We start from the raw sequence: 70,930 nt of genomic DNA on the forward strand, positions 1-70,930 counted from the left end.
CCCTTGTGTGTGTGTGCCAGAAAGACGAAGTGGTCTCGAATTTGTTTCTTTTCACATCAAGTATGTTAAATACCAATGAAAGAGGCGTTTCAATGAGAAAAGCCGTGAATTTGTGCACAACTTAACTGTAGAGACATATCATCAACATCCTGCACATTTGCATCAAGCGCTCTAGCGGTAAATGTGTTCTCAACCATAGAAGCACACTTGATGACCGCAGATTGCACACCGTTAGGAAATCCCAAGAGGAAGGTACGATGATCACAGTAGCAAGTTTTCATTCAGTAAGAAACCAAGGTTTAATCGACCAATAGAAGAAAGGTGTGACTTCTGAAGGTGTTGCTAGCTGAATTGTGGCAGGACGCACTACCAACGTCAGCAACAACGTGGAACATGCACACAACACAACAAAAATACTTTGCCCCAACTTACAATAAGATTGTCAATCTTACCGGTTTTACTGAACACAAATGATTAGACGTATAGTGTGAAAAGATGCTCATTGTTTGCAGTGGAATTAAAGAGAACAATGCTTGTAGTAATTAAACAAAACAGAATGATTGTATCAGTGTAAAAAAAGGACCAGGGTCCATAGTTCACCAGAGGTGTCTCTCCATAAAGATAAATAACATGTTGGTTGAACAAATTACAGGTAGGCAATTGACAGAATAAAGACCATACATTAAAAGATGGGGATTTCTATTTTCGTGCCCCTGCTTCGTTAGTTGTACTCAGTTTTCCCCAGCTCCTTAGTTTTTCCTCAGTTTTACCCAAACGTTTGTCTGAACCGCAGAAGGAGCTCGGACGGAAGGAATCCGTTAAGTTGACCGTTCCGTGCTGACGAGTGGGGCCGTGTCGTTTGTGGGGTCGCGTCGTGTGGGACCGCGTCGTGTGGGGCTGGTAGGAAGGGACCGCGTGGGACAGGACGAGGCCGTGTTTGTGGGGCCGTAGCGTGTAGGGCCGTAGCGTGTGGAGCCGTGTGGGTCCGGGACGGGAGCACGAGTGGTTTCTGTCTCTTTCGCCCGGATTAGCAGCTTTCAATGTACCTTTTTCCTCTCTATCGCTCGATCTCATTCATATTTGATAGCCCAAATTGGTAGCAAATCTAGAGAAGCTTCTCCTTCGTTTCTTAACGCCATTCATTTCTTTATGCCTTCGTTTTTACCCAATCGGGTAGGAAATCTAGGGCACAAATCCGGAGAGAAAATATAGGATAAGCTGCATACAGACAACCAACATAGCATAGATATATTCGGGACGGATCCAAATGTAGTACCGATAGATCCAACATAAGCTACATTTTACATGAATTTAAGCTGCTCTACGGATAGAGCAGATCACATACGAGAGTGCGAGTAGGCACGTTCAACGCCTCCGAGTGGCGCGTGTGACTCGCTTGGAGGTTGCGCAGTGAATCCCAAGTGCTTTGTGTTTGGCCATGTACGCATGCACGTTCACGGTACTTCCAACTCTAGCGCCATATCCGCCAATGGATTCAGCATGGTTCAGCGAGGTGTTGAAGTTGGTGTCGAAGAGCCTCCCGTTGCGTAAGGGGCACTTGTAAATGCCTTGAGCAAAGGGGCGACCGTATTGGCCGGATCTGCAGCCTCCCGAGGACGTGACGAGTCTTGGTGTGGAAGGACTCGTCGTCGCTCGTCGACGTCGCCGCTCTCCACCTGTCACGTAGCACCAAAGATCGTGCAAAAAACACGGAGTCAATTGCAACGATGATTGAACGAGAGTGAACAAAAAATCATGCATGATAATATGGGCTCGAAAAAAAGAGGTAGCCTCGGTTACATTGGACACACTTATATCCAGGATTTGAGTCGGTAAACCAAAGATCATGCACAACAAATTTGTACACACCAATTGTTTATCGACCAAACCCCGAATCAATTTAGGGATGCCCAAATATTCATCATCATCGGCACAAATCTGAAACAAAAGCAAATCACAAACACTAATAACGCAAGATCTAACACAAAAGGATCGAACTAGGAACAGTACGAACAAGTAATAACGCAAGATCTAACACAAAAGGATTGAACTAGGAACAGACGAACAAGTAATAACGCAAGATCTAACAAAAAAGGATTGAACTAGGAAGAGACGAACAAGTAATAACGCAAGATCTAACACAAAAGGATTGAACTAGGAACAGACGAACCGTAATAACGCTAGATCTAACACAAAATGATTGAAATGAGATAAGAACAAGGGAACAAAGGGTTACCTCCGGCTCGTAGTCGACGATGGTGGTGTCGTAGGGGTTCTCCTGCGCGTCGTACCGCACCGGTTCGTACGGGTCCCAATCGAAGGGGGATCGGACGGGGCGGCGGCCGATGCGCCGGCCGCTACGTTGGAAGCAGCGACAGGGCCTCGGACGGGGGCGGCGGCCGATGCGCCGGCCGGCTACGTTGGAAGCGGCCGACGGGGCCTCGGACGGGGCGGCGGCCGATGCGCCGGCCGCTACGTTGGAAGCAGCCGACAGGGGCTCCGGACGGGGCGGCGGCCGATGCGCCGACAATGGGCATCTCATTCTTCTCCATCGCCGGCGGTTTTCTTCGGGGTTTTTCTTCGGTTGTGGAGAAGATGATGGGACAGGAGAGGCGGTTGCAAGTGAGCGCGTGAGAACGTGCGTCGAGGGAGAGAAAGAGGGGCTCTATAAAGACGAAGGTGGCGTGTACCGCAACACGCGTCCGCTATGCACGGCCGCAGCGTGCACCGCTACACGAGTCTAATCCCGGGACGTTTGGTGTACTCAGCTATAACCTCGTGCCTTATACGTAAATTTTATCCGTATTCAGCTTTCCCTCGAGGACTTAGACCGGCAAGTGCAATATACTCAGCTTTACCCTCAAGTAGCCGGTCAACGCAGAGTCAACAAATGAGATTAACATAGCTAATTGAGTCATTTCATGCGCAAAAAAATCCAAAAAAATAAAAACATAGTGGCAACTACTCATGGAGTCTTCCTACGCAACCCTGCCACCTAGAAAACCTTAACAAACATATATAAATCAAGTTTTACCACAAATTGCCACTTCTCGAATCACTAGTGTAGCTATGAAGATGCATGGTTTTCCACCCAAACCCCTTTGCAAAACATCTTTCCCAAAACATAGTTTGTCTAAATGATGCCATAATTGTCACACTCATGTATATTTGAATTGCAAATAATTTGATGTAGCCCAATATGAATTATATTGTACAAAACACACATTTTTCATTTTGTAATTCTTTTGTTTGAATCCCTTAGTCTATTTACTATTTATGTGCCCTTGGATTCTTAGTACTACTCAGCTTTGCCCTCAAGTACTCGTCACAAATGCTCCGAGAAGCCCAAACTTATCCCGATTGGTTGAGCCGTTGTCACACGGATCGACTCCACGAACCGTTGATCCACCGATCTAACGGCGTATACCCCTCTCCGTCTCTTCGTGGCACCCTCTCTCTCTCTCTCTCTCTCTCTCTCTCTCTCTCTCTCTCTCTCTCTTCGTGGCCACCCATCTCTCTCTCTCTCTCTGTCGGTGGAGAATAAATATGAGGAATATAGTTTGGGATATAGTATTGGTATTTTGAAACGGCCTAAAAGTGGTATAATTTTGTTATAAACATGAGGCATACATTTTTGCTGATTTCGGCGATTGCATTATTTGTCACCCCTCTAACAATTATCAACTATCTTTAGCTTTCCTTTTCTTTTAGGGAATATAGTTTGGGATATAGTATTGGTATTTTGAAACGGCCTAAAAGTGGTATAATTTTGTTATAAACATGAGGCATACATTTTTGCTGATTTCGGCGATTGCATTATTTGTCACCCCTCTAACAATTATCAACTATCTTTAGCTGTCCTTTTCTTTTAGGGAATATAGTTTGGAATATGGTATTGGTATTTTGGAAAGGCCTAAAAGTTGTATAATTTTGGTATAAACATGAGGCATACATATTTGCGGATTTCGGGGATTGCATTATTTGTCACCCCTCTAACAATTATCAACTATCTTTAGCTTTCCTTTTCTTTTAGGGAATATAGTTTGGGATATAGTATTGGTATTTTGAAACGGCCTAAAAGTGGTATAATTTTGTTATAAACATGAGGCATACATTTTTGCTGATTTCGGCGATTGCATTATTTGTCACCCCTCTAACAATTATCAACTATCTTTAGCTGTCCTTTTCTTTTAGGGAATATAGTTTGGGATATGGTATTGGTATTTTGGAAAGGCCTAAAAGTGGTATAATTTTGGTATAAACATGAGGCATACATATTTGCGGATTTCGGGGATTGCATTATTTGTCACCCCTCTAACAATTATCAACTATCTTTAGCTTTCCTTTTCTTTTAGGGAATATAGTTTGGGATATAGTATTGGTATTTTGAAACGGCCTAAAAGTGGTATAATTTTGGTATAAACATGAGGCATACATATTTGCGGATTTCGGGGATTGCATTATTTGTCACCCCTCTAACAATTATCAACTATCTTTAGCTTTCCTTTTCTTTTAGGGAATATAGTTGGTAATTTCGGTGAATGCACACACTAACTTTGAAAACAACTACAAGTACATGTAATCGAATAATGGATTTGTAACAAGGTATCCCTTGTAACAACTTCTAGCGCCCGGTGAGCAATGATAAGAATCCGATAGTAATTATACAACAAAAAAAAAACCAGCCATCATATTAGCTTGCTTCTTCAACTCGATCACCTGCCTTAATCGCTTGTTCATTTTCTTCGCTTCTCCCTTCACTTCCACCGCTTATGCATTGGGAGCATTAGGCATAATCGGAAGGTCCCTAATCGGAACGGCTCCTCTCTCCGCCGCATTCTCTACAAGCAAGTCCCCCCTCCCAAATTGCGCCCCCAATAGCGCCAATTGATTCCTCGCAACCGAAGCCTCTCGAACGTACACATCGATCCACTCGAAATGCCCGCATTTCTTCAAGATCCGAAAACAACAACGTGAACCCTAAATCCCAAATTCGAGGGAATAACAAGAAAATCGAGAGAAAACGAGAGAAATTGGAGCGAGATCTAACCTTATCCCCTCTCTATATGGCAAGCTCTCGCATGCAACGAACTCACGTCCACGGCTGCCGTTCTCGTCCGTCTTGCGCATCGACCGCTTCGCAGGCTCCCGGCGTGGGCAATCGGGGCATCTTGTCAAAGGCACAGGTCCATACCGCGGCCATGAAGAACGGGAGGTCGAAGAGAAACTAGACATCACCCGCGTGCCGGAGAAGGGCCGCGCGCCGGCGAGAAGAAGAACAATGGGGCGCGGAGAAAGAAAGGGGAAGCAATGGCACGAGCACGGGCGCGGGGCTAGCTCGGGCTCCCATTTTGCAACGGTCACCCGGGTAAGTCGTGGGTCCGGCGCGCTAACGTGGACAAGTTATGGGTCCCACGATGATCCGGATAAGTGGAGACGTGTCCACCGCGGGCACCAACAGCGGCCCCACTTGCCGCACCAACCAACGTCAACTAAACGGGATTCCTACCGTCCGAGCTCTTTCTGCGGGTTATAGACAAGGGGTTGGGGAAAACTGAGGAAAAACTAAGGATCTGGGGAAAACTGAGTACAACTAAGGAGCCGAGGGCACGAAAATAGAAATCCCTAAAAGATGATTAGTATGAGATTCGTTTGGGTATTACAACATAATACATAGACCGTAATCCAACTGCGTGTATGACTAATAATCCACCTTTCGGTTATCATCCGAACCTCTTCCAGTATTAAGTTGCAAGCAACAGATTATCGCATTAAGCAACGTGTGTAAAGTAAACAATAGAATTACCGTTGGATAAAACATTGTTGTTTTCTCCCTAGTAGCAACAACACATCTACAATCTGAGAAGTTATTGTCACTCTTCCAGAAAACTAGAGGCATGAACCTGCTATCGACCATAAATACTCCTTGAAGTCACAAGCATTTACCTGGCCAGAGTATCTACTAGCAACGGAGAACATGCAAGATCACAGATAACATATGACAAATATATAATCGATCTCAACATAGTATTCAATATTCATCGGATTCCAGCAAACACAACATGTAGCATTACATAAAGATGATCTTGATCATGATAGGCAGCTCACAAGATCTAAACATGAGTTACAAATTGGAGAAGACAACCATCTAGCTACTGCTATGGACCCATAGTCCAGGGATGAACTACTCACACATCACTTCGGATGCGGGAATGACGATGTAGAGGCCTCCGGTGATGATCTCCCCCTCCGGCAGGGTGCCGAGAAGAGCTTCAGAATCCTCCCGAGCTAGGGTCTACGATGGCGTCCGCGACAGAACTTTTCGTGGATGTAGGCTCGGGTGTTTAGGTTTTTCCCGAGATCGTGAATAAATAGGCGAAAGGGCGAGGTGAGTGGCCGCCTAGGGGCCCACACCACCCCTTGGCGCGGGCCACACCCAGGCCGTGCCACGGGGTGGTCTGGCCGCCCTGTGGCGCCTCCTCGTCCCCCCTCTAGACTCTGTCTTTGTTACTGTAAAATATTGACTTCGGCTTTTGTTTCGTCCAATTTTGAGAATATTTCCTGTACAACTTTTCTGAAATACAAAACAACAGAAAACATGGAACTGACATTGTGGCATCTTGTCAATAGGTTAGTGCCGAAAAATATATAAAAGTGCAACGAAGTGTAGCCAAAACATATATAAATTGGTGTAAAACAAGCATGGAGCATAAAAAATTATAGATACGTTTGCTACGTATCAACCCCCACGCTCATGGTCACATGGCCACCCTATCGACCTCGCGTGGGAGACGTCCTGAAAGAACTATCACACCATAGAACTTTCATGCAAACTCTAGTAGATAGAATTTGTATGACTATATCGTCCATATTTAGATCATGCACTCTAGCTGGAACAAATCCTTATCGTCCATGTGGCTCCTATATTTTTTGCCATGTGCCCACCCCTTCCCCTGGTGTGTGGGTGGAGTTGCAGGAGAAGCCGATGTGATGTTGAATTTGTTACTTTCCACATCAAGTATGCTCAATACTAATGAAAGATGTGTCTGGATGTGAAAAGCCATGAATGTGTGCGCTCCTTAAATGTAGAGAGAGAGCATCCACATCATGCACGGCCAAGTCACACATGCTCTGGCGTGAACTGTTATCCGTCATTGACGCGCCCCCACACTTGGGATCAGATGTTCACCCTATCCACATTGTGTGGGCGGAGTCTTGGAAGGACCCTCACACTCTGGGACTCGCATGCAAACTTTGGTAAGACAACTCATTTGTATGATTGTACCGTCTACGCTCACATCATGCAGTGTAAGTGGAACCGTTCTTTGCCATCCATATACCCCCCACATTTGTTGTCCTGTGCCCACCCCTTCCGCCTCGCGTGTGGTCGGAGTTCCCATAGAAGGCCATGTCAGCTTGAATTTATTATTTTCCACGTCTAATGAGGCCTCGTTCGGCAGGCAGGGTTTGAGGTGTTTTATCGCTAGTGTTTTGGGTGAAAGCCTTGATTAGCTCGTGTATTATCTTCGCTGTGCGTAAGGAAAAACTAGGCCTGCAGTGGCATGCACGCGCTCGGGTGGCCAGGTAGCTAAATCCTTCGACGGCCTCGCCAGAAAAAGCGTAACCGACGCCCCGATCTGCGACGGTTTGCTCACCAGAAAAAACGCGAGGGGTGCCAAGCGTTTTGATTCACACGCGTATTGCCAGGTTTTGCAGGAATACTCAGGGGCTGGACCCTTCGAAACCGGTTGAAACCTCGCCTGCCGAACAGTTCAGCTGGAGTTTACAGCGATCTAGTGCTGGTCCCGGAAAATTATACACCTTAATCCCCTCTAAAACCTGTGTGCCGAACAAGGCCTGAAAGAGATTTTTGGATGCGGAAAGACATGGAAGAGATTTTCCCTGCACAAAGGGACGAGACACGGTTCGGTTCTCTGAAAAGCATTTATGTGCAGAAAAGGAACCTCGGACAATATTGTGAAACATAAAAACCATACACACATTCCACACCAATTCGATCTCAATACAGAAACCGTGGTTGACAAAGAGATGCTGATGATAGCAAATGTCACGGTCAGGGCAGGTCCGATCCGCCCAACCACTAACCTTAATCGAACAGCAACACCAATTTCACCGGTTTGCAACTGCGTTCTCACCGTCCGGTGCCGCCGTCCAAACAGGGACACGCCAAGAGCGACACAAGGGAAACAGCGACCCAAGTCAGCAGGCGGCATCCGGGCCGTCCGCTCGGTCCAGCTGGACGCGATCTGGGCCGTCCGTCCGGCCAAGCGGGCCCCGAACCAGGCCTCGCGCAGGCGGAGTCCCCGAAGCCGATACGTGACGAATTTATTATTTTAGGCCGCACAGCCCCCATCTCTCTGTCCCTCGCCACGCCCCTCTCGGGATATCCGCCCGCTCCACTCTCCTCGCGCCGCCCGCCTCCGCCTCCGCCGGCACCACGCCGCCGCCGCAAGATCCAAGGCCAGGGCCGCGGTCGCTCTCCAAGCAGCCCGCGCGCGCGTCGGCACGTCCGCCCGCCTCCCCCGCCCCCGAGGTGCGCGCGCGCGCTATTTATTTACGCCCCCATCCCCGCCATTGCACTGTCGCGCCCCAGATCCGCCGCCCGATCCGCCTCCGCTCCCGGAGGTGAGACCAGCCGCCGCCGCCGCTGCTGTTATCTGCTGCTGCTCTGTTTTGCGCGCGCTGGTTCGTTCCCCCGCGGCTTTGGTTCGTGGCGGGTGGCGACTGACGAGGGTTTAAGGGTACTGTGCTGTGCGGGACTAGGGCTTACCGCGCTCGGTGTTCGAGACTCGGCCGAGCTTGGGGTTGGGTTGTTGGGAGCTCGCGGTGCCATGCTTAGGTAGTGCCGGTAGACAGGCCAATGCTGAAATGTGGCTTGCGTACTGTATGCGGTAGTGCTTATTGGCTCGTCGAAGGTGCCCTGTGCTGTGCGTGCCTAGCATTGGCTCTCTCAGGTTGGATTTGCCGTGCTTCACTTGGAACTAAGTGCAACCTCTCTGCGACATTACTCTGATATTGCGCAAATGCCACTACTCGTGTCGCTGCTTCCTGCTGTGATATCACGCTGCGAATGATAGGTGGTGCATGTTCTTAGTTTCCTATTGGGGCCGTGCCAATGCTACCTACTGCGGTAGTATTGCACTGAGATTGCTAGACCTACCTACCTTTTCTTTTTTGGTTATGTAAAGTGTGCGTTTCCTGTTCCATTGGAGAATCGCATTCCTTACCTATTTTAGCCGGGAGCATCATGGATGTTTGAACTTACCTAGTTAGGTCACCAATTGATCAACAAAGAGCTTGTTGTATGCGACTAATGATTCCCATGCTTATGCATCTTCCAGGTTTCCAAACCTGGGGTTAAAAGCTTCTTTAATGGCACTCTGCCTCTGAAGAACACTGCAACTCCGCTCTCTCTCCAAAGCGAGGACGATGGGATCCACGCATTTGCCCATCGTTGGGCTCAATGCCTCCACAACGCCATCGCTGTCCACTCTTCGCCAGATCAATTCAGCCGGTGCCGCATTCCAGTCCCCCTCCCCTTCAAGGTCGTCCAAGAAGAAAAGCCGCCGTGTGAAGTCAATAAGGGATGATGGCGACGGAAGCGTGTCAGACCCTGCAGGGCATAACAAGTCTATTCGCCAAGGTAACCCTAGGACCATCTCCTTTCTATTTTGGCGTCAACCTCAGACTTGCATATAGATGATGAAAGTTTTCTTGACTCAGAGCATGCTGATTTTAGTGTAAGACAGCTCAATATTACTATTGCAAAAATGATAGTTAGCATACAAATCACTGTAGCAATCTTCACATATTGTTTCAATGGTTTCGCTAAATCTTAGTCGCATGGGATTTCCTTTTGTCACACTGAGCCGTCTGAGAATTCACGTAGGGTTCTAGGAAATCAAGATTAGATCACATGGCTAGCACCATTGATTTAGACATAATAAAATCTCTGTCAACTTAGGTGTAAGATTGACTCTATTTTATTTGATCTATCTACTAGTATTTTTTTTTGTTTATAACACTATCCATATTTTTTCTTGATTAATTGTTTTCAGTAGACGGAATGTTTAATATTCAATATGATGTTTTCTTAATGAAAGGGAAACAACAATACATGTATATCGCAGTTTAAGTGCGAATGGCTGAATGTTTTTCATATTTATTAATAGCTCTAGAGAAAGAAGGATGTCGCAAAATATTTTCTTAGAACTTTGGTCGGAAGAATAACAATAACATTACAAAAGTTGGCAAGCCATTGCTTGTTCTTAGCTGTTGTGTAGGCTTGCTCAGTTTCCAATGCATATCTGGATGTAGGTCTCGCTGGCATCATCGACCTCCCAAAGGAAGGCACATCAGTTCCGGAAGTGGACATTTCACAGTATGTACTTCAGCACAGTTAAATATAGCTTAGTTCTCTTGAAAGAACAGGGAAAAATGTATAGCTCATCTACAGTTCAATATATTTAACTTGTTTTATTATCTTTACGCTTAAATGTTGAAGTTGTAAATTCTTTATTCTCATAGATTGACACTTCGATACGTCGTAGTTATACACTGTACACCTGCTAGTGCTGGAAATTGAACCATTGTCATGTGGTGAACTGCAATCTGTAAGGTTTTATTTTTTATCTAATAATAGTTATAAATCATGTACAACCTCTCTCCATTTATAACATCATTAATGCGTGATGTATAAGATATACTCCCTCCGTCTAAAAATAAATGTCTCACTTATCTAGATGCATTTTAGTTCACCTATTTTTAGACAGAGGGAGTAGTAATGTTACAGGGTGTGATTTCGCTATGTAAGTTATGGAATTACATCCAACTTTGTAAAGGGAAATATCCCCCAAAAGAGGTTACCTCTTAAGGGTTACAGCCCAGGCACATTGCTCTTACACTGCATGGAGATTGTTGGGCACTTACAAAACATTTCACTGGAAAGAGTTTTTCATATACGCATTGTTTAAATTCAATTGCCAACTGAAACCCATACCCTAATGACGAATGAAAGCCCACTTGTGTTTCCGATTCATACTAGGCAATACTATGTCACATGTATTACGGTGACCACAGTAATGACTTCCTCCGTTTCTTTTCTAGTGTGTCTGAAGACCACATGGGCTCCTACCAAATGAATGGGATACTGAATGAATCACATAACGGGAGACACGCTTCGCTGTCTAAGGTTGTTGAATTTTGTATGGCATTGGGTGGAAAGACACCAATTCACAGTGTATTAGTCGCCAACAATGGAATGGCAGCAGCTAAGTTCATGCGGAGTGTCCGGATATGGGCTAATGATACATTTGGGTCAGAGAAGGCGATTCAGTTGATAGCTATGGCAACTCCGGAAGACATGAGAATAAATGCAGAGCATATTAGAATTGCTGATCAGTTTGTTGAAGTACCTGGTGGAACAAACAATAACAACTATGCAAATGTCCAACTCATAGTGGAGGTCAGTACTGTTTACCGCTTGATGTGCAATTTATGCACAAGCTACTCTTTGTTCTTTTAGCATGACATTTGACGTGGCAACTTTGCTTTTGCAGATAGCAGAGAGAACAGGTGTTTCGGCCGTTTGGCCTGGTTGGGGCCATGCATCTGAGAATCCTGAACTTCCAGATGCACTCACTGCAAAAGGAATTGTTTTTCTCGGGCCACCAGCATCATCAATGAACGCATTAGGTGACAAGGTTGGTTCAGCTCTCATCGCTCAAGCAGCAGGGGTTCCGACTCTTGCTTGGAGTGGATCACATGTAAGCGTTACATTCTCTCGGATAATTCATTGCCTTATATTTTTGGTGGATGCATTTTATAATGACATTTTATTATAGGTGGAAATTCCATTAGAACTTTGCTTGGACTCGATACCTGAGGAGATGTATAGGAAAGCTTGTGTTACTACCGCGGATGAAGCAGTTGCAAGTTGTCAGATGATTGGTTATCCTGCCATGATCAAGGCATCCTGGGGTGGTGGTGGTAAAGGGATTAGAAAGGTACATTATTCACTTGGTTGCACTGTACTCAAGAGATTCTGTTATTATGTGTGCAGTGTTAAACCTAATCTTTTTTAACATATTAACTCGATATCTCTTGCAGGTTAATAATGATGATGAGGTTAAAGCACTGTTTAAGCAAGTACAGGGTGAAGTTCCTGGCTCCCCAATATTTATCATGAGACTTGCATCTCAGGTTAGACTTGTCTTGAATTTCTATTTTCCAAGGATGCTGTTTCTGGGTGGTATATTGTACACCTGGAAGCTTCATTTGCTCTTCCTTGCAAGGCTAGAATTGTATTCTGTAATCTGTACTCATATGGTAATTTTCATTGCAATCTCTTCCCCCTTTCCTTTTGTAGAGTCGACATCTTGAAGTCCAGCTGCTTTGTGATCAATATGGCAATGTAGCAGCACTTCACAGTCGTGATTGCAGTGTGCAACGACGACACCAAAAGGTATGGTCCTAGAGATGGAAACCATCACTTTTATTACGGGTCTGCTTACCTGTAGTTTTGATCACATGGTTCAACTCCGTCCTTTTTTTTGTTTTGTTATAACAGATAATTGAGGAAGGACCAGTTACTGTTGCTCCCCGTGAGACAGTGAAGGAGCTAGAGCAAGCAGCAAGGAGGCTTGCTAAGGCTGTGGGATATGTTGGTGCTGCTACTGTTGAATATCTCTACAGCATGGAGACTGGTGAATACTATTTTCTGGAGCTTAATCCACGGTTGCAGGTTTGTTCTTTTGAACACTCTACAGGACTTACTATTTTTTTTTGGCAGTCATTTACATTGTTAAATGGTCTACATTCAGGTTGAGCACCCAGTCACTGAGTGGATAGCTGAAGTAAATTTGCCTGCAGCTCAAGTTGCAGTTGGAATGGGTATACCCCTTTGGCAGGTTCCAGGTAATAATAAAATCATCGTAATATCTTTAGTTTCTGGCCCATGTTATTTCGTTGTCTAATTATCTCCTTACACAGAGATCAGACGTTTCTACGGAATGGACAATGGAGGTGGCTATGACATTTGGAGGAAAACAGCAGCTCTTGCTACTCCATTCAACTTTGATGAAGTAGATTCTCAATGGCCGAAGGGTCATTGTGTTGCAGTTAGGATAACTAGTGAGAATCCTGATGATGGATTCAAGCCTACTGGTGGAAAAGTTAAGGTGGGATTTCCTAATGTGATATCTATGTTTCAAGCACACTAGGGTTAGTAAACTCATCTGGTCTTGATTTTTCGTATATTTCAGGAGATAAGTTTTAAAAGTAAGCCGAATGTCTGGGGATATTTCTCAGTTAAGGTAAGCTAAGCTGTTCATAGCTCTGTTGCAGTGCCATGTTATTTTGAGTTCTGCAGAAAATTTGTCTGCAAGATTTTTTATTTGAATTAGTATTCTCATTTTGGTTTTGATTGACTAAGTACTGATCCAATCAAAAAATCTTTTCCTCCCCTCTTCATCTGTTTTCAGTCTGGTGGAGGCATTCATGAATTTGCAGATTCTCAGTTTGGTATGTAAACTTTTACCCAGTGCATATTCCTCCTTGTTATTTGTATTGATCCTTACATTGGAAATTGCTCCTTCGATTACAGGACATGTTTTTGCCTATGGAGTGACTAGATCAGCAGCAATAACCAGCATGTCTCTTGCATTAAAAGAGATTCAAATCCGCGGAGAAATTCATTCAAACGTTGATTACACGGTTGATCTCTTGAACGTAAGTAATAATAGCAACTTGTTGAACCCTACTTTTGATTTTACATCTGTCTTTCCTTCAAAATAATCCCTTCTTGTGGTTTCTGCATCTTTTCAGGCCCCAGACTTCAGAGAAAACACAATCCATACCGGCTGGCTGGATACCAGAATAGCTATGCGTGTTCAAGCTGAGAGGCCTCCCTGGTACATTTCAGTGGTTGGAGGAGCTCTATATGTAAGCCAATGAAACTAGTTAATGTTACAGCAACTTTTGGCAAGCCAATTGTGAAAAACACAACTAGTGTTGAAATGATTGTTTTGTGTTGTAGAAAACAATAACCACCAACGCGGAGACTGTTTCTGAATATGTCAGCTATCTCATCAAGGGTCAGATTCCACCAAAGGTAGTGTCTTAATTGGCGTAAACTCTGTATATTACTTGAAGGTGAACGTTGTTGACCATTATTTTTGTGCAGCATATATCCCTTGTGCATTCAACTATTTCTTTGAATATAGAGGAAATCAAATATACAGTAAGTGCGACATTCCTTAAGAAAGATTCAGTTATAATGCAATGATAGCTACCATTGATGCTCATCTACACCATGTCACAGATTGAGATTGTGAGGAGTGGACAGGGTAGCTACAGATTGAGAATGAATGGATCGCTTATTGAAGCAAATGTACAAACATTATGTGATGGTGGCCTTCTAATGCAGGTATTTAACTATTTATACTTGCTCATAAATATAATCTAAGGTTGAAAAGTACTGCTGAAAGAGTTCTGATTCTTTGGTTGTAATTTCTCCAGCTGGATGGAAACAGCCATGTTATTTATGCTGAAGAAGAAGCAGGTGGTACACGGCTTCTTATTGATGGAAAGACATGCTTGTTACAGGTAAGGATATTCTCTTTGTTTGTTCCTTTATCTATAATCTTGGTGTTTGATGATTGGATTTCGTATTCCTATTTGTGACTTGTTACTGACTTACTGTAGTCACCTTCTGATCATTAGCACTTTAGTTTGAAAAGAAAAGATAAATCGGTCTTATGAACTAATGAATGGTACAACATGATGTTTTTCAAGATCACACCAGGACCAGGTGATATTAAATTTTACCGACAGCAGGTCTTGTGATGTATAAGGACAAGTTACATAGGTGCAATATAGCTAAGAGGGCTCCAGCTCTTTTATATTGCTTCTTCTATTTCTCAAATCTAGGTTTTCCAGCAACAATAGTATTTTTAACAAGCACTAATTATCATAATAAGGCACAAAAAGAGTTAGAAGGTGTCCTTTAACACTATGTCATGTAACCTTTAAAAGCTTGTGATCAGATCATTTTAGTGATACAAAAGAACAATTGAATACTTTATGATTTTTTTCTTACACCAAAACTTTATGATTCTTGATCACACTGCATTGTATCCTCAACTAAATAAATGACAAATCATTCTGCAGAATGATCATGATCCGTCAAGGTTATTAGCTGAAACACCCTGCAAACTTCTTCGTTTCTTGATTGCCGATGGTGCTCATGTCGATGCTGATGTACCATATGCGGAAGTTGAGGTTATGAAGATGTGCATGCCCCTCTTGTCACCTGCTGCTGGTGTCATTAATGTTTTGTTGTCTGAGGGCCAGGCGATGCAGGTTATATTACTGCACTTTTTTGTTGCTTATGCTGTTAATAACCATTGCATGTGAAGCATCTGAATTTAATATATATATTTTTAGGCTGGTGATCTTATAGCGAGACTTGATCTCGATGACCCTTCTGCTGTGAAGAGAGCCGAACCATTCGAAGGATCTTTTCCAGAAATTAGCCTTCCTATTGCTGCTTCTGGCCAAGTTCACAAAAAATGTGCTGCAAGTTTGAATGCTGCTCGAATGGTCCTTGCAGGATATGAGCATGCGATCAACAAAGTAAACTTTAAGACCCCTACAGTAACTATATTTCGAATATATTGTCTCATATTTCCTGTTTTTCTCAAATACCATTATTTATTATTATTATTATGAAATTCTGGATTATTCTGAGTTCCTCATTGACCTATTTCTGCCTTTCGCTACAAAATGGTTTCTAATATATAGAAGTTCTTGATGCTTGTCTTTTCAAATGTTGATTCAAATGCTTTTCTCTTATGTTCATCATACTCACTTATGATAGAGATGCTCTTTCTCTTATGGTCTTCATGCTCAGAACTTATTATATAGATTGTCTTTATCCTTGTGCTATTTTCCTTTCTTTCCGTAATTAATGTTTTGGTTTGGTGATTCCTGATCAAACCGTGTATTTCCTTGTAATTTAGTCGATAAGTTTAGCATCTGATTACTTTTTCCATTGCACTTGGCTTCTTTTTTAGGTTGTACAAGATTTGCTATGGTGCCTAGATACAACTGAGCTTCCTTTCCTACAATGGGAAGAGCTTATGTCTGTTTTGGCAACTAGACTTCCAAGACGTCTTAAGAGTGAGGTATGTGATAATTGATATGATATGGAGGATCTGGCAAAAGGGGACATTGGTACATTTAGTTTATGATATAGAAGGGTCTTAATCCTTGACTAAAAGATCATCTCACTTATCGTGGTTTACATTGTACATTGATCAATCACCTTGGTAATTCGACATAACTTATTGCACAACCTTTAAAATGTCTTTATATTCTAATAATGTAATAAAAATTCAGAATATTCAACTTCGGTTCTTCATAATGGGAAATATTTGGTACTTTGTCTCATTTATTTGCACTCTACGTTGTTTTAGTTGGCTTGCCATTCTAACTGAATCTTTAAAGTTCTTGTTTGGTTTAGCTAGTTCTTGTTTATTGATCTTTTGTACCTTGTGTTCTGTCTCAACGGATTCTAATTTTTATGCAATCAGTTGGAGCGTAAATACGATGAATTTAAGTTGAATATTGACCATATGAAGATCAAGGATTTCCCCACCGAGATGCTTAGAGAGACAATCAAGGTCAGTATTTGGTTTCTGATGGCATCCCGGTCTAAGTTGTACTATTTTTTGTAACAAGTTTTCTTGTAGGAAAATCTTGCATATGTTTCTGAGAATGAAATGGCGACAATTGAAAGGCTTGTTGAGCCTCTGATGAGCCTACTGAAGTCATATGAGGGTGGGAAAGAAAGCCATGCCCACTTTATTGTCAAGTCCCTTTTCGAGGAGTATCTCTTGGTTGAGGAACTATTCAGTGATGGCATTCAGGTATTCTTTCATTTCAAAACTGAGAAAATCTACTAGATTCATTTTTTAAGGGTCATTCCTTTTAAACATATATGAACTGATGTTATATACTCCATCCGTCCATAAAAGGATGTCGGAGGTTTGTCCAAATTTGGATGTATCTGTACACTAAAAACTGTCTACATCCGAATTTAGACAAACTTCTGACATCCTTTTATGGACAGAGGTAGTACATATTATTGATTGCATCAGAACCTTTTTTCGTAATGAAGTACCAAATATTTTGTACATGGCTTAAGAAATTGATTGATTTCCCTAAAATGTGTTACTTTGTAGTCTGACGTGATTGAACGACTACGCCTACAATATAGTAAAGACCTTCAGAAGGTTGTAGACATTGTTTTGTCTCACCAGGTAAGTTACTTTTGGCCTAATGACTTGGTGCAATTGATCACTGAAGCAATCTTCGTCACTGATGGTTTGATTTTTTTCTAGGGTGTGAGAAACAAAACTAAGCTGGTACTCACGCTCATGGAGAAACTGGTTTATCCAAATCCTGCTGCCTACAGGGATCAGTTGATTCGCTTTGCTTCCCTCAACCATAAAAGATATTATAAGGTGACAATGGTGACCTAAAAGAGATGGAAGCTTTTGGATAATCTTAATGTGATATCTTAGGCTAACGAATTACTTTCATTGTAATAATGCAGTTGGCCCTTAAAGCTAGTGAACTTCTTGAACAAACCAAGCTCAGTGAACTCCGCACAAGCATTGCAAGGAACCTTTCAGCTCTGGAGATGTTTACTGAGGAAAGGGCAGGTTTCTCCTTGCAAGCCAGAAAATTGGCCATTGATGAGAGCATGGTAGATTTAGTCACTGCCCCACTGCCAGTTGAAGATGCACTTATTTCCTTGTTTGATTGTAGTGATCAAACTCTCCAGCAGAGAGTGATTGAGACATACATATCTCGATTATACCAGGTATTGCATGGGCTATTTTTTTTTTGGATCTTCTGCTTTTCTGGATGCAAACACTAAAGTTTCTAATGAATAAGATGATCAGTGTGGAAGTATTTGATTTAGAACTTGTAAGACATTTACTGCTCTATAAGTGGGCTAACTTGCCAATGATATTTTCAGCCTCAACTTGTGAAGGATAGTATCCAGCTGAAATATCAGGATTCTGGTGTTACTGCTTTATGGGAATTCACCCAAGGGCATCCTGAGAAGAGATTGGGTGCTATGGTTATCCTGAAGTCGCTTGAATCTGTGTCAACAGCCATTGGAGCTGCTCTAAAGGATACATCGCATTATGCAAGCTCAGCGGGTAACACGATGCACATTGCTTTGTTGGGTGATACTCAAATGAATACAACTGAAGATAGGTATGTTCATGTGCATATTAGTGCTGCTGAGTTTATTTGGTGCAATTCTTAAAATATCTTAACCTATTTCTTTCAGTGGTGATAATGACCGAGCTCAAGACAGGATAGACCAACTTTCTTTGATACTGAAACAAGATATCGTCACGGCTGATCTATGTGCTGCTGGTGTCAAGGTTATTAGTTGCATCGTCCAAAGAGATGGAGCACTCATGCCCATGCGCCGTACCTTCCTCCTGTCAGATGAAAAGCTTGGTTATGAGGAAGAGCCAATTCTCCGGCATGTGGAGCCTCCACTTTCTTCACTTCTTGAGTTGGTATGCAACTCATCAAAATGATTGCATGATGTTTTGATACAACTTAAAATATTATTTTGTTATCTGTTACTTGTATTTATTTAGCCTGCTTTGGATACAGGATAAACTGAAAGTGAAAGGATACAATGAGATGAAGTATACACCGTCACGTGATCGGCAGTGGCATATATACACACTTAGAAATACTGAAAACCCCAAAATGTTGCACAGAGTATTTTTCCGTACTCTTGTCAGACAACCCAGTGCTGGCAACAGGTTTACATCAGGCCATATCAGTGATGTTGAAGGGGGATGTGCTGAGGAATCTCTTTCATTTACGTCTAGCAGCATAATGAAATCGCTGATGACTGCTATAGAAGAACTGGAGCTTCACGCGATCAGGACTGGCCATTCTCATATGTACTTGTGCATATTGAAGGAGCAAAAGCTTCTTGACCTTATTCCCGTTTCAGGGTAAGCTTGGACATTGTTCTTTTTACAGAACATATATGCCTTGCTCTTGTGTGTCACCTTCTCAATGAGCTTTTCATCGTACACAGGAGCACTGTTGTGGATGTTGGTCAGGATGAAGCTACTGCATGCTCTCTTTTGAAAGAAATGGCTCTAAAGATACATGAACTTGTTGGTGCAAGAATGCATCATCTTTCTGTATGTCAGTGGGAAGTGAAACTTAAGTTGGATAGCGATGGACCTGCCAGTGGTAGCTGGAGAGTTGTAACAACCAATGTCACTCCTCACACCTGCACTGTGGATGTAAGTTTTATTGCCTTGCATCTTGTTTTCCTGTATGATACTTATATACATAGAACTACCATCTTACTTAGTTTGTTGTCATTTCCACCTCATTTAGACATATGGTCTGAAGCTCATGGTGCTTTTAATGCTTTTAGATCTACCGGGAGGTTGAAGATACAGAATCACAGAAACTAGTATACCACTCTGCCTCATCGTCATCTGGTCCTTTGCATGGTGTCGCACTGAGTAATTCGTATCAGCCTTTGAGCATTATTGATCTAAAACGATGCTCTGCCAGGGCCAACAGAACTACATACTGCTACGATTTTCCATTGGTTAGTATCTATCTCTCCGTATTGTGTATTCTGTTAGCAGATTCCTATTGGTATTACATGTCCTCCTAAAGCTGATAAGAACTCAAAAATGTAGGCATTTGAAACTGCAGTGAGGAAGTCATGGTCTAACATTCCTAGAAACAACCAATGTTATGTTAAAGCGACAGAGCTGGTGTTTGCTGAGAAGAATGGGTCGTGGGGCACTCCTATAATTCCTATGCAGCGTGCTGCTGGGCTCAATGACATCGGTATGGTAGCCTGGATCTTGGACATGTCCACTCCCGAATTTCCCAGTGGCAGACAGATTATTGTTGTCGCAAATGATATTACTTTTAGAGCTGGATCATTTGGCCCAAGGGAAGATGCATTTTTTGAAGCTGTTACCAACCTGGCTTGTGAGAGAAAGCTTCCTCTTATCTATTTGGCTGCAAACTCTGGTGCTCGGATTGGCATTGCCGATGAAGTTAAATCTATCTTCCGTGTTAAATGGATTGATGATAGCAACCCTGAACGTGGATTTGATTACGTTTATCTGTCTGAAGAAGACTATGGCCGTATTAGCTCTTCTGTTATAGCGCACAAGACACAGCTAGATAGTGGCGAAATAAGGTGGGTTATCGATTCTGTTGTGGGCAAGGAGGATGGACTAGGTGTGGAGAACATACATGGAAGTGCTGCTATTGCCAGTGCGTATTCTAGGGCATATGAGGAGACATTTACACTTACATTTGTGACTGGACGAACTGTTGGAATAGGAGCATATCTTGCTCGACTTGGCATACGGTGCATACAGCGTGAAGATCAGCCCATTATCTTAACTGGGTATTCTGCCCTGAACAAGCTTCTTGGGCGGGAAGTGTACAGCTCTCACATGCAGTTGGGTGGTCCCAAAATCATGGCGACTAATGGTATTGACCATCTGACTGTTCGAGATGACCTTGAAGGTGTTTCTAATATATTGAGGTGGCTCAGCTATGTTCCTGCTAACATTGGTGGACCTCTTCCTATTACAAAACCTTTGGATCCAATAGACAGACCTGTTGCATACATTCCTGAGAATACATGTGATCCTCGTGCAGCCATAAGTGGCATTGATGACAGCCAAGGGAAATGGCTGGGTGGTATGTTTGACAAAGACAGTTTTGTGGAGACATTTGGAGGATGGGCGAAGACAGTAGTTACTGGCAGAGCAAAACTTGGAGGGATTCCTGTGGGTGTTATAGCTGTGGAGACACAGACCATGATGCAGCTCGTCCCAGCTGATCCAGGACAGCCTGATTCCCATGAGCGGTCTGTTCCTCGTGCTGGGCAAGTCTGGTTTCCAGATTCTGCTACCAAGACAGCGCAGGCAATGTTGGACTTCAACCGTGAAGGGTTACCTCTGTTCATCCTTGCTAACTGGAGAGGCTTCTCTGGTGGGCAAAGAGACCTTTTTGAAGGAATTCTGCAGGCTGGATCAACAATTGTTGAGAACCTTAGGACATATAATCAGCCTGCCTTCGTATATATCCCCAAGGCTGCAGAGCTACGTGGAGGTGCTTGGGTCGTGATTGGTAGCAAGATAAATCCAGATCGCATTGAGTGCTATGCTGAGACAACTGCAAAAGGGAATGTTCTCGAGCCTCAAGGGTTGATTGAGATCAAGTTCAGGTCAGAGGAACTCCAAGAATGCATGGGTAGGCTTGATCCAGAATTGATAAATCTGAAAGCACAACTCCAGGGAGCAAAGCATGAAAATGGAAGTCTATCTGATGGAGAATCCATTCAGAAGAGCATAGAAGCTCGAAAGAAACAGTTGCTGCCTTTGTACACTCAAATCGCGATACGGTTTGCTGAATTGCATGATACTTCCCTCAGAATGCTTGCTAAAGGTGTGATTAGGAAAATTGTAGATTGGGAAGAATCTCGGTCTTTCTTCTACAAGAGATTACGGCGGAGGATATCTGAGGACGTTCTTGCAAAAGAAATAAGAAGTGTAATTGGTGTCGAGTCTTCTCACAAATCAGCAATGGAGTTGATCAAGAAGTGGTACATGGCTTCTGAGACAGCTGGAGGAAGCACTGAATGGGATGATGACGATGCTTTTGTTGCCTGGAGGGAGAACCCTGAAAACTACAAGGAGCATATCAAAGAGCTTAGGGCTCAAAGGGTATCTCAGGTGCTCTCAGATGTTGCAGACTCCAGTTCGGATTTACAAGCCTTGCCACAGGGTCTTTCCATGCTACTAGAAAAGGTACACATGCTTACAGTTTTAGCTGCATCTATTTTGTTTGCAAGTTATTTGCTGAGGGTGAGTAAAATGTTGCTATCCTCATATACACTTAGTCTGTAACCAAACAATGCTGCTATCTTTTTCATGTAGTACCGTACCAAATAATGTCTGACACACTTTTCTTTGGACACTTTGTAGATGGATCCCTCTAGGAGAGCAGAGTTTATTGAGGAGGTCAAGAAGGTCCTCAAATGATCAAATGATACCAACACATCCAACACAGAATGTGCATGATATCTGTTTCTCTTGAAGTACATATATAGAAGGATACAAGGCGGCTGTAACCGATCGTAGCCAATCTGGGCCAACCATTATTTTTGTGAACTTGTTGGTGGTCTTGCTTTCGCGACCCCCTCCAGCTGGTTGAGGAGTGTAAGTGGATGTGTTAGTTCTGCTGCCACATGATTTGAGAAGAATAGGGGCAGCGGGTTACCTGCCATTGGCAAGAACACTGGTGATCTTTCTTGGGTGCTTTAGTTCTGTGATGTACTATGGCCTGTTCGATGCTGTAACTCTAGTCTTGAAGTGTTATTCAGATGTCCATTCAATTTTGAACTTGAATAATGTGTTTTGTAGGCTTATGTGTACCTGTACGTGGAATAAATGTCCGTTGAGCTAGCATTCAACATGGACATCTGCTCGGATTGTAATCTATGTTAGAATTCTGATCTTTTATGTCTTTCACTTGATAGCATGCCGCCTCTTCTGGCAACATACACGCTATCAGAAAGGTTAGCATGCGTTAGGTGTTACTGAAGCTCATAACAGTCGCCCAACCTTTTTCTCACCTGCTTTACTTAATATCTAGCCCATGTTTGTTAGCAAAGGGTTTACTCTGCTGAAAGTTCCAAGTTCTCAAGAAATATTTTGGGTTGGAGCTAAATGTAAGAGTTGTAAGTTGGCTTGAGCTAATGCAGGAATCTTGTTTGCGACAGGGATAAGGTGTTTACGTTTCTATGTCGGGAGCAATTCTCTCTGACATCCTCAAATTGACGAGCAGAGGGGTGAACTTATGTTTACAGATATGTAAATGATATGTGCTACTGATGACACTCCTATGTAATGACATGAACTATTTACCCCTGGATTGCTCTCCCCATATCTCCTCTCGTATCACTGTGCACACAAAATTTTCTTCTGTTGACTCTGGTAACTAATTCACATTGCCCTGGACTTGTTACTATGCTAGGGCTGCCCTGCGCCATTTTGGTATTTGTTCATTCTTCAGCTAGTGCAGTTCCGATTGTTTATTGCATGCATGTGGTTGTTTCTTCTCAGTGAAACAGAGATGTGTTTGGCTGTTTGTTTTATATGCGCCAGCACAATGGAATGGAGCATCATGTCATTTTCTTTAATCTATTTTCTTGCATGTGTGTGTTCCTATGTGAAGCCACTTGGTTGTTACACTGCATTAGTTAACCGTGTATATGTAAGAACTCTGTCGGATGGTTTCGTTTCTATGCATTAGTTAACCGGGAGTTGGGTCCCTGTTCATCAACTACCAGAAGTACGATGCTGCCACTAATCCATGCATACGTGTATAGTTCTGAACTCAAAATTCTAGCTATAGTTTTTCTTTTGAGGGAAAATTCTACCCATAGTTGTGACACTGTGCGAGCATTTTACCCCAACGGAACAACCTTCATCTTATTGTACTCCTTGGTTGTAGATATTGTCACAACTTTAACCATTTCTCAGTTTTCTGTATTGAAAACCTAGATCCACTTGTTAGACATGTTAGCTAACTACGACTAAGACACTTAATCGTTTAAAAAATACCATACTATGTCAATTTTACTCTGTAAAGTTTTCTAACTAGTATTGCTCGATGCATAATGGAACCAGATCCTCTAACGATAAGGAGCAAAGTCAGGGAAGCTACATTCCTTCAACTTCGCTCGCCACGTTCATGTGACCAATTTAATCTAAATTAACTTGCACAACATATATATTTGGTATCCATTTACCGGAAAGTACCATGTGCACATGAGCACAAGTGCTCCTTGGAGTTTTGGATTTTTGAAAATTTTCAAAACCTCGCTCTTTTATGTTTTCAAAAATTATGGCATTAAATATGTAGATAGATTTAGACACGAGGAGTGTAGTCAAAAAAATCCCATTAAAAAATACTTTGTATTTTGGAAAATACAAAAAAGACAAATTTCTGACTATAAATAGTAGTACAATAATACGTATATTTTGTCAGTGTACTGTCAGAAATTTGTCTTTTTTGCATCTCCAAAAATATAACGTATTTTTTGACGAGACTTTTTTGATTCCAATCCTCATATACACATCTATCTACATATTTAATGTCATAATTCTTGAAAGCAGAGAAATATGAGAATCTGAAATTTTCAAAAATCCAAAAGTGAAGGGAGCACTGACTCCCATGTGCACAAAATCCTTTAAAGTTTCGGGAAGTCAAAGGCAAATCTAACTGATCTCACAAAGTATCCATGCATTGATGTGTGTGTGAGACGCACAACTCCACCTGCCACACAAAAAAGTAAAATTTACGACCACCCAGTTATATTTGCTTGCTAGTACGGCAACATGTCTACAGGTCAAACTTGTAAAAGCAGAATCAGTTCAGTTACAAACACTCCTATTCAAGGCATAGTATGATGTAGCAATCATTGGATCCACATGCTGTGTAGACCTATTATCCAAACATGCCCCCCTTGCCACAAATCGTCACTACTACAAATAACGCCAGTCCAGTACACACATTCATAATCAACACATATATCATTGCTCATAATTAAACATGATTCGTGACCATGCATGTTAGGTGCGCCCTTGGACAGTTGTAGTTGGACCTTTGCCCCTCTCTCTTGGCAGCACACAGCACATCACAGCACAGCAGTCTCGCATGCATGACTCACACTGGTCGTGCATATATATTGCACATCCGTCGATCCGATATATCAAATCCATCAAGAAAATATTGTGACATGGACGGCGGCTGTCTTGGAATAAAAGTAGTAGGCATGTGACTTCCAAGGAAAGATTCGAGATGCAAAGCCCAGAGAATAATACTCGTAGGGGGTCAACGTTCGTACGTACCCGACAAGTATACGCAACGCAATTATTGTGACTCGTGGTATTGATTTGTGTTCTTTTGTTATTTATTTTCTGTAAGCATATGTATACATAGCCACTAGAAAGGAGTGTGACACATCCAAAGTTGCATAACCCAACTGAAAAGAATACTTAGGAGCAGTTAAGAGTAGTAATAAAATTCAGCAAAACTCCATAGGGACCATCCAAAGTTACATAACCCAATTGAAAAGAATACTTAGGAGCAGTTAAGAGTAGTAATAAAATTCAGCAAAACTCCATAGGGACAAAGCATGACCCCATGGAAGAGAAATCTTTGCTCTGCTGGTAATAGTGTGCTCAAAGGGTCTTCCCAGCTTTTAGTGCGTAGATCACTACACATATAGAGTGCAGCCGTGCAGGTATCAAGTAGCCCATGGAGGAAGGAGGCTTAATGGCCCATTTGATTCACATGCTTTCAATAACGCAAGATTGCAATTTCACACACATTTCAACTCTACAAGATTTTATCTACTCCCTCCAATCCACAATATGTGTCGTGAGCTTAGTATAAAAGTTGTTCTAACTTAGTACTAAATTCCCGACACTTATTATGGATCGGAGGGAGTACCAAAGTTTGTTTGATTTCACCACAAGAAAAGTAAGGATACTTACCCGACGCACAAAACTAACCACGCGACCCCCACGCGCGCCTCCCTCCAGGGCGCCGCCGGGGGCAAACAACTCGCACCGCCTCGACCAAATTCCAGTGGCCTCCTCTGCCGCTGTTGCTGTTGCTGCCACCGACAAGGGTCGTGGTAGCGGCGGGCCTGGTGCAAAAGGCATCGGGGGTTGCTTTGCGGCGGCAGATCTCTGGCGGCGGCTGGCGACGGCTGGGGACGACGCAAGGTGTCGGCTACGCACGGCGGCTGGGGCGGAGCCCCCAACCATGCGGTGACGACAACATGTCCTCGGGCACGACGCCAGCGAGGGATTGCTGCTTGCGGCCGATGGGGCGATACCCTATTGCAGCGCGGCTTCCTATGGACATCCACGCATGGGGAGGAGGTCGCGGTCGTAGTTCTAGGCTCCTTCCTAGATCCGCCATCGGCGCGGCTGCCTGGTCACCCGGAGGTGCATAGAGGGAGGCGGCATGGTGCACTATGTTGGCCTTGGGCCGGAGCGTGCGCGTGGTTCGTGCTTAGGCTTGCCTCCTCTTACACCGGAGGGGGTTGGCGGACGGGCGGCGACGTGGGGGCCTGCCGATATGCCTAAGAAAGGTGGTTGTCCTAGGGTTTCTCTTGTGTGAAGATGGAGAACTTCCTTAGGATGGTCCTTCTTGATCTGAACGGCGTGGTGAGTTCCGGAAGGCTATGCTGGTGAATGTAACAATGCACCTTATGCCTGGAGTTTGCTGGATCAGGTGATATTCAGTTGTGCGCACCCATGCTTTTATTTGAACCGTTTGGTTGTGGAAGGAGCGGCGCGAAGCTTTGTTCTTTCTTGCCATTATGTGACATTTTGGTCCATTGTGAAAAATATCATGAAGACTGGATTGGGGGACTAGCAATGGACTTGCTTGGTGTTCCGGTTTTCGCAACAACAGTATGTAAATGGGGGCGGCAACACATGTGAAGTTTAGAGTCTTACCTTTTAGGGTGAAAATCCAAGGTCTGGCCTTAATTGGTTGTGCCTCGCAATGAACTTGTTGAAGACATTGTTTTGAGAGCGGAGACTATCTCTTTAGGGTGAAAACCTAAGATCTTTGACCGGGCGACGACGGCTCTTGTGTACTGTTTCCTTCCTGAAGGCCTCGATTTTGGAGTCTGGAGTTCATGTGTTGTCTTGGTGGTGGATGTATTGTTGCTGCTAGGGTTGGAATACGTAGCGGGATTTTAATTATCTTAGTTTTTTCTTTTCTTTCTGTAGCTGTGTGCATCCGTACCGCCATTAAGGTAATGCGTTGTTGCAGAGGCTGTGTGTAATTGGTATCTCTCGATATTAATATATTTCTTTTATAAAAAAACACAGAGGTTGGAATGGATGGTAGATTTCCTATGGAAATATAGTGCATGCGATTCCTCACGAAGAAAATCCTATAAGATTCAGTCATACAAATCAAACAGTCTGCACTGGAAATTTTTCAAATACTTGAAATTGTTAATCATTGGAATTAAAGAGGCTCTAACAACTGTCCAATTACATCTTGCCAAAAGATGACCATAATCAACTTTTATTTTACCTCGCCCGTGCATGCATGTAATTGCACATGCACACAAGAAAAGTACTCGGGGAAGATTAGTCAGGTCTCCATCGGAGAACTCGAACGCACGTCGTAACCTTTGCAGTGCAGCGTAAGCCTGTGTAAATGCGGATTACACGCGACAAATCAACACACACGGATCCCTGCCTAGCTAGCCATCTCTTTCAGTACCGAGACCCTGCGCAGCCAGCTAAATGTTCGTGCGATCGAGAACTTTTCTCACGCAATACGCGTGACAGCGAGAGCAAGTACAGTACGTACGACCATATTTGTCTACTGATTTTCTACTGTTTGCGTTTAATTTGCTGGGTTTATTCTGCCGTCCATGGAGGAAAATATACACTAGGCGGCCAGGGTTTTTCAAAGCCTGTTACCTACCTGCCCACTGATAGTGATATCAGCCTGGTGATTCCAGGTCGGATAGAGTTGTGCATGCAGCTGCATGCATGGATCTTAATTTTTTTGCCGGCGTGGAAATAAATTATCTTGAAATTTCAAGAATGTCGTGTAGTAGTAACACCCAATTAAAACATGTACCTGTACTAATTATGGGCAATTTAATCGAAATAAGGCAACTCATTCATGCTGCAGCCACAACCCCAAAGAAGCACCCGATACTACCGACTAAATACGAACACACGCCTCATCTGGAAACATCGGACATCTTTGCACCGCACTCACCAACCTGTCGCCAAAGAGGACCTCGTTCCCTCAATCCCTCTCGCTCCGGGCTGTGGAGCGTCGATCCTGCCAACTGATAGCGAGGATCAAAAACAACAATAACTAGGTCACGTATACAAGATATGAGGCTGGTGAGAACGCCCTATGCCAGATTTGAAAGAAATTCGAGTAGCGATCTGAACTTGTGTGCCTATGACAATGAAACAAGACCGAAAAGTGCCAGGGCTCGCTCCAAGGCGACGCCCCCCAAGAGGGTGACAACACAACGCAGAGCGGAGGTTTCTATCGCCGACAAGGTCACCTGCGGGGAGCAACGGAGTGCGGGTTGAAGCTTTTTTTGACTAGGGATTTACCAGCTCTAGAATTTGTTGATATTGACTGAGGTACTAGCTAGTCTTCTCTGGATTTTTTTTTTTTTGAATTTCATGATTGCAGACCAAATAGATGGTTGTCATGACGAAGTACCAGACCTTTGTTTTCCCACAAACAGTTAATACTAGTATTTACTTTACGCGTGCTGGACGTACTACCATAACAAAACACGAACGATTCCATGTGCAAGTGTACTTTGTTAATGGAAAGTGAGAGGCGGGTGTGGGGGCGAGGCTGTACCGCTAGGCTACGAAATTTCGATTTGAAGGGGCCAACCAGCGAGCCTGAGGTGACTGAAACCAACCAGACAAACGCAAGCCTACACATTGACTTCCTAGAGCATCCACATCGTTCGTCGTCTCCCTCATCTCTCTCTACCCCTCGATCTCTGATCAACTGTCTCCTGTCAGTCTTATATATTTTTCTGGCGCTCTTGTTGCCTTGTGCTGGCTATCTCCCTCTCATCTGTTCAGGCTTAGCTAGCTCTCCTTGCTTTCTGTGCCCTCCTCCAATATCTTCTCTCATCCTGAAAGGAAGTGTTCCCCTGTCCTCTAGCCTGTCTGTCTCGGCGGCTAGCAAGCTCGAGAGTGTTTAACAAAAGAAAGTTAGCTAGCTAGGAACAGCAGCAGTGGGATTCGGTGTAGCAGCTGCTTCTAGGTGTCGTCGTTGCCTTTGTAGCTAGCTGTGTTTCTCCTCCCCCTTCTTCTTCCTCACATCGACCGGTCTGACCTGATGGGAAGGGCTCCATGTTGCGACAAGAACAACGTGAAGAAAGGGCCGTGGTCGCCGGAGGAGGATGCCAAGCTCAAGGAGTTCATGGACAAGCACGGCACCGGCGGCAACTGGATTGCTCTCCCGCACAAAGCAGGTACGTATGCGCGCGTACCTGCATATGTGTGATGCGTGAAGCGTGAACTACAATTTGGTAGATTTATGCTGGTTTGATTTGTGTTGCGGAAGAGATTTCTTCCCAATTTCTCTCGAAATTATCGTTTGATTTCTTTCCGTTTTCTTGTTCTTTGCTCTGATTCGGATGGGAAGAAAACCTCTCACGCGTCTAGAACAAATGGTCACTAATTAAGCATGCCATGACTCTCCTGAGTCCTGAGTCCTGAGTCCCCTCTCTCTCTCTTCCTCTCCCTCTCCCTCTCTAGTATGATGGATAGAGACATGACTAAGTCGAAATGCTGTCGTCTTTTGTGGTAACTTCTTTTCCAATTTATTACACCACTTATCGTTTTCCCCTTAATTAATTATGATCAGTATCTTCTTTAGGATCATCACTTGTTCCATATTCCCGGAGCCAAACAGGCCTGTAATCATTTTCGACCTCTCTCTCATCACACAATTTTTCTAGGGCTATCTAACATCAGTTCATGCAATTGTGACACTCTTGATCGACTATGACTGTCACTGACTCTGAATCCCCTTTGTTAGAGCATTCTGATGCATCTAATTGTATGCATGTTGTTTTTGATCTGTGGTTAATTGCATGCTACATGTTTTTTCTTTCCTTTTGCTCTCTACAAAACAATGAATTTCTAGCTTGCTAGACATTACTAATGGCCTCAATTTGGTATCTTCATTAGGGTTGAGGAGATGTGGCAAGAGCTGTAGACTCAGATGGCTAAACTACCTAAGGCCTAACATTAAGCATGGGGAGTTCACCGAGCACGAAGACAGGGTCATTTGCAGCATGTATGCTAGCATTGGAAGCAGGTATCCAAGACTCTTTTTGGTTCTCTCTCTCTTAAGCGCATGTGCTCTAATCTGGTTTAGATTTAGGCACGCCCAAGTTGAAAGAAAATTATGAGAAAGTTCATGGATGCAGCTAGCTAGTAACATGCAAACCCGTATTATATCCGAATATTCTGCGCCTTCCAAATAAATCCTTTAATATGATTCTGAAGTTTTTTTTTACCTGATACCAAATGATCGTTTTTTAGGATGAAGTTTGTCAGAGGTTTCTAGGTTATAGCATGCAGAATTTACTAAACTAACCACACACTACTTTCTCATCTGTTTCTTCCCCCAGGAAGAATCTTCAAAATGTGCTCTATGCTAGCAAGCTCTAATAAGAAACTCATAACTATCAATGAAAATAAATGGAAAGAGTATGCACACATACATATATGCTCATTAATTAGCTATTAGCTGTATATATGCATGATCCAATATTACAATTCAGGTGGTCCATCATCGCGTCACAGCTGCCTGGTCGGACGGACAATGACATCAAGAACTATTGGAACACCAAGTTGAAGAAGAAGCTCATGGGCTCTACCGGCGGAGGCGCTGGTCCTCCGCCACGGGCACCGCGGCAGAACCACCAGCAGCACCGGCCGGTTCTGCTCCCCTACTCATCGTCACCCCACCCAAACTACAACAACTTCTTTCCCGGCTCAGGCACCCTCCTCCAGCAGCAGTCAGAACTCAACATTCCCCATACCCTAACCCTACAGCCGCAACAAGACTACATGCTCAGCAGCTCAAACTCCATGACAAACAATGGCAGCACCTCACACCTGCTGCATGTAACCACGACGCACCGCCAGCTCCAGGTGAAGGAGGAATGCGGCGGTGGAGGCGCCATGATCGCGTTCGGCTGCGGCGACCAGCAAAGCTGCAGCTCGTCGGACGGGACGACCGCTCAGTACGGCGGCCAGTTCGGAGGCCGCCACCATGGGAGGGAGCTGAGCTTCGACCACAACGGATACAGCTACGGCGCCTACAACAATGGCGTCGTCGAGCAAGATCAGCAGAAGCTGTTCCAGCAGCAGCAGGCGCAGCTGGACTACGGCTACGAGGAGATCAAGCAGATGCTCATGACTGCGGGGACAGGCGCCGACGGCGGTGGCCTGATCCACGATCCGGCAACGGCGGAGCTGATCGCCTCGCACGCAGCTGCTGGCAAGTTGACGATGATGTAAATCTGAGTAATTAAGACAGTCGACGTAAAGAAGAAGATCAAGAATGAAACGAAGGTGTGTGTGTTAATTATTTTTATCTCGTTAATTTTCTTTTCTTCTCTATTGATTTGTGTAGAGTACTGAAATGAAGAAACTCCCGTGTCACGGCTGCATGCATGCACATGCACGTGCCTGACAGCGCTGCCCTCGCTGTATGAGTGTATCAGTGTATGTGAGCGTGACATGGGATCAAGATTCTCTCTCCTCTCGATCTCCTTTTCCTTTCTGTTACTATTGTTGTACTTCTCTCCCGCTTCCTTTTCAGCAGAGGTATAGTGATATGAAATTCGTACTAGTACTGTGGAAACAGACTGACAGTGTTTGCTTGGCTACACCTTTCAATTTCACTCACTTGGTCTGGTACTCGATTGGACGGGAATGCTGGATTATATCTTGTGTGGTTCATTTATTTACCATTCATGTGTGTGCTCGTGTCGATCAGTCGATGTGATGTGTCTGACACTCTCACTGTGTTATCACCCCAATTGTTTGAGTGCATAGGACAACCAAAGTGCACATGAAAAATTACAAGTTGAGAAACTGAAGCATATATTGGTTAAAGTTGCCAAGAATGTGACATGTTCATTTTTCTTTCATATTTGTCTCATAGCTAAGAGGACATCAAACTTTAGCACACTATAGTAGCTATCTTGTTTTTTGTTTCATCTGTAATGTTTTTGGTTTTGTTGTTGTTCTCCTCAGCACCTTGTAACTTTGGTCATTGGTGGCTTTATTAATTTAAAGCTGGGCGTACTGCCTTATGTTTATATCTTGTTTTTCCTAGGAAAAACACTATGAATGGTCTTGATTGCAATTTTATTTCGTTCCACTATGAGTCTATGACACATATAGCATCCATGTTCTCCTAGAGAAAATTGTAGAATTAGGTACTATTTTAGTATTTTTATCATTGTTGTGTAAACTACTCGCTTTGAGTGTTTTTTTTTGCACGGGCCACCAACTATTCTTGTGATAAGTTGCACATAGCTCTAAATCTCAGATTAAGCTAGTTAAAAACAGATCCGTCGAGAACCAACCTAAGGTTGGTGGTTAGGAGAGTGGTTGTACCCCCAACCCACCAGAGTTCAAACTCCAGGTTTGACATATGTGTGTTTCATAAAGGCGGAATATTCTTTCAGTGGGAGGCGGTGTTCCCGTCGACAGCGAGACGCCTGTGGTGACTTTGTCAATTTCAAAATTCGTTTCGCCGGCTCAGTCTTCCGAAGATGCTCATAGGGGTAGGGTGTGCGTCTGCGCGTTCATAGGGGTGAGTGTATGCGCGTGTATGTGAGCATCTGTGTTTGTATTGTGTTTCTCAAATAAAAAACAGAGCCATCGATTGGGGCCACAAGCTAGCTAGTGATGATGTGGCATTGCATGTGAACATGTCATCAACTGCATTAATTAACCTAGTAAAGTTCTAATCAATTTGAATCGGTTGTTCGGTAGTTTTCTCATTTTTCTTGAGATTCAATCATACTTTGGTGATATTTTTGGACTTTTCAAAATAATTAAAAAATAGTAATTGAAACTATTGGAACTATCTAATATATAAATGTTTTTTTTTGGACCATCCCGAATTTTTAAATCAATTTTTCCCGATTCAGCCTTTTGTGAAAATTTCTAACTTCTCCAGCCAACTGATGACACGTGGACATGCAATGCCATATCACCACTAGCTTGGGCCTCGGCAACTAGATTTTTTGTTAATCATCTTAATATCAGTTGGACTTGTGTGCAACCTATCAAACAAATAGTTAGTGGTATGAACAAGAACACATATAGTAAGTAGTTTGCATAACGACGACATAAATGGTGTTTGTTTCTACAATTTCCCTGTTTTCCTAGCAATCCACCTCTCACATAGAATAATTTCTATTGCCAGATGGTGTAGAAGAAATTAGATTAAACTGCAGTAGCGAGATATTTATTGCCAAAGAGGAACCGGCGAGTACCCAACCTAGAAAACTTACAGACCAAAGTAAACATGATATTGCTATTTTTTGCCAAAATAGAGAGATGTTGGTAGGAGAGAAAAATAAAAATGGCCCTGGAATGCGAAATAAAGGAAGACTAAGAAATTCTTAATTTGAAAAATCCATTTCTCTTATAGGGGTAAAATGTAGTATCGACAAATTACTATGACCGTTTCTTTGCCATATTGTTTGTGTGGTCTGAACAAGGAACCTACATAGCGTGTGTGTGGACTGGATCGTCGACAGGGCAGCGAAACGAGGTCTGCTGTACATATATGTGTGTACGTACCGCGAGAAACGCGCCTCTTGTCAGTGTCAGGCACCCCATTGTTTTCTGGCACTTGCAGCTACAGAAGCTGGCATGCATTGCGATGCACATAGGGGCATGAAGAGAGATCGATGAAAGATTCCGTGTGAGATCACAGGCCAAAAGATTCCCACGATAATCTATAGATCTAGTTGATTTAATTAGCGCGTGTGTGGACAGAGTGACAGACATCGGCCAACCTCGCGAGGTATATCCGCCTCTCTGTCGTCCTTGCTCGTGTACATATACAAATGTTTTTTTTGTTGAAACTTGTGTATATATACTACTACGTTTCAAGGAATAAGGTGCACGCGTATTCCAAAATCGAACTTGGACCATAAAAGTTAAGCAACAAAATCTTGATTATATTATATGTATATAGTATCGTTGGATTCGTATTGAAAAACACTTTTTAATGATGATAATTTCATACAAACAATCTTTATCTATTTTAAGTATTTTTTGGTCAAACAAAAAGCTCGTAAAACGAGGGCGTCTTATTCTTTGAAACGGAGGTAGTAGTATAATCTCTCTCTTAAAACGTAAAAAAAAAGATCAGTAATATCATCTCTCATTTTTAGAAGACACATGCACTACATGGTCAAGTTTACAAACTTCCCGTAAATATTTTTCTACACTTTTGATCAAATATTACGTACTTTGACTTAGAACAAAACTACTAATATGCATAATATCTTGACGTGGAGGGAGTACCCATTATATACTATTCCCTTCGTTCATGTATACGAGGCCCACACATTGTAAATCAAGTTTGACTATTAATTTGATCGGGTATGTTTAATTCAGAGGATTTTCTTAAGAATTCTGGAGAATCTAAAGGAATTTGTTTTTTTAAATGTAAACCACACACTATATTAAGCAAAGCAAGGCGGCCTCATTAAAAATCTTCCAGGTCCCTTCGATACCCTGAAAGGAAACGATTGCATCTGAAAACTTACCCGCAATCAGCATAGAGAATGGTTACAAAGTACAATCTTTCTCGATCAGTGCCACCACGCAGGGAGGCGCTGAATCGTGTGAACACACGTTTATCTCACGCCTACCTAGTTGCCCTAGGCTGTGTGCCACGCCGTTGCTATTCCTTGAGATTTTCTCCGCCCGTACCTGGTTCATGAACTCCAATAGCTTCTTATTTTCTGTGATTATTGTTCAGCAGTTTGACTGATCGGCCGAATGAGTGGCTTCTTAATTTAAAGGAATTTTTCTTACCATGCCTCTTTGATATGTAGGATGCAATCCATAGGAAGTTTTCCTAAGCAATCATTTTTTTTAAAATTTCATAGAAAATCTGACATCCGCTTCCTCTATGTGAGAATCCTTAAATTTTCTGTGATTGAATCAAACAAACTTTTCTGCATACGGAATCCAATAGGATTCAGATGAACATGATATTGTAATCTGCATTATTCCTATTTCTATGTTTTTGGGATCTTGCGAATCATAGGGGCCTTTGCATATGTGCCACCAAATTTGTAGCATTGAATTCATATTGGGAATCATGATTTATACATCACATTTCACATACTATTGGTCTAGCTCATGGTTAAAGCCATAGCCAAAATACTTGGCTACCATATAACTAGGGACGAGGGAATAGCTATATTTACATTGGTTTAGATTGTTTACCATCATGGAAGAGAGTACCTAGCTATATTTACATTAGTTTAGATTGCTTACCATCATGGAAGGGAGTAGCTACTATGTATCTTTGTTTCTCTTTTCCTTTCTTCTTTATTTTTCTCGGAAAGTCCTTTTGGCTCCCGAGTTCCAGGGCTATACTCATTTTTTCTATATTTACAAGTTCAAAAAATCAGAAATAAAATGAGAATGTAGTTAATGATGTATACTACAAGCATGCCGAATCGCAACACTAAAATAATTTAATTCTGAGCTACACAAAGATAATTTTTTGGAGTTTCGATAATATGCACAATTTACTATATTCAGATCCATACGTTTTCATTTTTGTGTAGCTGAAAATATAAAGTATTCCAATATGAGGATTTGCACCTTTGTAGAAAAAATTATCAGATTTTTTTTGGAACTTGTAGTTGTGATTTCCAATTTTTCTTAAATAAAGGGAGCACTAGAACTATGGCTGGAAATCTATATTGTTTCTTTCTTTCTTTCTTTCTTTCTTTCATTTTGTCTTTCTTTCTGGATATGCGTCTTGGCACCGAGGAGCATGTATTCCTGGTTTTTAAATAGTTTTTAAATGCCTCTTAAAATGTCGAAAAATTCTGACCAAAACATCGTGGTTACATTTCGATGTTCCATATGCTCGCAAAGCCGTTTCACGAAAAAATCGATATTTTTTGTGTCTATGTAAAAAAAAGATAAAATCCAGTGCTAAAAAAACTTAACACGAGACATATTTTTACACATGACACAAAAAAATGTCGGTTTTCGCAAAATTTATCATGCGCACATAGAATATCAAGTTGTACTCACAAACTTTCTTTCGTACTATTTTTAACATTTTAAATTTGGTGGCAGGATCATATGCACCAAAGATCAAAAGTGAATTACCATTTCTTTATTTCTCTCCGTATTGTATGAATAGATAGAAAAAATACAAGAGAAAATCATCTACTAATTGCAGTAGACAATTGTCAAAAACTAGAGTAGACTTCAATAGGGAATACAAACTAATGCAAAAGTGCAGCGGAACTAGTGTAAATATGCGGTACACTTCCTCAAAAATATCATATTGAATAAAATGTAAAAAGAGAGCAGAAAATAGTGAAAAAATATAGTACAAACTACTGTAAAAACAATACAATGTGTCAAAAGATTAAGTGCAAAGCGGTGTAAAAATAAGGTAGAAACTACTATTACCGTAGTATACTATAGATAAGGCAAACAGAAATCAGTGCGTAAATGCAGTAGAAACAAATACAAAAACGGGGTAAAAGTTAATGTGAGATGATCCCAGAACATGTGCAATAGAAACTAGCGCAAAGTTGCAATACATATTATAAAATGTATTAGAAGCTATTGGAAAATGCAGTTAACTCCAAAAGGTGTAGTAAACATCGGTGCAAAAACATACTCCCTCCGGCCCTAAACACAATGGAGAGAAATAACACCATGAAAATGTACAAAGCTTGATTTCAAATCATATGACAAGTCTACCATCAAAACATATTATATTGAAATCTAATTTCAATGATAAGAAACAAGTACAATATCGAGAAAACAAGTCATTTTGGACCCTTCTATTTGAGAGTGGCAGTTGTTTAAAATTTGAAATCACTTTTTAAATTGCTTTCATGATATATTCTAGGATCACATATTTTACTTAGTAAATCTAGTGTGAGAGGACACTAGGACCGATAAAAGCTATAAAAATATGTTGGCATTTTATTAGAAATACGAAAAATATAAATATTCGAATTAGGAAATTGAACATGCGCACGCTAGCAAAACAATTAGGTAATAATAGCTTATACAAAACCATGTGTTTTCTTACCAACCGGCAGAAGCACTGCCTATTCATTAGAAGAGGGAAATAAGACACACTGTACAGGAGGGCATGTTTATATTTAGTAGAACATGCCAAAACCACTCCAAATCTATAACGAAAACATGCTAAAGTCATGTGTTCATTATGACTAAATAAAACAAGTGATAAAGAGGAGGCATCTAAATATCCCGGACAGTCTCATTTTTCTCTATACTCATGTTAAAATTAGTAATTGTGGTGAAAATTTTCCATTGGCAGCACTGAAATGTTCTGTTGCCAAAAGCAATGTACAATGCAATACCAAGGGACCGAATCCGTAAGCACACATGTTTGCAAGAGAGTCAATCATTCTAGTAGGAAGAAAGTAGCAAGTAGCAACTTCTCTAGCGCTATGAAGTGATAGGGTCCCTGATTCCCTGTCATTTGTCTGGTACGATCGAGATGAGAGACGGAAGAACTCATATTCTTTTAGTAAGATGGCACTGTCAATTCATGAATTTGATATAGCTGGTCTCGTCGTGCATCATGCTGGCTATTGAATCACGGTCACAAAATTGTCAACTTGCACATCGTAGTGTATCTTATCCATCTGAAAAAAGGTCCCCACTGTCTAGTGTACTATAGGCCGGCATACACCGAACTCTAGTGTGCTCTAAAACCTACACCGATCGAGCTCTAGCGTATTTTTGGTGTGTTACAAGTGCTATTTTTGTTTCTTTCTTTGCAATCTTTTTTTGAAAATAAATCGCTGGCTGACGCAATTTATTCAGACCGATGAAAAAGGCTCAATTTAATGTAGTTGGAGGGCAGAAGATGCAGAAGAAACGGTGGTGCTAATCTGTTGGGATGTGAGAGAGACGGTGACACGGAAGATCGGAAGGAAGAAAGCAATTCAGATATGTCCGGATGCGGGAGGGCACGCGGGGGGGGGGGGGCGATGACATGGGAAGATGGAAAGAGGGAGCGGCAATCTTAGGAGGCGATACATGGAACAGGAGGGCGCAGTGTACACAAGTGAATCACTATCATTGAATTGTCCATATTTGACGTCACTTCTCAAGCGAGCAAGAAGAACCGCCTCGGTGAGAAAATCTTACCAAATCCCTGAAAATTCCCCCGACCACCCGATCCAGATAATAACAGTTAGTTTCCGGTTTTAGGCGGAAAAAAGCGTCCTGCCCACAAACCTCAATCCCTGAAGAACCAGAATTTCTTTTGGAGCTCCCCGATACTAACCCAGACGCGCCACATAATTTCCGTTGCTTTGTAGATTAAATTATTCGCATTGTTTCTGTGTATATTTGCGACGTAACATGCATATTTGGGAACCAAAAATATTGACATAACATGTTTGTCTACATTATAACATTATTAGCATGCATGTAACAAGGCGATCGATCGGCCCTGTTGCTTTGGTATGTACGCCTGATGGACGTACATACGCTGATCTCTCACTCCCAAGTTTATCAAAGGTTTAACCTAACCCAGTATATGTAGTTGGTGAGATGTTCCTGTCAGATCCCACCAATGCATATATATTCAGCCCGACACTTGCATGTATAAACTTTTGCAAGGCCAAACGTGTACACACTACACACAGGTGGTGATTTTCAAATTGAACCGGGAGACGCGAAGGAAGTAGCTTCAGTTCACTCAACGTAGAGACTATAATTTACGCATTTGTTTAGGACGACAGCCAACGGTAAACGTTATCATATACATCGTGCACTTAAGCAAGTAGTTAGACTGCGATTACATTATGAAGTTAGGTCATATTCGCCGAAGTATCTATGCGAGACGCTCAGTTCAGAATTCCGTCGTCTGCATAAAAATGATGCAAAGACAGCTGAGAAAAGTACATTGAAAAACTCGAAAGCAAACAACTGGCGACGAAAACACTTTCTATGCAAACAGGGTGGTTCTTTGGTCAGGTTTAATGCTAATGTTGAACCAAATATAACATATCGTGCTATACAATGCAAAGAATCAATGAAGCTTCTACTTCTGACGAACTACTGAAGCAACACAATTGTACCCAGGAGGTTTTAAATCCATCTCCTAGGTAGATGTAATATTAACTGGTACAATGGGTCTTGCTTTCTCCTACCTAGTTTTTCATGTTCGCAATGATGTTCTTCTGACTTGGAGAATGAGTCTTCAGTGGTATCTTGGATGGATGCAGTCCACCCGTGGAATAATTAAGCACTCTACTAAGCCATACGTTTTTGTGAAACTTCGTGCACTTGTGTTGACATTATTGTTGTGGGTGTCACCTACAATATCTGTTCCTACTTCGGGAAGAATAGAAGAACCTAGTTTGTGGTTGTTGCAGCAACAACGACAGCGTGTTTTCGAGTGGTACCGAATAATGTATACCAATGCTGATTGCATTGACCTCTGACCTTTCGCATATGCTATGAGACTGTTGCCGGCAATGTGTGCATTGATTTCGTCCATGATAAGTAGTTCAACACTATTATATGCAAAAGCCGTAGACAAAAAGACATATCAAGTAACATATATTGCTTTTTTGGTGGGTCAAAAAGCTTAGTCTATTGATTGTATCCATATACTGGATGCTTGATGTTATCATAAAAGTGGTGTCTTTTACTGGGAACAAATATCTTGTACTTTTGTAGGGCATCAAAATATATTATTTCCTTTTTGGTGATGATTCCGCTCGCCCAATCCATCTATCAGATCAACCGCGCTCGCTCCCCACTGTCTGCTTTATCTCTTGCTGCATAGATGAATTGGTAACAAGCGCCCATGCTCTCCATCACTGGTTTTCTATCGCCTCCCACCGACAGAAAAAATACCAACGGCTCTCTCCCCTATGTCTCTCAGCTCACTCCGCTCTCTCCATCCCCTCTGTCGACTTCTTCTCTCTCAGCCCTCCCCCTCGCACATTCCCCTGACTGTGCACACCCCTGACCACCCTTTCTCCTCCACTAAGCCGACCCCTCCTCTACTGGTCCCCGAATCGCCGCCGCTAATTCGGTGAACCATCTTCTTGTACATCGCATCTTCCCCCTTCCCCGTATGTGGAAAATTCTGCTGTCTGATTCAGTTGGGATCGTCAATCTCTTTTCCTTTCTTTGCGCCTGACCCAGCGCCCACCTCCAACCAAATCAAGCGTACGGTTAATTTTCGCTGGAGAGCCTGATGCCGCTTCTCAAGTCAATGTCAGTGATGATCCTAGCCACGGACTTGAATCGAGCGTAACACAAGGAATTCAATCCACTCTAAGCGCCCGCGTTGTACATGCATCATGTCTAGATAGAAGAGCATACTGTCGGCGCCATGTTGGAGCTCACACCTAAGCCATCCATGTCGCCAAAGCTCAGAGTAGATGGCCTGCCCAAGGGAGATGAGCTCAGGCTCACTACATCGAACTCAAGCGAGGTTTCGACAAGCCGGCGAGCCCGGGTCAGCGAGACATGTGGACATATTTTTTTGACGCCGAATGGTAGTACATCTAGGATTTTTTATGCCGCTTACGTGGTTCATTCGACTTGCTGCACGCTCATACATTTTATGTTCCGTTCACACGGTAACATGTTGTAATGATTTCAGGTGTGTTACACATTTTCTAGCTAGATCTCCGAGTTAGGGGTTTTTTTTTTTAAATAAGAAATGTTTGGGTTAGTTTTTTTTAGAAACATAGGCTCTCCACCCCATTCCATTTCTCAGGTGAAAAACGAAATGTATCAAAGTTCAGAACACACAGCCACTTCAACTCAGCTACCTCACTGGCTAGAACCATCAACCACTAACGCACCACACACAGCACCAAAACGAGAAAGCAAGAAACAGGAGACCATCTACATTTTTGACGATATGCAGACACAGCACTACAACTCCTTCAGGTTACACTTCCTGTTTCTTCCTGCCTTTTTTATCAGCTCAACACTCGACGGCATTGTACTTCCGGAGTCCGCGGCCCTGGAACCACCCTCCGCTTCTTCAGTTTTGCAGCGCCGGGGCTGCCATTGCTCTCTGTTCCAACCTCCGGATACACGGTGACAGCTGCTCCGCATGTCTTGCTTGGACATAGAGACGTCCATCTTTTCAGCATTTTCACCAAACGAATCCACAAGCACTCGCAAACCAGACCAAGTACATCGACCAAAATGAATGTCATTTCTAAACTTCCACATTGTCCAAAGTAAAGCAGCATTAACCAAATTGACCATAGCATTTCTTTTGTTACTAATCCACAATCTGGCCGGACTCTCAAAGTCCACTACCATAACACTGTCCAAAGTGCTAGCTATATCCTGCCACAATAACCTCACAATGTCACAGGAGAAGAACAGGTGTTGAATACTTTCATTTTCGGAGCATAGCAAGCAAGTTTTGTCCGAAACTTCCCGACGCTTACACAGGTTATCTCTAGTAAGCAACTTGTTGTGGGATAGCAACCATAAAAAGACATGTACCCTAGGGGGAATATTAAGGTTCCACACAGCCGGAATAAAGACCGGCGTAATTCCTCTAAAGTTAATATTGCATATAGAGATTGCGAAGTATACAAACCAGAGCTATGTAAATCCCACACTAATGCATCTTCCACTTCGGAGAACCGAATCGATCTAATGATCTGCTCAATTTGGACCCATTGTTCCATCATCCTATCATCAAAGACCCTCCTAAAGGTGAGTTTGATGTCTACTCCATCCCAAACACCTCTAACCGTCACTCCCTGCTGGTTACAAATGAAATAAATATCCCGATAAAGGATGGCAAGGCTAGTGCCTCCAAACCATTGGTCTTCCCAAAATCTAACTTTTGTTCCAGAGCCAACAACCCATTTGTACCCAATTTTTGCAGCATTTGCTGCCCACATGACCCCTTTCCAAAAAGGAGACAAATTGTTTCCATGGCAACTGAAAATGTTCGGGTTTTGAGTGTCGTACTTAAAATCCACAATCTGTTTCCATAACTTGTTCTCATCTAAGCTATATCTTCTAATCCAAGAAGCAAGTAAGCAAAGGTTCATTTCTCTGATGTTCGGAATCCCCAAGCCACCATACTCTTTTTTCATGGTTACCAAATCCCAGTTAGCTAAATGATATTTATTATGCCCCTCGTAGTTATCCCACAGACAATGAGCCATCTGGGAGTTAATAGCCCTAATGGCCCACTTAGGAAACTTAACAGCAGACAGCAAGTAAGTGGGAATACTTGCTAGGCAAGATCTAATCAAAACAATCCTAGCTGCATAGGACAGCAGTCTACCTCGCCAACCTCCTATCCTTTTGATAATTTTATCGATTAACGGTTGCAAATCTTCTTTTCTTAACTTTCCATAGTGTAGAGGTACTCCCAGGTACTTAATTGGAAAAGCACTCACTTTACAGCCAAAGACTTGAGATAAAATATTCCTTTGATCCTCGGGAACATTAATAGGAACCAAATCGCACTTCTCAAAGTTTATTCTCATTCCCGACATTTGTTCAAACATAGAGAGGATCCATTTAAGGTTCAAGGCTTCATCTATATTATTTTGCAGGAACAAGAGCGTGTCGTCAGCATATTGTAAACTGAGGACACCTCCAGGCCGGAATCTAGTTAATAAACCCGAAACCAGCCCCTGATTCGCGGCTCTAGTGAGCATTTTAGAAAAGACATCCGCTATTAAATTGTAGAGAATAGGGGACATAGGATCTCCCTGCCGCAAGCCTTTTCCAGTTAAGAAAAAATCACTATTCTGGTCATTGATCCTAATCCCGACCGACCCTCCATGTGTTAGCAAATGTTTGGGTTAGTGTATGACACATGGGTTGGTGAGTCTGCCAACAGCCCAACACACAGCCTGTTTACTTTGCCGGCCTTCTTAGCCCATCTGACAGCAACACCCATTTCTACCTAGATCTCCAAGTTCGCCCAAAGGCGCACAGAGGTTTAGGGTTCCGGCCGCCGGAGAAAACCACACGGAGGAGCCGCCGCCGGGAGGAAGATGAGCGGGAGCGCGTTCAACGCGTTCAAGGCGAAGGTGCCGGTGGAGTGGAGCCCGCGCCTGTACATCACGCTGGTGCGGGGCCTCCCCGGGACGCGCAAGCTCCACCGCCGCACCCTCGAGGCCATGCGCCTGCGCCGCTGCCACCGCACCGTCGAGCACCGCACCACGCCGTCGCTCCTCGGCATGCTCACCCAGGTCAAGCGCCTCGTCGTCGTCGAGACCGAGGAGATGTACAACGCGCGGAAGCTCGCCGACGAGCAGCGCCGCGCGCCCAGGCCCCCGCTCGTCGTCTCGCACGCCCCGCCGCCGCCGAAGGCGGCCTCCGCCGCTGAGGCGGGGAATTAGCCTCTGGTTAGTCGCTGGAGTCTCTTAGATCCCCATGATTTGCTTGCCTTTGCCCGCTTGCGCGTGTGGTGCTTGATGTAATGCCTAGGAAGGGTCAGCACTTTCTTTCTATCTGTGAGGAGGTTTTTCATTTCAATACAAATGTTACGAAGAATCCATGATAACGAGTTAATGGAAATAAGTGATGAATTTCCTGTGATCATTCAGTTTTATTATTGGTTCGGTGACAGTTTATTGAAATGGAATCCTTAAGCCAAATCACTTGATGTTACATATAACTGTTTGTGTTGAGTATGGATATGCCTGCAATACACAGTGATAGACTCTTCAAATGGTTCTCCCATAAACATATACTACTATGTCAAGGTGTTCAACTAGTACACCTCTCTTGATTTCAGGGTCGAGTTGGATACAATTTGGATGGCTTTCATTTAGCTAATCATGATATGATAGGCAGGTAAAGGCTTTTGCCTAAACTTTATGTAGCTATACTGGGATCTGGGAAATGCAACCATCCTTATCTAGTTTCTAGAAGTTAATCTAGATTGCATTTTGCACTAGATGTGATAATTCCCTTGTTAACTATAGATTTGCTTTTCCGTAAGATGTTTGATGTCATCCCTTGAAAATTCCTTTGTAACTCCTGTTGAAGGTGTGGCATACTACTCTAGATCTAATTTCGGGAGCATTTTTTAGATTTGAGAGCAAGGGTTGTCCACACTCCGCAGGCTTTTTTTGCGAGGTTGTCATGATAACGGCCTTCACCATGGCAGGGGTAAGTAGAATGTAGGAAGCAGGGATAAGAAGAGAAAAAGGAGGTGCACACTTTTCCAAAATGGAAAGATGTAGTGGCAAATTAAAAATTGAGTAGTGGCAATTAATTAAAATCTACTTTAGGGGTTTGAGAAATACTCAAATTTTCCTTACACAATTGGTGTATCAAGTGTGTAAGTATGAAGGCTAAACATTTAAGTGAATGACTTTCTATTTGTGGTCATGTTTAGACTTGACGTCCTAACAGCCAAGTATACAACTTTTCTAGTATATGCGTAATGTTTCTACACCAAAGTTGCATAATTGGATGTAGTAGGTACACTCATAAGTCCATCTTTACTGTAGCTTAGCTACCTCTTCTAGAGGAACGTACACATGCAATAAATAAAACTGCATATCACCTGCTCTAGTTCATCAACTCTGAATTCGTGATGACATTTTGGATGCAATTAAATTAAATTGGTTGAAAGCAAGTTGAAAGGTACAGCCCTACTTGTATGCCAATCTCTGATGTGAACTCATAGTGCATAGCTAACGTAACTAGAGATTAGTACCACTTTTTAAGGTTGTATACTCTTCTATGCCATGTGTTCTGTTGTGACCTTTTTTGCTCGATCAGATGGCTCCATGAATCATGATCTGTGTAGCTTTAACATCATTCTAATGGGAAATTCTGTATTCTGTTGATTTAGAAACAAGTTATTATGCATCGTGTAGATAAATCCTTTCTAAATGATCTTTAGCATGAACAGGCTTGCTAATTAAATCATGCATTTTTATCCATATAAGCTTGTTATTAATACTTGTGATTTTGAAGTGCAAAGTGTGATCATTTATGTTTGCAGGGCATCTCCAGGTTACGTGTTTCGTTTTTTTTTTCCATCAGACTACTGCTGTGGCTTCTCTGGATCATCGTGGTTCTGTTTTATTATTTTACTTCATCGAGTGGAGTGATTAACTACGTGGTGAGGCCTCCACTTGAGTCATGTGATAGATTTTGATCCTGATCTGCCCTATTAGGACCAGAAGAATTGTTACCATCGAATAGGTTTTATCGTATATTGTGTGTTGAATGTTGCCATCTAGAATTTATCGTATACTGTGTGTTCCATCCACAGCAACTGTACTAAGCTTAGCATGTACTTCCTCCATCCACGAATAAGTTGTGTATATGCAACAGCCAAGTCCAAAATCAAATTCGATGGTTGACAGCAGGGCAATTCTTGATTGGGTAATACTCCCCTCACAAGAAAATTATACCTCTATTCCAAAATGTAAAATGTTTTGGTAGGTTAAAACAGCCTACCAAAACGTCATATATTTTTTTTTAATGGAGGAAGTATGAAAGAAGCAGCAGATTTTCATCCTACTATTAGAGCATTTCCAGCCGCGTCCCCCAAACCGCGCCGGATTGAGCGTTTGGGGGACGTCGCTCCCCAGCCGCGTCCCCCAAACGCCGCCCCCAAACATTAAAAGTATATTTTTTTGGCTAGAAAGAAACTATTTAATAATATTCAAATCGGTTGAACATAAACAATTATATATAAAACTTCGAAAAAATATAATTAAATACATATAAACTATCTACTTCTTCTTCTTCGCTGATGGCCCCGCCTCGTCGTCGTCATCGCGGTGGCGCTTCCTGCTCGTCACCTCTTCCGAAGAGGCGGTGTCGGCGCTCGACGCGTCGTCGTCGCCGGTGCTCGTCGGCTGCGCCTTGGCCTTGGCGGCCTTGGCCTTGGCGGCCTTCGCCTTGGCCGCCTTCGCCTTCGCACGGGCCACCGCCGCCGCCGCCTCGCTCTCTTCTTCCTCCTCCTCCCAGCCCAGCCATTCCTCCTCGCTGTCAACTGGCGGCGGGGAATTGTCGCCGCTGCTCGGCGTCCTGGCTTTGTCCCACCAATGGCGCCAGCCAGCAGGCTTTCCCTCGCCGGAGGTGTCGGACGGAGCCGGGAGATGTAGCTCATCGTCGCTCGGAGGTGTCGGATGGAGGCTTGGATGAATGACGGCGTACGTACGGGTCTTATTGAGCGCGGATGAACGGCGGCGCAGAAGTCGAAGAGAGCAGCGGTTGCTCTTCCGAGGAGTCGGCGCTCCATTCCGGCGGGGTTGGCGCGTCGTCGACGCGGTTGCCAATGCGACGGTTCCGCTTCCTGTCAACTGCACCGTCGCTACGTATGTGGCGGTTGAGCGTCCGAGCCGCTGACGGGTCGGCCCCGCGCCTCCTCGCCTCTCATTTCGTTGTGCCCGGTGCGTCCCCTGTGGGACGGGGACAGATTCGGGACGCCGGACACCGTATCGGGCCGCGCCGGACAAAAAAGGCCTTTGGGGACGCGGCTGGAAACGTTTTTTTGTCCAGCGCGCCCCAAATCCCTTTGGGGGACGCGACTGGAGATGCTCTTACATGCTCCTGCCTCTGCCTGCCTCCATTGTTGAGCTTTCTCGAGGATGAAACTGCAACTCTCAGAGCATTGCATCAGTTCTGAACATTGCCGCACCCCGGGGTGTTATTAGCATCACCACTGCATCCTTTTTCGCCTTCTGCAGTTGTCATTCCGCCAGCTACCCAGGTGATCAGTGTTACAGGGGATAGGAACGACGGTGTTTAAATGAGAGAAACACCAGGACCAAACTTGTCTAGAATAGACGCATTGCATCAGAATGTGCGATGTGTTGTCCTCCTGGAGACAGAGATACTGAATCCTCTACGGAACTCTTCGATCTGACGTCCAGATTGCATGTCGAAGGGCCGACCAGCTAAATATTTTGCCATTAGCCAGTGCCCAACACGTCCATATTATTATTGCAGATGCAAGTGGAAACTTGATAAAATCCTCCCACAGTCTGCCGCAAAACAATTTTGCATAGTACTTGCCAGAAGAATTTCCCTGCCAGATAAACATATTATGTGATTCTCCTGATTTGGTTGGACATTGAGCTCCGCATCCCAGAGCTTGGCATACTGCACTAGTGGTATCGTTGATAAACCTCCCATGATGTCAGTAACCCAACTGTTTGCAGTAAGGACCTCGTGCCCTGTTCTTTAACTCGCTTGGCAACTTCCTCAAGAACTAGAGTAGCAATTTCAAGAGCGCTACTTCCATTTACCCATCTCTCCAAAACAAAGTACTACTATGCTGCTACCCAAGCCGAACAGCGTCATGAGGAAATGCCCGAAATCCGGCCGTGGTCTCCGATGGAGTAGCTGTCGTGAATGCCAAGCTTCCTCTGCGAGAAGGTAACTCAGCAGCAGAGTAGGACGTCCTGGGGCAGCGGCAGGGAAATCTCCGTCTCTCCCATCCTCTTGTACAGCCAGACCGGAGAGAGTAAGGGTGAAGCCGCTGCCAAAAGGGTTGGCCTCCTGCGCCGCCGCACGACCGAGGTCTATTTTTACTCCCCTCTTGTTTCACGAACTATACAGAGATCAACCATGTCGCAAGCAAGCATGTACGTCCGTTTCCTCCTCTTTGATGCTGCATCAAGCAAATGGCGAGGAAGAGTTGTTGTTGCACATCACATGTTTGTTATAATGCCCTGCCCTTGTTCTCCGTGAAAACCCAATGATATGTACTACCTCCGGTCACATTTAATCGACGCAGACCTGTGCGTATGTATGCGTAGTTTTGCCTTTCCTCCGCGTCGATCTTTTCAAACCGGAGGGAGTAGCTGCTTAAGAAAGTATAGTGCCTCTTATTAACACCAGCTCAGTTTTTTTGTGATCGCCACATCCATTTTGTTTTCTTTGGGCAAATATCCAAGGGATGGGAGAAGAATTGAATCCCCTTCCAGTTATCTGCAGAAAATGTGTAGTTGTCCTGAACCAGAGTTCACTATCAGTCTCTTGGTCTCAAGCAGTACCACACCTAGCAAAGTACCAAATGTTGGGTTAACATCATGGACCAGTCTTTCCAGGTTTTCTTTCCACGTCTTCGTCAAGTTATCACTCATGCCATTTCTCATCCATTTGTTGTTCTACCGCTGTGGTGTTGGTCTGTGGAGGAAGTTACAAGTCAACAACAAGTCTACTTTGGGAGGCACATATAGAGAAGGTAACTGCACAAGATGCAATACACTAGGCATGGCCCCTGCTGGAACTTCCCGCTCTCTTTCTCCACATGGCACCCTCATTCTCTTTACCCATCTTCTCTTCTTATTGTCGTCCAACACCGCCGCACAATCCATCGGCAATGGATCCGAGATCGACCGTCATGCCCTCCTCTCTTTCAAGTCTGGCATCTCCAGCGATCCACGCCAAGTCTTGGCATCATGGAACACCACGACCCACTTCTGCAGATGGCTAGGGGTCATGTGCGGTATGTCTCGCCCATTTCGTGTGGTCTCCCTCGACTTGAGCTCTGCACAGCTAGGTGGTGAGTTATCTCCTTGGATAGCTAACCTTACATCGCTAAGACAGTTAAACCTTTCAGATAATTACTTCGTTGGTGTCATCCCCGATGAGTTAGGCACCAGTAGATCTCTTAGATATGTCAATCTTGCACATAACCGCCTTCTCGGCCTTATCCCTGATTTTGACAAGATGACAGCCCTCCAAATTCTTGACCTGTCATCTAACAACCTTTCTGGAAGCATACCTTCATCACTGGGAAATGTTTCTCTTTCCAGAAGTTTAGAACGTATAAACCTTGGAAACAATCAAATCGTAGGCACTATACCGGTTGAGATTTTTAACCTTCGAAATCTACAATTGCTTGCTCTGGACCAAAACTTGCTTACAGGGGTTATTCCTTCTGCAATTGGCAACCTAGGACAGCTATTTGTCCTAACCCTGGCAGGGAACAAATTTTCTGGTCAGATCCCACTTACAATAGGCAATCTTTCTCGGTTGAACAGGCTTCATCTTGACAGAAATACATTAAGTGGAAACATACCGACAACTTTAGGATATTGCATTCAACTGGATATGCTAAACATGTCTTTTAACAGCCTTCAAGGACCAATACCAAATGAATTTATCAATCTCACTTCGCTCATCGGTTTGGGTTTGTCAAACAACAACCTTACAGGATCAATACCCCCACAAATTGGTGCATTGCTTCAACTTCTCCTACTCGATATTTCCTTCAACAGTTTGTCTGGTCAAGTTCCACTTTCACTTGGCCGCTGTGTCCAACTATCTTCTCTCATACTGAGAAGTAATATGCTTAATGGAAACATACCTCTGTCTTTGAGTGAACTAAAGTCCATCGAGCAGATCGACCTTTCCAACAACTACCTTGTTGGATCAATTCCAGTGTCCTTTGTGAACATGGTTTTTCTGCAGAAACTTGATCTGTCTATGAACTACTTACAAGGGGAGATTCCAACTGGTGGCATCTTCCAGAATCGTAGTGCAGTAATATTGGATGGCAACACAGAGTTGTGTGCAAGTGCAACCACCAATTTGTTTCAGTTTCCAGTTTGCACCACAACTTCATCTGTTCAGAGGAAGAAGAATGCACTCTTATTGGTAAAAGTAATTCCTCCAATTGCTATTGCCTTGCTGTCCTTCATATTCTATATGGTCACTCTTCTGAAGCAAAGGCAACCAGAAGCAGGTCCATGCTACACTGAGACAATGAAAAAGGTTTCATATGGCGGCATTGTTAAAGCTACCAATTGGTTCTCTCCGGTCAACAAGATCAGCTCGAGTCGAACCGGTTCGATCTACATTGGAAGGTTTGAGTTTGACACGGATCTGGTCGCCATCAAGTTATTTCATCTCGAGGAGAATGGTGCACGAAGTAGCTTCCTTACTGAGTGTGAGGTGCTACGTAATACACGCCATCGCAATCTTGTTAAAGCTGTCACGGTATGCTCGACAGTAGACCTTGAGAACAATGAATTCAAGGCTATAGTGTTTGAATTCATGGCCAATGGAAGCTTGGACATGTGGCTGCACCCGAAGCTGCACAAAAATACCCCCAAAAGGGTACTGAGCTTCGGCCAGAGGTTAAGAATAGCGATGGATGTGGCTTTGGCTTTGGATTATATGCACAACCAGTTGACGCCTCCTCTAATCCACTGCGATTTGAAGCCCGGCAATGTTCTTTTGGACTATGATATGACTGCAAGAGTAGGTGATTTTGGGTCAGCAAGGTTTCTCACTTCAACACCTGGTAATTCAGAAGACTTGGTTGGCGTGGAAGGAACAATTGGCTACGTCGCACCCGGTGAGTTGAACTTTGTTTTGAGTATTTCTTATTGGTTTTTTTCTCTTGTATTAACAATGTCATAAATGGTTTTACAGAGTACTGCATGGGATACAGAGTCTCGACAGGATGCGATGTCTACGGTTTTGGGGTCTTGGTTCTAGAAATGCTCACTGGAAGGCGACCGACAGATGCCATCTTCAGCGATGGAATGAGCCTTCACAGGCTGGTGAACTCAGCATTTCCAGATAGACTTTGGGAGGTTTTGGATCCCTATATTTCCCACGAGCAGCAGAATGAGTGTGACAAAGTACTGAAGCAGAGATGCATTGTGCATTTGGTTGAAGTTGGGCTCCTGTGTTCCATGGAATCGCCTAAGGATCGACCAGGAATGGCAGAAGTTTGTGCCAAAATTCTCTCTCTCAAAGAGACTTTCTTTGAGTTCTGCTGATTAACCTGCAGATCTACACGTTCTTCAATAAAAATATGCGGCGTGGATATCTTTGGTGTAACTCTTGGTTCTGCTAGAACAGGTTAGGATTGACCACAATTGTGGGTTCCGTGTTATCTCATATATATAGACAATTACAAGATATACATGGAAACAAACCAATCACAAATCTCAACCATAATGGCCTGATTATAGAATATCTCAGGCACAAAGTATGGAAGGATATAACCGCATATCCTAGATAATGCGGTATGCCTAACATCCCCCCGCAGTCGCAACGGGAGATTCTCGGACGCTGAGACTGGATCGGAAGTCCAAGAATAGCGGCGATGGCAGGCCTTTGGTGAAGATGTCCGCAAATTGCCGTGACGAAGGCACATGAAGAACTCGGATGTGCCCCAACGCAACACGATCTCGAACGAAGTGTAGATCAATCTCGATGTGTTTGGTGCGTTGATGCTGCACGGGGTTTGTGGACATGTAGACAGCACTCACATTGTCACAGAAGTGGAAAGTGGTCGATGAAGCTCCTGTAGAAGCTGACGGAGCCAACTAGCCTCTGCGACAGCGTTGGCAACGGCTCGATACTCGGCCTCGGCGCTGGAGCGGGAGACAGTATGCTGTCGCTTGGAGGACCAAGATATCAAATTGTCGCCAAGGAACACACAGTAGCCGGAGGTAGAGCGACGAGTGTCCGGACAACCAGCCCAATCCGCGTCCGTGTAAGCAACCAGTCGATCAGTGGCTGAGGGAGCAAGCTGGAGACCGTGATGAAGCGTGCCTTTGATGTATCGAAGGACCCTTTTCACCAAGGATAGGTGCTGCTCGCGAAGATCATGCATGTGCAAACAGATCTGTTGGACAGCATAGGCGATGTCCGGGCGAGTGAATGTGAGGTACTGTAGAGCGCCGGCAAGGCTGCGGTAGGCCGAAGAGTCAGCGACGGGAGGACCAGCAGCAGCGGCGAGTTTGGGTGAAGTGTCCACGGGTGTCGAGGCAGGATGGCAAGAGCTCATGCCACCACGCTGAAGAATCTCGAGAGCATACTGAGTTTGAGATAAGAACATCCCATGTGAATCACGTCGAACGGCAAGGCCGAGGAAGTGATGAAGCTCACCCAAGTCAGTCATGGCGAACTCGGTGGAGAGAGCGGTGATGACGCGCTCCAGCAAAGTCGAGGATGAGGCCGTAAGAATGATGTCGTCGACGTAGAGTAGGAGATATGCCGTGCCGAAAGTACCATGAAGAGTGAAGAGCGACGTATCCGACTTGGAGCATGTGAAGCCGAAGGCGGTAATGAAAGTCGCAAACCGATGGTACCACGCGCGAGGAGCTTGCTTCAAGCCGTAGAGGGCACGGCTGAGACGGCAGACATGGTCCGGTCGTGTAGAATCAACAAACCCTGTGGGTTGATGGCAAAACACCACCTCGGAGAGACGACCATGAAGGCAGGCATTTTTGACATCGAGTTGTCGAATCTGCCAGCCGGAGGAGAGGGCGACGGAGAGAATAACCCGGATGGTAGCGGGTTTAACCACCGGGCTAAAAGTCTCGTCAAAGTCGATGCCGTGTTCTTGAGAGAAGCCACACAAGACCCAGCGTGCCTTGTAGCGGTCGAGGGAGCCATCCGGTTTGAGTTTATGTCCAAAAACCCATTTGCCGGTGACGACATTGGCGTTGGCAGGTGGGAGGACAAGGTCCCACGTGTCGTTGGCGAGGAGGGCGCCATACTCATCAGTCATCGCGGCGAGCCAGTTCGGGTCTTTGGGAGCACCACGAACAGACTTGGGAATCGGAGAAGGAGCACCGGCGATGTCGACGTTGAGGTTGAGGCGTGGTCGAGGGCCGATGATCTTGCCGACTTGACGACGTATGATCATCTAGCGAGCAGGCACGACAGGGGCGGGAGAAGGCGAGCGCGACGAGGCCGTGGTCGAGGAAGACGTAGCAGAGGCAGCGCCTGAGGCTGCCTCGTCATCCGTGGGCGCCGGAGACGAGCTGCTGTTGTGCATGGGCGACGCGTCCTGGTGGGCAGGCCCAGGGGAGGCCGCGGGCGAACCAAGCGAGGCCGCAGGCGAGCCAGGCGAGGCCGTGGGCGCGAGCGACGTATAAGTCGAGGACGAGCGGGCCGAGGCAGCGGGCGAGGAGGGGCCAGCCGACCGAGGCGCCATGGCGGGAAGGCGCGGCCCAGTTTGCATGGGCACTGGAACCGAGGGGAGCACGTCGATCGACTCCTCGGCAGGAGTCGTGGCGATGTCGTGCTGCAGGTTAGGAACAGAGAAATTTGGTGCAAAGGGGAATTGAGTTTCATCAAAAATCACGTGACGTGAGATGATGATTCGGCGAGATTCAAGATCCATGCACCGATAGCCACGATGATTTGAAGCATACCCAAGACACATGCGACTGAGCGATGCGAGAGTTTGTGAGGCATAGTGGCAGCGATGTTCGGATAGCATAGGCAACCAAAGGTGCGTAAGTGAGAGTATGTCGGAGTGGTGGAAAAAAGAGCGAAAAAAGGACAAGGGGCGGTGAGAGCTTTGGTGGGGAGCCTATTTAACAAATATGTGGCGGTGTATAGAGATTCTACCCAATACTTAGACGGCATGCTGGCTTGAAAAAGTAGGGTACGAACGATGTCATTTACTGTGCGAATAATGCGTTCGGCTTTACCGTTTTGAGGAGACGTGTAGGGGCATGAGAACCGGAGAAGGATGCCGTGTGCGGCGGAAAAGTCCTGAAGAGAGCGATTGTCGAATTCACGTCCATTTTCCATCTGAATAGCTTGTATCAAGAGGGGAAATTGCGTGGCAACATAATTGCGGAAATTAGGCAATAAAGAGAAAACTTCAGACTTGCGCCTTATAGGAAACGTCCATAGATAATGAGTAAAATCATCCAAAATGACCAGAAAGTATTTGAAACCAGAGACACTCTCCACAGGTGATGTCCAAAGATCACAATGAATTAATTCAAAAGCACGACGAGTACTAGTTGTAGATGATGAAAAAGGTAATTGTACATGACGACCTAGTTGACAAGCATGACAAATACTAGAGATTGTGGGGACTTTATTAAATGGAAGCTGTGTGGACGATGCAAGACGTTGGAGAGCTCCATGACCAGGGTGACCAAGACGCCGATGCCAGAGGGTGGAGTCGGTGGTGGAGACAGTGAGGGCGCACGGCGTGGAGGTGAGTGGTTAAAGGTCACCCGTGCTACTGCACATGAGAATCACGGCCCCCCTGTCCTGAGATCCTTCACAGAAAAACCCCACGGGTCAAATTCAACTGAGCAATAATTATCAGTGGTAAATTGACGAACGGAAATGAGATTTTTGACAATATGTGGAGTAACAAGGACATCACGAAGAGTGAGAGTGCGAGAAGAATTTGGAGTAGAAAGAGAGACATGTCCAGAGTGTGTAACGGGAATAGAGGAACCATCACCAACTATGACATGGGAATGCGGTGGCGAGGAGGAGATAGAGAGGAAGTTACCGGCGTCCGAAGACATGTGAGCAGCAGCTCCCGTGTCCATGTGCCAGCCAGAGGGAGCCTGCAAGCTCATGGTGTTGAAGTAGCTGGCGAGAGCGGAGGGGTCCCAGGTGGGTCCTGATGGAGCACTGTAGGCTGGGTAGTTGGGGTAGGAGTACGTCGCAGGTGGCGTAGGACCAGGGAGCGCCATGTAGCCCTGTGGCGCGGGACGTGCGGCCTGGCCGGGGCGAGGGCCGAGGAGACCAGCCGGGGTAGGGTAACCGACCGGCGGGTAGACAGGCGCGCCGGGACGTGGACCAGCCATGGGGTACATGTGGATGGCGCCGGTCCACGGGTTCTGCGGGCTGGGGAAGGGGGCGGCGGCGCCTCCGCCGGTGGTCTTCCGCTTCTTGCCCTTGTAGCCGGAGCCAGACCCGGTGTTGTTGACGGGGTACGGCGCGGACGTGGGCGCGGGTGTGGGAGCCGGACCTCCACGCTGCTGTCCGCCGCCGATGGGAGGGGCGGAGTAGAAGGCAGTCGGCGACGAGGACGAAGGCCGGGCGTTGGAGGGCTGCAGTTCCTGGAGGAGAAGCATGTTGCGGAATTGGAGGAAGGTGGGGAAGGGTGTCAGGAGAGGCGCAAGGGAGGCCACGCCCTGATACCTCTCATCAAGGCCCTTGATGACGTTCCAGACGAGCGCATCGTCTGTGACCGGTGCTCCGACGTCAGCGAGCGCATCGGCGGCTGCTTTTTGCTCCAGGCAGTAGTCAGTGATGGTCTTGTCGCCTTGCTCGATGTTGCGGAATTTTTGCCCGAGGTAGCCGGCGCGAGCCTGCTGGTTGTCGCGGAAGAGGGCGGTGATGCTCGTGAAGATGGTGAAGGCGGTGGGACGCTCGGTCATGACCATGTCGACGATGTCGGGGGCGATGGAGCCGTACAACCAGCGCAAGACGGTGGCGTCGAGGCGAAGCCAGTCGGCGTCGACGGGAGGGATAGTCGTGGAGAGGTGGTCGGCGAGGGCATATTGGGTGACGGCAATGAGAAGAAAATTGCGCCACTTGGAGAAGTTGGAGGCTTTGAGGTCTAGAGTGGTGGGGATGAGGGACTTGACGTTCTGGACAGCTGTGGCCTGTGCCCAAAGAGTGGCGTGAGGATGCTCAGCGGCAGGGAGGGGAGGGTTGGGTGCGGCGGCGGCCATTGGAGAGGGAGGGGAAGAGGTGCAGCGGGGCTGGAGAACCCTAACGCGGCGGCGGTAGAACATGGGTGCGGAAGCGTGAGATCGCTTTTCTGATACCATGCTAGAACAGGTTAGGATTGACCACAATTGTGGGTTCCGTGTTATCTCATATATATAGACAATTACAAGATATACATGGAAACAAACCAATCACAAATCTCAACCATAATGGCCTGATTATAGAATATCTCAGGCACAAAGTATGGAAGGATATAACCGCATATCCTAGATAATGCGGTATGCCTAACAGGTTCAATAGGTCACGTCTTAGTGTGGGAAAATCAACAGAAGTCTAGTTATTAATATTTGAACTCCTGGAGAGCGTATTGGAGCTCTAGCGTCTCCTCAAGCGTTCTGTAGTATTTTTTTTAAAATCTAGATCAAATTTTAGAACCTCGATGTATATGGACCCAAATCTTTTAATCTGCATATCTAAGGAAGTATATTGCAGCACGGTATGTGCATGCACCTGCATTGTCTGAATTTCCTGAGCACTGATTCTTAATTCTATATGAAAATATACTTTGATCAATCAAATTGTTAATTTTCATAACACTTGCAATATGTTAAGTTACTAGCATTGTTGGTGCGGTCCTCCTCGGCAGCGCAGTGACTTGCGGCTTCCGGCATCACTCTTCTCCTTACGGTCCTCCTCCTCCTCCTCCTCCTTCTTGTAAGTCAAGATTGAGAGGGAGTGTTTCCTAGTGAAGCCTCCTCGCTTGCTCTTGAGGGATGGTGACCTATTTCGAGAGAAAATGTGTGACAAATTCGGCTAATGTAAGAATAGATTTTTTTTTTCTCGAACACACACCTAGGCGTGCATCATTATATATTAGAGAAAATCACTGAGAAGGCGGGAGCATACAGGGTTGTAGCAAGGATACGAAAAACTGAGGAAAAGCAAAAAAGAATAGAATATTTTTATAGCATATGTAATATCCATATTGGTTGTTCTTATCTATGAAGAGGACTAACTCTATATTTTTTTTACATACATGGAGTTGAGTGGATTTCCATTCTCCCTTATTTTTAGGGGTGTTTGTGCTATTCCTTTGTCGATTCCGTTTAGATTGACACGACAAGGGTCTCTCTCCCCCCCCCCCAGTTTGAGAATAGGTTTAGGGTTTCGTGGTGTGTCTCCACCACGTGATCAGCTTTATTTATATAGACATCAACAGTTACAATACATGTATAAATACATCTAGACAGACCGTATTTAACACTCCCCCTCAATCTGAACTTTTACATACAAGATTCAGATTGGATCTAAAACGGTCTAACATCTGTTGGGTAGCTGGTTTAGTAAATACATCAGCTAGCTGATCACTTGAAGATATAAACTTGACCTGAAGAGCTCCAGCTGCAACACGCTCGCGCACAAAGTGGAAGTCGATCTCTATGTGCTTCGTTCGAGCATGGAAAACTGGGTTAGCGGTCAGATATGTTGCCCCTAAGTTATCACACCATAATATGGGCGTGCGCTGCTGAGACTCCGAGTTCTTTAAGCAAAGACTCTAGCCAAATCGCTTCAGCAGCTCCATTTGCCAACGCCTTGTATTCAGCCTCGGTACTAGATCTTGAGACTGTAGGCTGTTTCTTCGAACTCCAGGATATCAAGTTCGGTCCTACAAAAATGGCAAAACCACCCGTAGATCGTCTGTCATCAACACACCCGGCCCAATCTGCATCAGTAAATATGCTAATGCCAGTGAAGCGGGACCTCCGGAAGCACAAGCCAGTATCAAGTGTACCCTTCACATATCGCAAGATGTGTTTAACCGCCTCCCAATGGACCTCAGTCGGCTAAGAAAGGTACTGACATACCTTATTAACAGCAAAGGAGATGTCTGGCCTTGTGAGAGTCAAATACTGAAGCCCGCCAACAACATTGCGATACCGGAACGCATCATCAGTATGTAGCAGTGTACCACCATGACGGGAAAGCTTCTCTGAAGGAACAAGTGGCGTGGAAGTGGGCTTGCAATTCTCCATGTTGACACGATGCAGAAGGTCCAGTGCATACTTGCGTTGTGTCACAGTCATGCCCCCAGAATTAAAAGACGCTTCTAGGCCAAGAAAGTAATCCAAGGGACCCAAATCCTTGATGGGAAAGCTGTTCGAGAGAGACTGGACTAGACGATCAACAACTCCAGGTGTAGAGCCCGCAATGACAATGTCGTCAACGTATACCAGCATATAAATCTGAACACCATCCCGGGAGAAGATAAATAAGGACGTATCAGCCTTCGAGGATGTGAATCCGAGCTGAAACAATCGAGCACTTAGACGAGCATACCATGCACGGGGAGACTGCTTCAAGCCATAGATGGAACGCTGCAGCTTACACACATGCTGAGGGTACTGAGCATCTTCAAACCCAGGCGGTTGCTGCATATAGACCTCCTCGGTCAGGAATCCATGGAGGAAAGCGTTCCTCACATCAATTTGACGGAGAGTCCAGCCGCGGGACACATCGAGCGAGAGAACCGAGCGCACCGTAGCAGACTTCACAACCGGACCGAAAGTATCGCCATAATCAATACCATGCTGTTGTGAGAACCCGCGAGCGACTAGGCGAGCTTTATGCTTGTCAATAGAACCATCAGGGCGGTGCTTGGTCTTGAAGATCCACTTGCAGCTAACCAGATTGACACCGGAGGGCCTGGGCACAAGACGCCACGTATTATTCTGGCGAAGGGCGACAACTTCATCGGTCATGGCAGCATGCCAGGCAGGCTCCCGGAGAGCATCGCGATGCGAGACGGGAGCAGCGAAGAAGGCACGCCGACGAGGATCATACCGCACGGTCCCATCAGTGAACTGCTTCGCGCGGCGAGAGTCGGTGCGAAGACGTGTCGCAATGGGATGGCCGGTGACAGGGGCGACAGCCGACGTAGCAGCATCGGACGAAGGCTCCGCCGAGGGTGGCGCAGCCGGAGCGGAGCCAGTGGAGGGCGATGCGGCCGGGGCGGAGCCGGCCGAGGGCGACGCAGCCGGTGCGGAGCCGGCGGGGGGCAACGAGGGCTGGGCCGAACAAGGCCCAGCAGGTGCAGGCGACGAAGGCACGGAGGGCGCGTCCGACGGAGCTGCATGGGAGACCTCGGGAGTCTCCCCATGCCCATGCACGTCGATCGGATGAGCGGGCGACGATGACGAGGCTGGCACGAGGACCTGCACAGGGAACACAACATCTGGAACAGCATGGTCAGTAGACAAATAGGACATGTCATAATTTCTCACATGAGCACTCATAGCCGGTTCGGTGGAAGGAAAAGTGATGATGGACTCGGCTAGGGTGGAGATATCAACGGTGACACCGGGGGTCGCATAAGGGAACACGGACTCGTCGAACACGACGTCACGAGAAATGTAAATGCGCCCGGTGGACCTATCCAGGCACATGTACCCCTTATGCATAGGACTATATCCCAGAAAAACACACATTTTGGAACGAAAAGAAAGCTTGTGGGAATTGTATTTGCGAAGACCGGGCCAACAAGCACATCAAAAAATGCGTAAGAAGGAATAGTCGGGGTTTATTTTGAGGAGGCGCTGCACAGGAGTGTCGTTGTTAAGCACAGAGGTAGGCATGCGATTGATAAGATAACACGCCGTTAAGAAGGCTTCATCCCAGTACCGTAGAGGGACGGAGGCGTGAGCGAGCAGGGCAAGGCCCGTCTCGACGAGGTGGCGATGCTTACGTTCCGCAACCACCATTTTGTTGGGATGTATGAGGGCAGGACACACGGTGGGAGATGCCCGTGCGCTGAAAATACCGATGGAGCTTGTGATACTCGCCCCCCCCAGTCGGACTGAACTGCCTTGATTTTGGTGCTCAAAAGGCGTTCGACGTGTGCCTGGAAGGTGTAGAAGACCTGCTCAACATCAGACTTGTGTTTGAGAAGATAAATCCAGCAAAACCGAGAGTAGTCATCAATAAAACTAACATAGTACTTAAAACCTCCGGAGGAGGCAATAGCAGGACCCCAAACATCAGAGTGGATCAACTCAAGAGGCATAGTGGAAACACGATGAGATGCAGTATAAGATAATTGGTGACTCTTTGCACGCTGGCAAGCATCACACACCAACACAATATTGTCTGACGACGAACAAGATAAATTATTGTTCCTAACAAGTGTTTGCACTATTTTATTTGTAGGATGACCTAAACACTGATGCCATTGCGCGGATGTGGTCTTGGTGCTGGAGAGGGCATGGCGAAACAATGATGACGAGGCTCGACTAAAAGGAACTGGGTAGAGACCGCCCTTGCTTCTACCGAGAAGAAGAAGTTTCCTCGCGGCCTTGTCCTTGACATAGAAAAAATCACGGTGAAATTCCACAAAGACATAATTATCGGAAACGAGACGATATACAGAAATAAGATCTTTGTGGATATTTGGAACATGCAGGATATTTTTCAAACGGAGGGAGGAACCGGCTAAAGTTGAATGACCAATGTGAGAAATTGACAAACCTGCACCATTGGCTACTTGCACGTGATCCTTCCCGCCGTATCGTTCGTCCATGTGGAGGCGCTCGAGATGACTCGTCAGGTGGTCCGTCGCCCCCGTGTCCATTTGCCAGTGGGAGTCATTGGAGCTGGTGGACGCCGAGTTGCCGGAGCGCTGGCGTGGGGGCACAAACTCAGGGTTGAAGCGGTTGCGGCAGTCGCTCGCCTCATGCCCCCAGTAGTTGCACAACTGGCACTGTGGCCGCTGCTTCTTGCGGCTGTTTCGGCCGTTGCCGCCGCCGTTGTACTGACGGCGATCGCCGCCACCGTCGTTGGGGCGGCCGTTGCCGCCGCCCCCACCGTAGTTGCCGCCCCCACCGTAGTTGTTGCTGCCGCCGTTGTTCTGGCGACGATCACCACCAGCGCCTTGACCGGTGCCGGGGCGCCCAGAGTTGTTGTCGTAGGGGCGGTGCTGCGATGGCTGGCCGGCGGCGGGAAAAGAGCCAGACCGGGATACTGCGTTTGCAGAGGAGGGCCAGTCATCGGTCTGGGTCTGACCCACACACAGAGACTCAAAACTGAGCACGTGCGAGTAGAAGTCCGCGAGGGAGTCAGCGCGGTTATCGCGGATCATGGAAGCCGCAAGGGGGTTGAAGTCGGAGCCCAACCCTGTGATCATGTAGTCAATGATCTCATCGTCCTTGAGTGGTGATCCGGCGGCGGCCATGGTGTCTGCCAGAACCTTGACCTTGTTCATGTACTCGCCGGCGGTCATGTCGTTCTTCCGCAGATATTGGATCTGCCGACGGATGTGCCGAATATTGGCACGCTTCTGGGCACCAAACATGGCGTGGACTGCTTCCCATACTGCGGCGGCCGTAGTCCTGCCGATCATCTGGCAGGCGATGTCTTCATCCATGGACGAGAGGAGTAGCCCTAGGACACGCTGGTCATGTATCCACCATGTGGCGTAGGCGGGGTTTGGCACGGTGACTGCAGCATCACCAGTGCCTTCGACGATGGTCTCCGCCGGCGCGGCCGTAGTTCCATCAAGATAGCCGTGAAGTCCCGCCCCGGAGAGATTTGGGAGCGAGAGAGTGCGCCACAGCATGAAGTTGCTCCGATTGAGACGCACCGCCGGAGGTGGAACGGAGGTGGTGACGGCGGCGGTGGTGGTGGCACTGGGCGGTGCGAGGAGAGGGCCGAGGGCCTTGGAGGTTTGAGCGGAGGAGCTCATGGCGGCGGCGGCGGGAGCGAGAGGGCCGAGATCGGCTCAGCTCTGATACCAAGTTTGAGAATAGGATTAGGGTTTCGTGGTGTGTCTCCACCACGTGATCAGCTTTATTTATATAGACATCAACAGTTACAATACATGTATAAATACATCTAGACAGACCGTATTTAACAACCCCCCCCCCCCCCCGCGCACGGGGCCAAGAAAAGAAGACGATCAACCCATTGAAGGATGCGGAAGGTATGTGGAGGTGGAGGCAAGGTGAGGCTGGCCAGGGAGCTCCGGGAGCGAGTGTATGTCTAGCTACAAGAAAGCCGCTGCTGTGGTGTTTCAAGTGGGGCAGGATATCCCGCCACGCCGCTGGTCCACCCCGCGAAAAAGCCCCGCGCGGCGCCGCTAAATAACCCGCAACTCTACTCGCGGGACAAAGCGGTCAGGCCGCGTGGTCCGCTAGATAATCGCAAAACTGCATAAGCCGCAAAACGGCCACCCTCCAGTCGCGGACGCTCCCCAGTCCCCACCCTCGTTGACCAAGAGAGATTCCACGACGCCTCAGCCCCTCCGCCGATGCCCCGACCTCCTCTTCCCAGCACCCTCCCTCCGCAAGCCCCCCGCCGATGCATGGTACTTGATTCCGCTGTTTCAGTGCCTTTCTGGTTTATAATCAGTTCAGTACCTTGTGGTTGTGGTCATGGTTCATTTTGGCAGCATGAACTTCATTGATTTCGTGTGATTTTTCTGCGGAAATTTAGGGGCCAAACGATTTGTATGAGACTGAGATACTGAGTCTCACTGTTCCTTAAGTCTCATTGTCTTTTCTGCTGGGTAATGGTGGTTGACATACGAGGGGAAAACGTCCATGTACATAGCTAGCTAGCGAGCGGAAAAGGATGCGTGCGTTTGCGGTCTGCTGCGGGATGATGCGGTCTGCCGCAATGTCCACGCTAATTCTAGCGGTACCTCGCGGCAAGACGCGAGAGTCCGCTGACACAGTGCTGTCCCGCGATGCTTTGTAGCGGCCAGCCGCAACCCGCCCCGCTTGCAACCTGACATGGTGTAACGGCGGCTCGTCGCGGTTGGCTTTTGGGCAGCTCCTGCCTGACCTGTACAGCCGTCAGCAGTTGAGAAGGACACGGTGCTGGAGGTGATGGACATGAGTGTGCTAATCATTTCAAAATAATGCAGTGCTTATTTATAGAACAAAGGTGTTTAACTAGCCATCTTTCCTATAGAACTAATTTTTTTTTCAGGAAACCCTGCCAACGTTATTAATTTTTAAAAAGCTGAACATCCATCAGCCTGGATACAATGTTTTAGGAACTGAGGACTAACTCATAGCCATACCACAGATGCAGAATGAACACAAGCATATCTTGCTCATTCATGCCCTACAGAATTGGCAGTTCTACGAACAAAACTAAAATAAAAATTAGTGAAAGTACTGCTAATTAAGTTCAATTACTCCTGAAGAATTGAACCAATAGCCCTCTGATTGTTCCGTTCTTGCCAGCAGCTCCATACAATTTGCCTCGAAGATAACCTTCTCAAACTGACGTTCTTTGGCAAAAAACCGCAGCATCTCTTAGTGCGAAAGCTTCAATAATTACAAGTCAAAAAAAAGAAAGCTTCAATAATTAAAGGTTCAGTAATTGTCTATAAAGCTTGCACCATGCTCCCCTAAATCCCAGTGAGTCTCGAGCAACACCACCCCAAGATGCCACATCATCCTCTTCTCTTGTTGCCCTATTAGAGTTCAGTTTAATGGCCCCTTCTTCCGGCCTCTCCCATGTGGAAATAGGTACACCCTTTTTTTTTCTTTAAACTATCCAACAAGAATAGAGTTTCTGCGATATTCTCTACAGTCATTGTTGGGTTGTACAGTAGCCTTGATCATCATGACTCCATCTATTTCGTGAAATTGCCGATATCACCAGAGTAATGTCCGCCTTATCAAACTTGTCGAAAGCTATTGAGTATAATGTATCCTGAGCCCACGGCCAGGTACTAGGATATAACCGGTGCAGTTTGACGTTGAGACAATCCTTTGCAGGCTGACCAAAATAGCTACGCATGTGAACACTCAACTAAAGCATGTAAGAGCATGTCTAACAGGCCCCGTATTTTTTCGCCCCTTAAAACGCGAGTAGAGGGCCCTGTATTCACTTTTCGCCGGCCGAAAACTCGGACGAGCTAGCAGACCCGTATCTCCACCCCGTAAAACAGAATATTCTGTTTTACGGGGTGGAGATACGGGTCTGTAGCTCGTCCGGGTTGTGAACCCCTCAAAACATGGTTTTTTGACAAATTGCATATTAGAACCAACACACCATTCACATAAAATAAATGTTTTACATCACACAATAATCGTCATAATTATTACAACAATGTTTTTCGGAAATGTCAACAAGAATTAAACAAATAACAAATATTTCACACATACAACAATACGAAATGAATGTTTCACACATACAAGAATGGGAAATGAATGTAATAAATCATTGGCCATGCAACTGCCAATGGTGATCAATCAAATCTTGGGTGAGCTGGTGATGAGTCTCGGCATTTTCAACACCTCGATGAGCTGCAAGAAAAGCTTCAATCCAATCAGGGTTCCTCTCGGGCTGCACTCGGGTGCCAACATTGTCATAGAAACATGGCAAGTTCAAACCTCTTTCATCTTCAATGATCATGTTGTGAAGAATCACACAACATGTCATGACATCAACAAGAGTTTCCTTGTCCCAAAACCTAGCAGGATCCCGGACAATTGCAAACCTTGCTTGCAAGACACCAAAAGCTCTCTCAATATCCTTGCGGCATGCCTCTTGATTTTTGGTGAAGCAAGCTTCCTTTCTTGTCAAAGCCCTGTCCTTTTTCTCTTTTATGGACTTGACAAGGGTTGCATAGTTAGGGTAAATACCATCTGTGAGATAGTACCCCATGGTGTACTCATTGTTCATAACTTTGTAGTTACAAGGTGGAGCTTCATCCTTAACTAGTCTTGCAAACAAAGGGGATCTATTCAAGATGTTGATGTCGTTGAGTGTCCTCGGCAATCCAAAAAAAGCATGCCAAATCCATAAGTCTTGAGAGGCCACAGCTTCAAGAACAATGGTAGCATCACGGTTTTTGCCACAATACATTCCATGCCATGCTTTTGGACAATTTTTCCATGTCCAATGCATGCAATCCAAACTACCAAGCATCCCTGGCCACCCCCTCTTTTCATTGATCTCCATGAGCCTTTTTGTATCTTCCTCATTTGGAGCTCGGAGATACTTCTCTCCATACAACTTGATCACCATCTTGGCAAACATACGCACGCAATCCGTGGTTGTTTGCACACCAATGCAAAGGTACTCATCGGTATAATCTGCTGGTATACCGTATGCAATAACCCTCATGGTGGCAGAATTTTTTTGATATGGGCTAAATCCCATGACTTGGGCAGCATTTCTTCTTTGCTTGAAATAATCGCAATTTGCCTCGCAATCTTGATGATTCTCTCGAACAAAGACCTACGCATTCGGTACCGTCTACGGAACAGGAGGGGAGGATAGGTCGGTACCTCGGCGAAATAATCTTGCATCAGCTGTTCGTGGCCGAGCGCGCGGTTCCGGGGAATGCACATACGCCCCATCACGGATCCTTTCCGCTGATCCAGCAGCTTCATGCGGTCCTCCGTCTGCTTCAAGCCGAACAGGAGCACCATCATCTCCGTCTCGTCGTCGTGGAGCAACTCCTCGATGTCCGAATCGTCGGAATCCGACGACGACCAATCGGTCGACGTCGCGTCCAAATCCGCCATGTGCACATCCTCCGAAGCCATCTACCATGGTGTGCCATACATCAGCCCCAAATCCGACCAATTTACCGGCGGCAACGAAGAAGAACGCGGCGGAATACTCACCGGCGACAAACGGTGGAGAAGACCACGGCGGGAGGGCGGCGGCGCGCGCGGAGGGACGCGGAACTCGGCGGGGGTGCGGCGGAGGTGCGGCGGGCGTCGACGCGAGTCGGCGCGGCTCCGGCGGACGGCGGAGGGCGCGGATCCGACGGATTCCGGCGGCGGCGCGCGGGTGGCTGCGGCGGCGCGCGGGAGAATTGTTGGGGGGGAAGCCGGAAATGTCCGCGCGCGCTTTCGGAATTGCGATACTGGTTTCGCCCACTATCCCCGCTCCCACCCCGCACAAGTAGGGGGCGACGACCCGCCCCGTACTCGAAAACAGCAAAAACGATGCGGGGGGCGTTTTTACGGGGCGTGCTAGACGATCGGGTAGAGCCGAAACCCTCAAATCGGCGGTTATTATACGGGTTTGCCCCTTTTACGGGGTTTGTTAGACCTGCTCTAACAATGTTTCAGAGAACTTGACCAAAAAACTCGTACCATCGGGAGTACATCAAATTTTCACAATTTCCACCATTGGCGGTTAAGGAATAGTCTGGTTTATTTTTGTAAGCACCTGCCTAAGCACTCCCTTTTTTACATGAACTTGGAGTTAAATATTTTGAAATTTCAGATTTGCAGAATATACTCCTACACATGATCCAAAACATTGACTACTGGCCCAAATCGAACGGAGACAGCTGCAGCCGTTGGATCTTCACGCTCGTGCTCCGTTCCCGATGGCCTCCGGCGAGGCGCCCCCCTCCCTCCGCCGTGCCCGCTTGCTTCTCCCCGGCGTCCAACGCCTCCACCAGTTCCCTCTCCATCCTTCCCTTCCACCCCACCGCTGGCTCCCCGATCTCGGTTGCGCGTTGCGCCTAGGTTGCGCGTTACGACTCGCCTTCGCCTACCCGCCGCCGCCCGGACGCCCACTCCACGCCTCGCCTAGGTTTCTTCTCTCGGCCGGGGCGCATCCGCAGGTCGTGGGATGCGCTCTTTCCCATGGCCTCATCAGGCCTCAGCCTCAGAGTCTCAAACGCCTGCCGGCAGCAATTTAATTGGCAGGGCAAACCCTCCGCCGTGGCGACGGCTCCCTGACTCCCTCGCTACGGCGAGGTCTGCCGGCCCCAGGCGCGTGGAAGACGAGCACTGAGTACAATGTATCCGGTATGTCTTGAACTAGAGTCCCAGTTTGCCATGCCAAAATGGATGAAATACGGTTACCTGCCCGAAATTCAACATTTTAGATTGTTAGTGCAACAGGAATTGCAGTGCAGCATCAGTTTGTTTTAAAGGTATGCATAATCGCTTTGAGCGGTTCGGGTTTGTGTATGTGCTCTACTGATATGGGGTGGATGCTACGAAATCTCGTAGCACACAGCTTCAGCACCCGTTTGTTTGTTGCAGTTTGATGTGTGCTCTGCAGGTTGCAATCACTGGTATGAGTGAGGACTAGTCCTACACACCCCCGTGTGTCGCTGTCAAATTTGTCGCTTTTGCTCTTGGAATTTCTACTTTGCTTACTACAATTCTACTAGTGTCGCTGCCTGCACACGTTTTCTTTCAAAAATATCTTTGTTTCTTTCTTCTACTTTTCCTGACCTGAGCATCACGTTCAGGGTGAGATAGCCACTTCATGTTTGAAGTCAGTCAACTCAGTCAAGCATAACTTCAGATTTCCGGTAGATGAACCCTTTAAATGACCTCGACACACAAGATCACCCAAGCTTCGAGCAACCAACACTCAAGTTCTTGTAGTTCTTGGTTCTTCCACGTCCTGTAACTCTGGGCATCATGCCCTTAATCTTGTCTCTGTTCTTTTCTTTTCTCCTCCTTATCTCCTGCAGCACTACAATACTCGAAGCCGCACAAGCAAACAAGTCAGAGATTGATCGTCAGTCCCTCCTTTGTTTCAAGTCTGGCATCAACTCTTACCCCCTTGGCATCCTAGAGTCATGGAGCAACGATTCACTTGACTTTTGTAGCTGGAAAGGTGTCACTTGCGGCACAAGGTTTCCGCACCGGGTGTTCTCTGTTAACCTTGCCTCTGCACAGCTCAGTGGGCAATTATCTGGATGCGTAGGCAACTTGACTTTTCTATCCAGGATGAACCTTGCCGATAATAATCTGTTCAGAACCATCCCAGAAGAGTTAGGCAGGCTTCCAAACCTTCATACGCTGAATCTTTCTGGCAACAATCTTGAAGGTAACATCCCTGATTCATTAGGCACTAGCAATTCTCTTAGTTATGTCAATCTTGCAAACAACACTTTTACTGGTGGCATCCCTCTCTCATTGGCCAATTGCTCCTCACTCAGCACACTTGTACTGTCACGTAACAACCTCTCTGGAGAGATTCCTTCTACTTTGTTTGATAACAAATCTAAGCTTAATATGGTTGATCTCCAGGTGAATTCTTTCATTGGTATAATTCCACCTTTCCATAGAGTCAACGCTCTCAGAATTCTTCGTGTGACAGATAACTTGTTGTCTGGAAGCGTACCTCCTTCAATAGGAAATGTTTCTTCCCTCACTTCTATATTGCTCGGCCAAAATAAGTTATCAGGAATTATTCCAGAAACTTTGGGTCACGTTGCAAAACTGCTTGAGCTTGACCTAAGCTTCAATAGTTTATCAGGGAATGTCCCGTTGTCTCTTTACAATATGACATCACTCCAAAACTTTAGCGTAGGTAGCAATGGTCTTATTGGAAAAATACCATATCACATCGGTTACTCATTACCAAAGCTCCAGTCCCTGATCATGGGAAGCAACAATCTTGAAGGTAACATCCCTGCTTCACTAGCCAACATGTCAGATCTCCAAATACTTGATCTTTCAGACAACTTGCTACATGGCTCTGTTCCGTCTCTTGGTTCCCTGGCAAACTTACGTCGGTTAGTTTTGGGGACGAACTTTCTAGAATCACATAATTGGTCATTCCTTACATCTCTAGCAAATTGCACCCAGCTGACAAAGTTGTCCTTGGAAGGGAATGCTCTTAATGGAAGCCTACCTATAACAGTTGTTAATCTTTCAACTAGGCTAGAAGATTTATCGCTTGGGTCAAACCAAATATCAGGTTCCATACCTGCTGAAATTAGCAATCTTGTTAGTCTCACTTCGCTTAGGATGGAAAGCAATCTCCTTTCTGGAAGCATACCTTCTACCATTGGGAGGCTGCAAAGGCTATATATCCTAAATCTCTCAAAGAACAAATTATCAGGTCAGATCCCTCCCTCTGCTGGTAACATTACTCAGCTGGGCAAGCTTTATCTTGATGATAACAACTTCAGTGGAAACATACCTGGCAGTTTAGGTCAGTGCAGGGGACTTCTTGAACTAAACCTGTCTACCAACAGCCTCGATGGATCAATACCGGTCAATCTTTTTGCTAGCCCTCCACTTTCCTTGGGTGTGGACTTTTCATTCAACAAGCTCACAGGAGAAATACCATCAGAAGTTGGCCGTTTGGCAAATCTTGCTCTTCTAAATGTTTCGAACAATCTGTTGTTCGGAGCGATTCCTGAAGCTCTTGGAAGCTGTGCCACTCTGTTATTCTTGCGCATGGAGAGAAATAAGCTTCAAGGACAAATTCCTCAAAGTTTCGGGAAGCTGTTGTCCATCCAGCAGATTAATCTAGCTCAGAACAGTTTATCTGGTCCAGTGCCAGAATTCTTTGGAGATCTCACTTTCTTAGACAAGCTTGATCTATCATACAACAACTTTGAAGGGCCAATTCCCTCTGGTGGATGCTTTCGTAACCCGAGTATGGTAGTTTTGGATGGCAATAAGATGTTATGTGCAAGAATCCCCATGCTATCACTCCCAATTTGTGATGACACCTCAAAGAAACATATCCCTTTGCTAACAGTAGTAATTATAATTACACCGGTACTTGCTGGTTTCCTATTGTTATATTTGGTTGTCACTATTTGGAAAAGATGGGCGCAGTGTGTTACATTTCCATGGTGCAATAAGATTCTCAGTGTGTTATGCTTTGTTGCCAACCGGAAGAGAAAAGAAGTTGTTGCCCATCAGAAGAAAAGAGAAGTGCATGTATGTTCTAACCACAAGGAGACACTGAAGAAAATATCATATGGTGACATTCTGAAAGCTACCAACTGGTTTTCTTCGGTCCATACTATCAGCTCAACCTGTACCGGATCTGTTTATGTCGGTAGATTCAAGTCCGACAGGAGCCTAGTTGCCATCAAAGTATTCAACTTGAATGAGCCTGGTGGATATGATAGCTACTTTATTGAGTGTGAGGTGCTACGAAGCACCCGCCATCGGAATATAATGCGACCTGTGACTCTATGCTCGACATTGGACTCACAGAACCATGAGTTCAAAGCATTGATCTTCAAGTTCATGGTTAATGGCAGCCTTGAGAAATGGTTGCACTCTAAGCAACACAACGGAATCCCAGGCAGAATGCTAAGCTTTGGCCAGAGGATATGCATAGCAGCAGATGTGGCTTCTGCTCTTGATTATGTCCACAACCAACTGACGCCTCCTTTGATCCATTGTGATTTGAAGCCACACAATATCCTATTGGACGATGACATGACTGCACGGCTGAGTGACTTTGGCTCAGCGAAGTTTCTGTTACCTGGACTTGTTATACGTAAAAGCCTGGTTGATGTAGGAGGAACAATTGGATACATTGCACCTGGTGAGTTTGCTTTTCCCACCTCACACTTAAGTACAGTCTTTCTTCTATTTAAGTGTACTGTTTCACGTTCATTGACTTTTTTTCCTTCATATACATATGCACAGATTATTTAGTATTTAACTGCACTCCTTTGCTTTTGTAGAGTACGGGATGGGCTGCAAGATCTCAGTAGGAGGCGATGTGTATAGTTTTGGAGTGCTTCTACTGGAGTTGCTTACTGGAAAACGACCAACCGATGATCTGTTCATCGATGGACTTACCCTTCGCATGTTCTCAGAATCCATGTTCCCTGACAGGGTTGCAGAAGTTCTAGATCCTCATATGGCGCATGAGGAGCATCAAGGGTGCGTAGAAGCATGGATGCAGAGATACATAGTCCCGTTGGTTGCTCTTGGGCTGTCATGTACTGTGGAATCTCCCAAGGATAGGCCTGGAATGAAAGATGTTTGTGCTAAACTATCTGCTATGAGAGATGCTTTTCTGGAACTTCATGATGATTGAGGAATATTTCAGTTCTGTTACAGCATGCTGATTCGTTATTGTTAAGAATTTAATTTTGTACTATGAAAGTGCATATCGTACCCTATCTTTTTTTTACAAATGAAAGGAAATTTCAGGACAAATGTGGTTTACATTGAGGCATAGTTGGCCACGGAAAGTAACAACCATGTTTTTATTTCGAATCTGTCCAATTAGCTCTATTTTTGGCAATTAATTTTTTTACTAATAAACTCCCCCATTTGTTGTCAATTTTTTTGATGGCTAATAATTGAAGGATGCATCTTGACAATGCATCCTGCATCAGTAGTGAATTTTGAAGTAAGGAAATATATGCATATGAAATGTAAATTTGGGACTAGATAATAGCATGACCTGTATTCATTTTTTGCTCTCTCATTTTTCTTTCCATGCATGGATGAGACTATATATTGTTTACAGTTCTCCATGGCCTGTAGCCATTATTGCTAAGAATGGGCTAAAATTCTGAATAAGATCTCAACAGAAGATTACGAGAGGCTTGCTAGTAAACTTGGTATGACTGTTGATGAAATGCTAAACGAGGCAGATTTCTCTAAGACTGAACTAGCATATAAATATGCCTGTCATGTACAGTGGAATCTCCTAAGGATAGGCCTGGAATGAAAGATGTTTGTGCTAAACTATCTGCTATGAGAGATGCTTTTCTGGATGATTGAGGAATATTTCAGTTATGTTAC

General features: G+C 45.2%; 5 protein-coding genes and 1 non-coding gene across 6 annotated transcripts; 5 read left to right on the forward strand and 1 right to left on the reverse strand.

Moving 5' to 3' along the window:
* Positions 1 to 9,362: 9,362 nt before the first annotated feature.
* LOC124672694 (acetyl-CoA carboxylase 2-like) lies at positions 9,363 to 22,649 on the forward strand. Its single transcript, XM_047208884.1, has 33 exons — positions 9,363 to 9,664; positions 10,339 to 10,402; positions 11,128 to 11,485; positions 11,580 to 11,786; positions 11,865 to 12,026; positions 12,130 to 12,222; positions 12,389 to 12,484; positions 12,590 to 12,763; positions 12,843 to 12,936; positions 13,012 to 13,199; positions 13,284 to 13,334; positions 13,503 to 13,542; positions 13,625 to 13,749; positions 13,846 to 13,962; positions 14,057 to 14,131; positions 14,204 to 14,260; positions 14,342 to 14,446; positions 14,539 to 14,625; positions 15,190 to 15,381; positions 15,466 to 15,654; positions 16,095 to 16,205; positions 16,614 to 16,703; positions 16,773 to 16,949; positions 17,265 to 17,342; positions 17,424 to 17,546; positions 17,639 to 17,908; positions 18,068 to 18,312; positions 18,389 to 18,626; positions 18,727 to 19,079; positions 19,166 to 19,379; positions 19,517 to 19,696; positions 19,791 to 21,929; positions 22,107 to 22,649. The coding sequence occupies exons 1-33, from the start codon at positions 9,451 to 9,453 to the stop codon at positions 22,161 to 22,163; spliced, it is 6,963 nt and encodes a 2,320-aa protein (XP_047064840.1). The 5' UTR covers positions 9,363 to 9,450; the 3' UTR covers positions 22,164 to 22,649.
* Positions 22,650 to 29,058: 6,409 nt separating this feature from the next.
* Positions 29,059 to 31,256, forward strand: LOC124669494 (transcription factor RAX2-like). The gene is made up of 3 exons (XM_047206107.1): positions 29,059 to 29,194; positions 29,916 to 30,045; positions 30,515 to 31,256. The coding sequence occupies exons 1-3, from the start codon at positions 29,059 to 29,061 to the stop codon at positions 31,254 to 31,256; spliced, it is 1,008 nt and encodes a 335-aa protein (XP_047062063.1).
* An 11,721-nt stretch (positions 31,257 to 42,977) lies between these two features.
* On the forward strand, positions 42,978 to 43,578 carry LOC124679327. Its single transcript, XM_047215108.1, has one exon. It carries the CDS (start codon positions 43,028 to 43,030, stop codon positions 43,373 to 43,375), a length of 348 nt encoding a protein of 115 aa, XP_047071064.1. The 5' UTR covers positions 42,978 to 43,027; the 3' UTR covers positions 43,376 to 43,578.
* Positions 43,579 to 48,206: 4,628 nt separating this feature from the next.
* On the forward strand, positions 48,207 to 50,811 carry LOC124675064 (receptor kinase-like protein Xa21). Its single transcript, XM_047211125.1, has 2 exons — positions 48,207 to 50,316; positions 50,394 to 50,811. Exons 1-2 carry the CDS (start codon positions 48,225 to 48,227, stop codon positions 50,744 to 50,746), a joined length of 2,445 nt encoding a protein of 814 aa, XP_047067081.1. The 5' UTR covers positions 48,207 to 48,224; the 3' UTR covers positions 50,747 to 50,811.
* A 9,674-nt stretch (positions 50,812 to 60,485) lies between these two features.
* On the reverse strand, positions 60,486 to 60,624 carry LOC124679928. The gene has a single exon (XR_006995345.1). It is a non-coding gene; the product is annotated as a small nucleolar RNA Z247 (small nucleolar RNA).
* Positions 60,625 to 66,752: 6,128 nt separating this feature from the next.
* On the forward strand, positions 66,753 to 70,834 carry LOC124678472 (probable LRR receptor-like serine/threonine-protein kinase At3g47570). The gene is made up of 2 exons (XM_047214356.1): positions 66,753 to 69,713; positions 69,856 to 70,834. Exons 1-2 carry the CDS (start codon positions 66,830 to 66,832, stop codon positions 70,212 to 70,214), a joined length of 3,243 nt encoding a protein of 1,080 aa, XP_047070312.1. The 5' UTR covers positions 66,753 to 66,829; the 3' UTR covers positions 70,215 to 70,834.
* Positions 70,835 to 70,930: the final 96 nt, after the last annotated feature.

Source organism: Lolium rigidum, chromosome 7 (assembly GCF_022539505.1).
Source record: "Lolium rigidum isolate FL_2022 chromosome 7, APGP_CSIRO_Lrig_0.1, whole genome shotgun sequence".
NCBI classification, from domain to species: Eukaryota; Viridiplantae; Streptophyta; class Magnoliopsida; order Poales; family Poaceae; genus Lolium; species Lolium rigidum.

Bases quoted from the DNA above. Each gene is read 5' to 3' on its own strand.
- LOC124679327 (XM_047215108.1), top strand. From the start codon at position 43,028: ATGAGCGGGAGCGCGTTCAACGCGTTCAAGGCGAAGGTGCCGGTGGAG.
- LOC124669494 (XM_047206107.1), top strand. From the start codon at position 29,059: ATGGGAAGGGCTCCATGTTGCGACAAGAACAACGTGAAGAAAGGGCCG. The intron at 29,195-29,915 runs GTACGTATGCGC...TATCTTCATTAG, and splicing joins TGCTCTCCCGCACAAAGCAG to GGTTGAGGAGATGTGGCAAG. The intron at 30,046-30,514 runs GTATCCAAGACT...ATTACAATTCAG, and splicing joins TATGCTAGCATTGGAAGCAG to GTGGTCCATCATCGCGTCAC.
- LOC124672694 (XM_047208884.1), top strand. From the start codon at position 9,451: ATGGGATCCACGCATTTGCCCATCGTTGGGCTCAATGCCTCCACAACG. The intron at 14,447-14,538 runs GTATTTAACTAT...TAATTTCTCCAG, and splicing joins ATGGTGGCCTTCTAATGCAG to CTGGATGGAAACAGCCATGT. The intron at 19,380-19,516 runs GTAAGTTTTATT...TAATGCTTTTAG, and splicing joins CTCACACCTGCACTGTGGAT to ATCTACCGGGAGGTTGAAGA.
- LOC124675064 (XM_047211125.1), top strand. From the start codon at position 48,225: ATGGCCCCTGCTGGAACTTCCCGCTCTCTTTCTCCACATGGCACCCTC. The intron at 50,317-50,393 runs GTGAGTTGAACT...ATGGTTTTACAG, and splicing joins AATTGGCTACGTCGCACCCG to AGTACTGCATGGGATACAGA.
- LOC124678472 (XM_047214356.1), top strand. From the start codon at position 66,830: ATGCCCTTAATCTTGTCTCTGTTCTTTTCTTTTCTCCTCCTTATCTCC. The intron at 69,714-69,855 runs GTGAGTTTGCTT...TTGCTTTTGTAG, and splicing joins AATTGGATACATTGCACCTG to AGTACGGGATGGGCTGCAAG.